The 72089-nt window shown below is 40.3% G+C and overlaps 1 protein-coding gene, 2 long non-coding RNA genes and 1 pseudogene across 6 annotated transcripts; 3 read left to right on the plus strand and 1 right to left on the minus strand.

Moving 5' to 3' along the window:
• The first annotated feature begins 1405 nt into the window (after positions 1 to 1405).
• LOC143860114 (uncharacterized) lies at positions 1406 to 8579 on the plus strand (annotated as a pseudogene). Its single transcript, XR_013239598.1, has 4 exons — positions 1406 to 4599; positions 4892 to 5001; positions 6677 to 6704; positions 8274 to 8579. The product of XR_013239598.1 is annotated as an uncharacterized LOC143860114 (transcript).
• On the minus strand, positions 8326 to 47791 carry LOC143860115 (uncharacterized). The gene is made up of 5 exons (XR_013239600.1): positions 47553 to 47791; positions 31221 to 31523; positions 25208 to 25471; positions 17555 to 17904; positions 8326 to 8479 (listed from the first exon to the last, which is right to left on the minus strand). It is a non-coding gene; the product is annotated as an uncharacterized LOC143860115 (long non-coding RNA).
• On the plus strand, positions 13846 to 31555 carry LOC143860113 (uncharacterized). Of its 3 annotated transcripts, XR_013239597.1 has the most exons (4): positions 13846 to 17269; positions 17570 to 17910; positions 25223 to 25487; positions 31236 to 31555. XR_013239597.1 is itself a non-coding variant. In XM_077370641.1 (3 exons), the coding sequence occupies exons 1-3, from the start codon at positions 14008 to 14010 to the stop codon at positions 25238 to 25240; spliced, it is 3621 nt and encodes a 1206-aa protein (XP_077226756.1). In that variant the 5' UTR covers positions 13846 to 14007; the 3' UTR covers positions 25241 to 25805. The 3 variants fall into 3 exon arrangements, 2 of the variants coding, with proteins under 2 accessions (XP_077226756.1, XP_077226755.1); XM_077370641.1 differs by lacking the exon at positions 31236 to 31555 and having other exon boundaries at positions 25223 to 25805; XM_077370640.1 differs by lacking the exons at positions 25223 to 25487; positions 31236 to 31555 and having other exon boundaries at positions 17570 to 18198.
• A 3155-nt stretch (positions 47792 to 50946) lies between the features above and the next one.
• On the plus strand, positions 50947 to 63244 carry LOC143860461 (uncharacterized). Its single transcript, XR_013239717.1, has 2 exons — positions 50947 to 52178; positions 62731 to 63244. It is a non-coding gene; the product is annotated as an uncharacterized LOC143860461 (long non-coding RNA).
• The last annotated feature ends 8845 nt before the right edge of the window (positions 63245 to 72089 follow it).

Below are 72089 nucleotides of genomic sequence, written 5' to 3' on the forward strand. Positions count from 1 at the left end.
TGAAAAATCTTAGGGAAGTATGCCATTATAAATTAAAGGCCCCTACAAATAAAACTTCAGCTGCGACGGTTCAAATTTGGAAAAGTTTTTCTTTCCCAAACTTTTTTCCAAAAAATTCCTAGATTCCAAACAGCACCTTAAGTGGTGTTTTTACTAAATTGTGAACCTTTTTTTAGTAAATATCAAGAATGGGATATAGGGTACGTGTTTACATGGCCCTTCATAACTGATTTCTCATTTAGTGGGATACCAAAATAAATTCCTTTTCCAAACTGTTTGGATTGCAAGAAAAAAAAATTCCAATGGAAAAACATTTCTTGGGAAATTTCTTTTCCATCCACAATTTAGAGGGAAATGAAATGATATCTTTATTGTTAATTTAGAGGTATGTTATGATAAATTGAAGGTCCCACTAAGTAAAAATTGAATAGTTACGGTACAAGTTATCTTTTGTTTTCATGTGTAAAAAACAGGAGGGAATTTTTAGAAATATTTTTTCTTTCCAAACTTTGTCACTTCCCTTGTCTAAATTTGTACCACGAAGTCTACATTTTGGAGGGGTATTGAGAATCACACTTCACCTCCATACAATGTGGAGCTCCAACTAAGACACAGTGGCCCATCTTCGATTGATCCGAACCGTCTATTTGATAAATCTTGCTTTGGATCTGATCTGATCAAGTAAATGAGGCCAAAGACCAAAGTGCAGGGTGAGCGTAAAAGTGACTTTCTTTGTAGAATTTTCCTACTAGATATAGTGAATAAGAGTCTATTTCTCTATATATCCATTCTCATATGCATCAATATAGAGAACAAATGGAGATTTGTTTGTGGAGATTTGTTTGTGCAATCAAGATCGTTGAACTCGTAGAACATTATCAGGCGACCCAGTTGGTCTTGGTCCCATGCCGATCTGACATCCCATGTGAATGATTAAGAATACCAAAAAATCAACAGTTCGTCTCTTGTTAGAACCCGAAAATTGGATTGATGGATCAACGACTAGGATCGTCCGATAAAGATGCTCTCAACACAGCATTTGGCTGAAGTAGTGTTGCCGGTCCACCGATCACGCGGGCCCATTGAGTATATGCTATGAAAGAAATCACATAAAGACGTTGGGGCCATTGAGTATCTGTTAAGGAGGAGTCTAACAGCCAGAGACTTCTTCAGTAGTATTTTCCATACCGTTACAAAAATTCAAAAAACAGGAAATGGTAAACGGTCTTGAAAGTCTCTGGGACTGTTCAATATCTACTGCACCCAAATAAAGCTAACAACAACAATCATAAGGCCGACATATTGATGAATCTTTCACACGCACTTGAGTTCTTTTTCTGCCCTTCAAATGAAGGCAAACACAAATACATCCATTTCTCATATCATAGACATAGCAGGAAAAACCATGAAAACAACACTGAAAAAGAGCCTCCTCTATCTTCTCTTCTCAAGTGTTCTACTGAAAATTTCAGCTCAAAATGAAGCAAATGCTTTGGTGAAATGGAAAAACAGCTTACTATCTCAGCCTCTTAGTTCATGGTCTCTCGTAAATGGCACCAGTAGCCCTTGTAACTGGACTGGAATCCTCTGCAACTCTGCAGGAAGCATCATTGAAATAAATCTTTCGAGCAAAGGTCTTAATGGCACTCTCCGCGAATTCAACTTCTCTGCCTTCCCCAATCTCACTACCCTCAATCTGGATAACAACAACCTTGGTGGGGTCCTCCCCGTTCAAATTGGAATGCTTTCGAAGCTCACCACACTTGATCTTGGTAGCAACAATTTCACAGAATCGATACCCGCTGAGATCGGAGACCTCTCTGAATTACGCTCCCTTCGCCTCGATAACAATAGCTTCACTGATGAAATTCCATATGAACTCAGCAAATTGCAGAAGGTATGGCTCTTCAATCTCAATAAAAACTATCTTAAAAATCCAGACCCAATTCGGTTTACAAGCATGGCATCATTGACACACCTCTGGCTAAATGTCAACTCTCTTGGCCCAGATTTCCCTCAATTCATCTTTGCTTGTCCAAAGCTGGTCTTTTTGGACTTGTCAAATAATGTTATAGCAGGTCCAATTCCTGCAACACTCAGTAGTTTTAAGAACCTCGACTTCCTCAATTTAAGCATTAATTTATTTGAGGGGCCAATTCCAGTAGAAATCGCAAGCCTTCGAAAACTTCGAGACCTTCGGCTGGGAGTCAACAATCTCAATGGTTTGATACCTGATCAAATTGGCCTCTTGTCCAACCTTGAAATACTAGAATTGAATGATAATCCATTCTGCCATTCCTCATGAGCTTGGATTTTGCACCTATTTAACCTTCCTATCCATGGCAGTAAACAATCTTTCAGGTCCCTCGCCTCCTTCTCTGGCATCACTAACACAAATCTTTGAGCTTGGATTGTCTGAAAATCAGCTATCCGGCGAAATCCATCCATATTTCCTATCCAATTGGACCCAACTCATTTCTTTGCAATTACAAAATAACAATCTCACGGGAACAATTGCTCCTGAGATTGGTTTGCTCAACAAACTTACATTCTTGTTCCTGTTTGGAAATCAAATATCAGGTTCAATACCTTCAGAGATTGGAAACTTGCCAAATTTGATTTCCCTTGACTTGTCCAGGAACTTGCTCTCTGGTTCAGTGCCTTCGACTATAGGGAACTTGGCTAACCTAGTAAACATGAGTCTTGCTGAAAACCAACTGAGTGGAATCCTTCCATACGAAATAGGGAGCATGGATAGCCTAGAAATTGTTGACATAAGCGTAAACAAACTGCAAGGGCCCTTGCCTTCGACAGTATCCAATCTGAAAAAATTGCGCCTTTTATTTGTTCCTGATAACAACTTCTCTGGTAGCATACCTACTGATTTTGCCCCCATCTTCCTCCAAAATGTCAGCTTCTCCAACAATAATTTCTCTGGGCCGCTCCCTCCCCAAATTTGTGGAGGTGGACAGCTTGTATATATTTCAGCTGATAACAGCAAGTTAACAGGGCCAATCCCAGAAAGCTTTAGAAACTGCAAGGGCTTAAACAGAGTCCGTCTTGAAGGAAACTATCTTACTGGAGACATTACCAATGTGTTCGGACCGTACCCATATCTTGAATACATTGACTTGAGCAATAACCGACTCTATGGAGAACTGTCACCAACTTGGGGAGAATGTATGGAGCTTACATCCTTCAAAATATCTGGGAATTCCCTATCGGGCAAGATCCCACCAGCAATTGGAAGATTAAAGAAGCTACAAGTCTTCAGTATTTCTTCTAATCAACTAACGGGACAGATTCCAACAAAGCTCTTTGAATCATCACTGCTCTACGACCTGAATTTAAGCGACAATCAGCTTTCTGGTCAGATACCAACTGAGATTGGACAGTTATCACATTTACAACGCTTAGATTTGTCGAAGAACAATTTAAGCGGTTCAATACCAGACAAGGTTGGAGATTGCCAGGGGCTGATCTCTCTGAAACTAAGTGACAACAAATTAAATGGAACCATCCCATACCAAATTGGAAATCTAGTGGCCCTACAGGTTCAGCTAGACATGAGTGGAAACTTGCTCACTGGAGAGATACCAGCGCAGCTTGGAAAGTTAACATCATTAGAGTATTTCAATCTCTCCAACAACAGGCTCTCGGGTCCGATACCATCCGCCCTGCAAAGCATGAGAAGCCTTCAATCTGTCGATGTATCGTACAACAACCTTGAGGGGCCCATTCCGGATGTTGTTGGCTTTCAACAAGCTTCTGCCAAGGCCTTTGTGGGTAATTCACATTTGTGTGGCAACAAAACGCAAGGTTTGAACCCTTGCGAGAGCTCATCCTCTACAAACAGTAATGGAAATACCAATCAGAAAGTGATCATAGCGACAGTAGTTCCGATTGGAATTGTTGCAATTCTTGTATCCATACTTGTCGGGATCTTTATCTACCGTCGTAAGTCAGAAGGACAAGATGAAGAAAGCCCCGATATGATCGGGGGTAGCTCATTTTCAATATGGAATTACGATGGGAAGGTAGTATTCAAGTACCTTGTTACTGCAACAGAGAATTTTAACGAGAAGTATTGTATAGGGAAAGGAAGACAAGGATCTGTGTATAGGGCAGCACTTCAAAAGGGAAACATTGTCGCCGTAAAGTGCATTCATACGTCTTCTGAGGACCGATTTGTGGATGCTAACTGGAAGAGTTTCGAGAGTGAAGTATGAGCACTGACTGAAATCCGGCACCGAAATATTGTGAAATTGTATGGGTTTTGTTCCATGAAAGGGCGCCAGTTGCTGGTGTATGATTATGTGGAGAAGGGAAGTTTGGGAGATATTCTGTATGGGGAGGAAGGGGGAAAGATGTTGGACTAGGTGACCAGGGTGAAGATTATTAAAGGAATGGCAAATGCTTTATCTTACTTGCACCATGACTGTACACCTGCTATTGTGCACCGGGATATATCAAGGAACAACGTTTTGTTAGATTCGGAGTTTGAACCTCGAATATCAGACTTCGGAACAGCAAGGTTGCTGCAAACTAATGAGTCTAACTTGACAGCGGCTGTTGGGACCATCGGTTATATTGCGCCTGGTATGTTTACTTATTCAACAAGTAGCAGTGTGAATTGTTTCCAACATACATGTTAGAAGTTACATTTTGGTACCAGTGATGTTTTACACAATTCTTTATATCTTGTATTTTGATATAGCAGTGTGAATTATTGCCAGCATACATGTTAGGCTTGTTAACAGTTTCATTTTAGTATCTGTGATGTTTTACACAATGCTTTATATTCTGACATTCTGTATTTTAATGCCTATTGGAAGAAAATTTAGGAAACTAGCATTGGGCAAGAACTGATATTTACCTCTTTGTTATCCAGAGCTGGCTACAACAATGAGGGTGACTGAGAAATGTGATGTATGCATTTTTGGTGTTCTCGCGCTAGAAGTAGTAATGGGAACGCACCCTGGTGAACTTCTCTCAAGCTTAGTGATTGAAGGATGGGACCTACATCTCATAAACATGTTATAGACCGAACCACTATAAATCTTGTGTTCATTGTCTCTCTTTCTCTCTTCCTTTCCTTCTCTTGCACGTGTGGTGATTGATAATATCTAACTCTGCTTATGTTTATGCTTTAATTGAACAAGGTTTAGTAAATGCACTTAAGTTGAATGTCTAAACCCTAAATTGCATTATAATATCTATTTCAACAAGGGTTAGCAAGTGTGCATGAGAAGAATGTCTAATCCCTAGATTTCACTAATATGATTATTTGAACAAGAGTTAGATTAATTAGTGCTTAATTAAAGGATTAATTTTTAATCATCTCTTAATTAAACCTAAAACTTCTAATTGACCAATTCACCCCCCTCTTGGATTGTCACACCTGTATTTTAGTTTCATTAAATACATGTACATACACACAAACGATAGGGTCAGGATGATCCTATGGAGCTGACTTTTTTGTCACACCCTATCTATGTGAGGGCCCATCAAATGAATGGTTTGGATCACCCAAACAATGTGGGCCCCCACTATATTTTAAGACGACGGAATAGATAGCTTATGTACACGATCATGTAGGAACACTTGTAGGATCGTGGTGCTACCAACTATCCCAAAACCATTTGGTGATGGGAAAGGTGCAACCATTATCTTTATTAAGAGTTCAGACCAGGGGCATTGCTGGCACAAGGCCTAGGACCACGCGGCCAACCTTCGATGTGGGTCCAGTTCCCGCCTAGGCCAACAATCCCCCCCCAACAATGACCCCGGGGGGACTCGAACCTGAGACCTGGCTTTGATACCACTTGTAGGATCGTGGTGCTACCAACTATCCCAAAACCAATTGGTGATGTGAAAGGCGCAACCATTATCTTTATTAAGAGTCCAGACCAGGGGCATTGCTGGCAGAAGGCCTAGGACCACGCGGCCAACCTCCGATTTGGGTCCAGTTCCCGCCTAGGCCAACAAGACTTTTCTCTCTCTCTCTCTCTCTATATATATATATATATATATATATTTATATATGTGTATATATATATATATATATATATATATATATATATATATATATATATATATATATATATATATATATATATAGAGAGAGAGAGAGAGAGATAGATAGATATAGACAGACATATATCTGTTCATGTGTGTTGAGAGAGATTATGAGAAAATGTAATGAAATTACTGGGCGGTACAAAGGAGCCACCTTCTATTTACAACAAAACATGGTTCATTGCACTGGGTTAGAATGTTCCTAATATGGTTGTAGTAGCCCTTGAATAGGCAAGAAACACCTACGACAAATAGCAAGGGGTGCCACGTCCACTTGTCCCTTGACAGCTTGCTGATTTTATGGGTCCAGATTTTAGTCATTTTTAAACTTTCCATAGATTGCCTTAAATTAAAACTATTCCAAAAATGCAAGATTGTACGCATGTCTCCAAATTTATCTAATCAAGTCAACATTAATTACCTTCCTAATTTAGAAGCAAGAAGATAAACTTGCATTCATAAAATTGCCATAGATATCCAAATTGCCATAGAAAAAAAAAAGATGAATAAACTTGTCATAGATATCCAAATTTTGCAGGAAGAATATTTTTCATAGATATATAGGGCATACAGAGACATTGCCAGGCACAAGCTTCAGAGAAATGCCTTCTTTAAAATTCTTCTTTGTAGCACTCCTTGTGGCAGCCTTTGCAACAAAAGAGGTTGTTGAAGCAACTAATCGTCATCCATTAGTCGACAAGCTCAATGGCATCACGCCTATCCCTAACGATAGAGGACGTAAACATCCTATCCAATTTTTTTTCTATTCTCATCTTGACCTTACTGCAACAAAAGAATAGCCTTAAAAAGAGCTTTTCAATATTGGTTTTTGTACTTATTTTGAATATTTTGTGAAAGGATATGGAGGACTGATGGTTGGATTTGTTGTTTTCAGGATGTCATAACGCATGCACGTATGGCATCGATTGTTGCGCATGCTTCCTTGGATTTGCATGCTTTCGTTGTTGTAAGCCTTGTTGTGAGCCCGACGAAGAACTCCAATATCCCTAAGTATTTTTGGACATGTAAATGGTGGTTGTGGATAAGCAGTAGCACTGTTTTTGTCCATTAACCTTTCCTTCCTTACCATTGAAATGGGATTATGATATAATAAAATGTAATAAGGAATGACTGTTTCCGCTTATATTTGTTCTTTTCTTCAATGTTTTTGTTGTTTGCCTTTCTTTTACTTCTTCATTTGTGTTTTGTGAAGGATCGAGGTAGGAGTGAGAGGGCAGTCCCAAGTAAAAAAAAGGTGGATATATCACTTCCCTTAATGTTAAACAACTATATAAAAAATAAAATGCAACAAAATGGGAGAGAGCAAAGGGAAATGATTTTTTCATCCTCTTTTTAGCTTTTCAACCCCCACTTGTCTATCTTTTCTAAAACAAAATGCTTACATTTCCAACCCTTTTTGTTTCTCTTTTCTTGAAAATGATTTCATATGGGATAGAGCTCCCAATTAGAGTGAGACTCTCATGGGAGTGGATGGACGACAACTTGCAAATAAGCAAGGATATTCGGAGAGCTATCTCATCTAGAGTGAGGGAAAGATTTTAGGAGTTTTCTTATTATTAACTCTAAATTTGCTATTTTACTTCTTTTTCTAAAAGTACAAATAAAAATAAATAAATAAAAGAAACAACTAATCTAGTTTGGGCATGAAGTTATCATAGGCGCGATTATAAGAGATTTCCTTCCATACAATTTTAGGAAGTGGGATGGTAGGGTAGCTAGTTTTTAGGGAGCCTCCCAATTCGTTGTCACACACACAGAGAGAGAGAGAGAGAGAGAGAGAGAGAGAGAGAGAGAGAGAGAGAGAGAGAGAGAGAGAGAGAGAGAGAGAGAGAGAGAGAGAGAGAGAGAGAGAGAGAGAGAGAGAGAGAGAGAGAGAGAGAGAGAGAGAGAGAGAGGGATCTTGTGAAATTTAATTTATTTTAAATTGGAAACAGGGCCGGCCAAAAGGGATATGATTCTATTCTTAATTCTTATGAGGGAAGGATTTCTAATATGTGGTGAAGACATCCAAGTGCCAGTTTTGTTTTAGTATCCTTTTGATTGTAAATTCTACATGATTTTCACTTATGCATATTTCTTAGTAAATAATAGAACATCTTCATAATTGGATGATTTGGGTGATTAGGGAGGGGCTTTTATGAGCTAAGAAATAAAGTAATTTATTTAGAATAGAGTATCACTCTCGTGGGTTGTAGATCAAGGGCTTCCACCTCCAACTGGCCATGTTGCAGAAGAGCTGGTTTTGGCAGCGACACTCGCTCTGGAATGTACACATGCAAATCCCAAGGCTCGACCCACGATGCATCATGTGTCAAGTGAACTGTCAGCCCGCAAATGTCCACCTCTCGTGGAGCCCTTGCGCATGCTCACCCTGAAAAAGCTGATGGTACACGAGAGAATTGTTTAAGGCGTTTGGTAGAAATAGAATATATGAAAAAAGGTTGCATTGTTTTATACATAAAGAACACACAAATAACAAAAACAAAAGTGCTGATGACCCTATCAATAGCTTTAGTTATGCTTTTATTTATTTCTTTTGTTAATTTCGGATTAAATATATGGAGCCCATTAATTTATGTCACGTAAATTCTCTCAAGTAACGTAGTAGAGGCATTATTGTAATATGTAGAAGTGGAGATATATAAATACAAGGCTTTGGATTTTTATGGGGTTTCTGTAAATCGCACAAATACCTTTTCCCCTTATTTCTCAATTTCTCTTTCTTCTTTATTCTCCATTAGAAATAAAACCCTAAATTTCTACTTGGTATCCAAGCCAGGTTTCAATACCAATCATAATTGTCTTTAATGTCTCACGCGTGGATCAAAAAGTTTTATACACAAATGTAAATAGAAATGCTAACGATTTGGCTGATTGTTTGGCCATGTTGGTGGCTTTCAGAGACTTCATGTTGTTTGGCCATGTTGGTGGCTTTCATACATGAGCTTTTTTAGCAAAGATTGAAATCTGGATTAGTTTCGATTCTTGATTATATTAAGAGAACTTGTGGCTAGCGTGTCACGAGAAGCCAACCCCCCTAAAGGATTGGGCCAAGAAGCTAGTTTAAATAGGAGTGCCACCAAATGTCTTCTGCCAACATACTTTTGAAGATGCAACGAGACGAGCCCACTTTCTATACATAATACCAATTGCGTCCCCTGTGACACATGTCACCATGCACTGTGACTTGCATGAATCATGGTAGCAGTCTCTGTTTGTCAGTTCTTACATGAATAAAAAGGCCAGGGAAACACATCACCACCAAGTGTGGGAAGCCTGAATTTAGGAGCTTTAGTTTTAAAGGATGATGGGGTAAGATCAGGTGTATTAATCATATACCAAATAAATGGCGAAAGTTTGCCATTGATTATTCATCGCCTCGTTGTGATCACAAGGTTTGTTGCAGTGTGCCCAAGATCACTGCCAGCAGACTTGGTGGGCAATAGAAGGTTGGCGATTAATAGTTGATATACTGGACTACCCTTCAAGGGTCAATACTGAAGAGGAAATGGTATTTTACTTGATATTTCCAATAAAATAGCAGTGTGAATGATAGCCTACATGCCAACCTACAGACTGGCAGATACATTTTAGTATCAGTGATATTTTAGACTGTTTAATACTGTATTTTGATATCTATTGGAAGATAATTTAAGAAACAGGCATTTATCAAGAAATGATTACGCACAGGTTGTTTGCCTTTTTGTTATCCAGAGATAGAAGATCCCGTGGTTCCCACATTGCCCTGTGGAGGGCAAGATTGTCCACATTGTTTCCGCGTGGAGGGTAAGATTGTTGGGGGTTCCACGCAAAAGCAAGATGCCAAATCGTTTGTTAGGACCCAGGTAGAACTCAACCTTAAAAGCTAGCCATTAAGGGGAGGGTGCCATTTCCCTTATAAGCCCACCACTTCCCAGAGTACTTATGTTTACCAAGCGCATGCATATAAACACAGTTCATCCCTTATAAGCACACCCCCTTCCCCCCCTTCTGAACCCACAAAAAAAAAGATCGATGTTGGGAAAGCATACATATCGTTCATGTATAATGGATGAATACAATTCACATATGAGTGCACATGTTAGAGATGTCATGGCAACATATAGAGTGTACAGACCCTCGCCCATCAAATACTTAAATCCACTATTAACCTAGTGTAATCATAATGGTTGTCATGTACTTATGAAGTTCAAATTGTAAGTTTCTGTCACCATTCACCCAAAATTAATGTGCACAACCTCCATTCACGTTGGACTATAATGATATCATTTAAAACAGATTAAACCACTGATTTTTCACTTTAAGTTGTCCCCAAAATAAAATTTCCATAGGACGATCCTAGCCCTCCGATCTATAGAGCTAGGATCATCCTATGGAAATTAATTTTTGGGCACAACCTATTTATGTTGAACGGTTTGGATCATCCTATGGTGTAAGCCGTACAATACTTCTTGAAAAATACGGGACTTTATAACAACTCAGTTTTGAAAGGGAGATGATTTTTTCACCCCCCACCAGCCCCCATAGGATAATACGGCCCCTCTTGTAACCTGAATTGTGGGCAGACTTTAACGCGTTTTGACGCCAAATCACGTTAAAAGTGGGGCACATTATCCTTAGGGGGCGAAAAAATCATCTCCCTTTTGAAAAAGCCAAAAAGGGGACTGATATCAACGTGACCATGTTTTTATAATGGGACCAACTCACCTTGTTTTACATGTTTTAACCAACTGCAAAGGACTCATTTCAAGTCACAGGGATTAGCCAAGGCCCTGTTAGTTTCAGATTGTAGGCCCGAAATTATGTTTAATTTTGGGTCGTTAGGGCCAATTATGTTTAATAGAGAATTGATAATTGATATTTCCACCCCTTTTGTTCACCTATCCGTGAAAATGGCTATTTTTAAGAAAAGACAAAAAAAAACGATAGATATGCAATCATTTTGGGAGCGGAAAAGACAAACAAAAAGGTAGAATAGAAATATATGTGATTATTAAGAAGAGAAAACGGTTCCTACATATGTGTAGATAAGTTATCTACACACTAGCTTAAAATACAGTGGGGGCCACATTATTTGGGTGATCCAAACCATTCATTTTTAAGGCCCTCATATAGATAGGGTGTCCACAAAAAATCAGATCCATAGGATCATCCTAACCATTCGAACTGTGGAGGCAAAAAATGGACTAATTTGTAAAGGTTTAAAGACATCCATTTTACCTCCACAAATCGTAGGGTTGTGATGATCCTATGGATCTGATTTTTTGTAGACACCCTATCTATGTGATGGCCTTTAAAATGGATGGCTTGGATCACCCAAACAATGTGGGCCCCCACTGTATTTTAAGCTAGTGTGTAGAGAACTCTCTACACATATGTGTAAGAACCGTTTTCTCTATTAAGAATACTGATATTGTGTTTTGATAATGAGAAGAAGTCGCCTTGTCTTATATGACTCTGTTTGGATGCCGGGTTTTTTTTTTTCCTGGAATTTATGTGGGTAAAGGTAGGAGACAAAAGAGGGGACAAGCATTAATTAGATAAATATATTATGATGAGTGGAGAGAGAGGGTAGAGAGAGAAAGAGAGAACACCCTTTTCAAGACAAGATTTTGCTGATGTCAGCAAGAAAAAGCTGATGTGACCACTAAACCTTTACCCACATAAATCCTGGGAACAAAAAAAACCCAGCAACCAAACAGAGAAGGAGTTGGTTACAATTGCTAAGAAACTCCCACCTTTGACAGCTGCCTAGAGTATATAAGACAAGGAGACTTTCTCTCATTATCAAGATATGTTTAAGCCGATATCATTCGCCAATTATTAAAAGAGAATTGGTTTCGCTACCCACCTTCTCGGAACTTACCACATATCACTTTTATTTAGAAATGAAGTTTATTCATAAAGAGACGAGCAGCAAAGACCAACATGTGGGTGGGATTATCAGCTCCCTTATTAAAAATGAACAACTAAGTTGTGGATATAAATTGGCAAATGATATCAACACTCACATGTTTTAATAAGAGGCGCTCAAGTCAGTGTTGATATCATTTGCCTAGAAATTTGATGTATAAAGTCTCCTCAAAGTGAGGTACCTGACTAGAAATCCTTGGATAATTTGATCCTGGGATTTGGAATTGGCTATTCCGCTTGGATAAATTTAAGGTACTGATATCTGCACTACCATGTTTTGATAATTGCACAAACTCACCTTGAAAACATGACCAGTATAGACAAATGGACCCCCATGCGCCTTAACTTTTACCTATTCATGGGTTCTAACACTCATCTTCCCATCACTTCTCATATTTGTTTCCAATTATTTATTCTAATAAGGCTTCTTTCTCATCTCCAAACCTCCACTCATTTTCCCAAAAGTAAGTTATTTAAGAGTTCTGTATCGTTATTACTTTCAATCTAAATCATTAGAAAAAAGAAAAGAAAAAGAAGTTAATGTCTGATTTTAGACACTGTTGCGATTGCAGGAAAAATATTTCTTGAAGAAAACCTTTTCTTATGATTTTTTCTTTTGTTTCCATAATTTAGAGGGAAATCATACATTGTTACAGCTTATTTAGACGAATACCATTATAAATTGAAGATTTCCCTAGATGAATTGCAGTGGTTCAAGTTACTTTTTTCATGTGTAATAAAACAAAGGAGAAGTAAGAACTTTTGGAAAAAGATTTTCTTTTCCAAACATTTACATAAAGCTCCAACAATCCAAACAGCTGCCTGGATAGTAAGAAAATTATTTCCGATGGTTTTATTTTTGGAAAAATGATATGCTTATGGATAATTTAGAGAGATATTATCATACATCGTAGGTCCCTCAAAAAAAATTCCTACGAGGAAAGGTCCTGCAATTTAGAAGGACAACAATAGGCGTGGTTGGGACAATTATTATGGCAGCCTTCTAAATTTCAAGTCTCAACGCATCTTACTCATCTTACGGAGGGAAAATACGGAGGGAAATAACGCGTCTTACAGTGTAAAAGCCTAAATGGTAGTCATAGACTCATGGAGGGGTGGGCCAGGAAAAAAAGGGGGGCTAATATATATCACGTCCCTGATTAGTCTTTGCATGTGGATTGATTAGTCGTTGCATGTGGATTTCAGGCTACAAAAGTACAACTCCAGGTAGAAATTTGAGTGGACAGAAACCCACCACAAAGTCTACTACTTTAATTAGGAGGGTGGTTGAGAGTCACACTCACACTTCTCTTCTATTCAATTCTTCGATCGATCTGAACCGTATATTTGATAAATCTTGACTTGTATGTGCTCTGATCAAGTAAGTAAATGAGGCACCAGTGCAGGCCTAAGGAAGAGCGTAAAAGTGGACTTTCTTCGCAGACTTTTCCTTCTAGATATTGTGAGATAAGAAGTCCCAAATTCTCTATATAACTATTCTCATCGGCATAAATATAGAGGACGACCAATGGAGATTTGTTTGTGCAATCAAGACCGTTGAACCCAAAATAGGCTTGATGGATCAACGACTAGGATCATCCTATGAAGGTATTCTCAACATGGCACTTGGCTGAACTTGTGTTGCCAATCCGATCAACGGATCCTATCACATAGATGGGTCAGGGGGCCCATTAAGTCTCTTTTACTATTTTCCATACCGATACCAAGAAAATTTTACCGTTTCAAATTTTCAAAAAATGGAAATGGTAAGCGCGGTCTTGAAAGACTTTGGAGAGTCCATAAATGTTCAATAACCACTTCAATCAAATCAAGTTAACACCGAAAGTCCAACATTTTCGTAGAACCTTCACACGAACTTCAGTCTTCTTTGCCTCCCCTTCAAATGAAAGCAAACACAAAAACATCATCTAAATTAACAACAATATCAAGACCTCATACTATCTCAGTCTTTCTCATATCACAGAAGCAAAAACCATGAAAACAACATTGCAAAGGAGCCTCCTCTATCTCCTCTTGTCCAGTATTCTACTGAAAGTTTCAGCACAAAATGAAGCAAATGCTTTGGTGAAATGGAAAAACAGCTTACTATCTCAGCCTCTGAGTTCATGGTCTCTCGAAAATGGCCCGTGCAACTGGACAGGAATCGTCTGTAACTCTGCTGGAAGCGTCATTGAAATAAATCTTTCGAGCTCCGGTCTCAATGGCACTCTTCGCGAATTCAACTTCTCTGCCTTCCCCAATCTCATTACCCTCAATCTGAATACCAACAACCTTGCCGGCGTGGTTCCCATTCAAATTGGAATGCTTTCAAAGCTCAACACCCTTGATCTGGATAGCAACAATTTTACAGAATCAATCCCCGCTGAGATCGGAAACCTCTCTGAATTACGATTCCTTCTCCTCAATAACAATAGCTTCACTGGTGAAATTCCATATGAACTCAGCAACCTACAGAAGGTACGTCTCTTCAATCTCGGTGGAAACTATCTTACAAATCCAGACCCGATTCGATTCATAGGCATCGCATCAGTGACACACCTCTGGCTAAATCTCAACTCACTTGAACAAGAATTCCCCCAGTTCATCTTTGATTGTCAAAAGCTGGTCTTTTTGGACGTGTCAGAAAATGCTATAGCAGGTCCAATTCCTTCACGACTTGGTAGTCTTAAGAACCTTGAATTCCTCAATTTAAGCATTAATTCATTTGAGGGGCCAATTCCAGTAGAAATCACAAGCCTTACAAAACTTCGAGACCTTCGGTTGGGATCCAACAAGCTCAACGGTTCGATACCTAATCAAATTGGCCTCTTGTCCAACCTCGAAATACTCGAATTGAAAGATAATCCATTAGAGGGGCCGATACCATCATCGATAGGAAACCTTACAAAGCTTCAGAGACTAAACCTTGCGAACGCAGGCTTGAATTCTAGCATTCCTCATGAGCTTGGCTTTTGCACCAACCTTACCTTCCTGGCGATGCCGATAAACAATCTTTCAGGTCACTTGCCTCCTTCTCTGGCATCACTAACACAAATCTCTGAGCTTGGATTGTCTGAAAATCAGCTATCCGGCGAAATCCATCCATATTTCCTATCCAATTGGACCCAACTCATTTCTTTGCAATTCCAAACTAACAATCTCACAGGAGCAATTCCTCCTGAGATTGGTTTGCTCAACAAACTTACAATCTTGTTCCTGTTTAAAAATCAAATATCAGGTTCAATACCTTCAGAGATTGGAAACTTGTCAAATTTGACTTCCCTTGACTTGTCCATGAACTTGCTCTCCGGTTCAGTGCCTTCCAGTATAGGGAACTTGGCAAACCTAGTAAAAATGAGTCTCGCTGAAAACCAACTGAGTGGAATCCTTCCACACGAAATAGGGAGCATGGATAGCCTAGAAATTGTTGACTTAAGCAAAAACAAGCTGCAAGGGCCCTTGCCTTCAACAGTATCCAATCTGAAAAATTTGATCCTTTTCTATGTTCCTGATAACAACTTCTCTGGTAGCATACCCAATGATTTTGGCCCTATGTTCCTCCAAAATGTCAGCTTCTCCAACAATAATTTCTCTGGGCCGCTCCCTCCTCAAATTTGTGGAGGTGGACAGCTTGTATATATTTCAGCTGATAACAGCAAGTTAACAGGGCCAATCCCAGAAAGCTTCAGAAACTGCAAGGGCTTAAACCGAGTCCGTCTTGAAGGAAACTATCTTACTGGAGACATTACCAATGCGTTTGGACCGTACCCACATCTTGAATACATTGACTTGAGCAATAACCGACTCTATGGAGAACTGTCACCAACTTGGGGAGAATGTATGGAGCTTTCATCCTTCAAAATATCTGGGAATTCTTTATCAGGAAATATCTCACAAGAAATTGGGAGATTAAAGAAGCTACAAGTCTTCAGTATTTCTTCTAATCAACTAATGGGAGAGATTCCAACAGAGCTCTTTGAATCATCGCAGCTCTACGACTTGAATTTAAGCGACAATCAGCTTTCCGGTCAGATACCAACTGAGATTGGACAGTTATCACATTTACAACGCTTAGATTTGTCGAAGAACAATTTAAGCGGTTCAATACCAGACAAGGTTGGAGATTGCCAGGGGCTGATCTCTCTGAAACTAAGTGACAACAAATTAAATGGAACCATCCCTTACCAAATTGGAAATCTAGTGGCCCTACAGGTTGAGCTAGACATGAGTGGAAACTTGCTCACTGGAGAGATACCAGCGCAGCTTGGAAAGTTAACATCATTAGAGTATTTCAATCTCTCCAACAACAGGCTCTCGGGTCCGATACCATCCGCCCTGCAAAGCATGAGAAGCCTTCAATCTGTCGATGTATCGTACAACAACCTTGAGGGGCCCATTCCGGATGTTGTTGGCTTTCAACAAGCTTCTGCCAAGGCCTTTGTGGGTAATTCACATTTGTGTGGCAACAAAACGCAAGGTTTGAACCCTTGCGAGAGCTCATCCTCTACAAACAGTAATGGAAATACCAATCAGAAAGTGATCATAGCGACAGTAGTTCCGATTGGAATTGTTGCAATTCTTGTATCCATACTTGTCGGGATCTTTGTCTACCGTCGTAAGTCAGAAGGACAAGATGAAGAAAGCCCCGATATGATCGGGGGTAGCTCATTTTCAATATGGAATTACGATGGGAAGGTAGTATTCAAGGACCTTGTTACTGCAACAGAGAATTTTAACGAGAAGTATTGTATAGGGAAAGGAAGACAAGGAACTGTGTATAGGGCAGCACTTCAAAAGGGAAACATTGTCGCCGTAAAGTGCATTCATACGTCTTCTGAGGACAGATTTGTGGATGCTAACTGGAAGAGTTTCGAGAGTGAAGTACGAGCACTGACCGAAATCCGGCACCGAAATATTGTGAAATTGTATGGGTTTTGTTCGATGAACGGGCGCCAGTTGCTGGTGTATGATTATGTGGAGAAGGGAAGTTTGGGAGATATTCTGTATGGGGAGGAAGGGGGAAAGATGTTGGACTGGGTGACCAGGGTGAAGATTATTAAAGGAATGGCAAATGCTTTATCTTACTTGCACCATGACTGTACACCTGTTATTGTGCACCGGGATATATCAAGGAACAACGTTTTGTTAGATTCGGAGTTTGAACCTCGAATATCAGACTTCGGAACAGCAAGGTTGCTGCAAACTAATGAGTCTAACTGGACAGCGGCTGTTGGGACCTTCGGCTATATTGCGCCTGGTATGTTTACTTATTCAACAAGTAACAGTGTGAATTGTTTCCAACATACATGTTAGAAGTTCCATTTTGGTACCAGTGATGTTTTACACAATTCTTTATATCTTGTATTTTGATATAGCAGTGTGAATTATTGCCAACATACATGTTAGGCTTGTTAGCAGTTTCATTTTAGTATCTGTGATGTTTTACACAATGCTTTATATTCTGACATTCTGTAATTTAATGTTTTAATGCCTATTGGAAGAAAATTTAGGAAACTAGCATTCAGCAAGAACTGATCTTTACCTCTTTGTTATCCAGAGCTGGCTACAACAATGAGGGTGACTGAGAAATGTGATGTATACAGTTTTGGTGTTCTCGCGCTAGAAGTAGTAATGGGAACGCACCCTGGTGAACTTCTCTCGAGCTTAGTGATTGAAGGATGGGACCTACATCTCATAAACATGTTAGATCAAGGGCTTCCACCTCCAACGGGCCATGTTGCAGAAGAGCTGGTTTTGGCAGCGACACTCGCTCTGGAATGTACACATGCAAATCCCAAGGCTCGACCCACGATGCATCATGTGTCAAGTGAACTGTCAGCCCGCAAATGTCCACCTCTCGTGGAGCCCTTGCGCATGCTCACCCTGAAAAAGCTGATGGTACACGAGAGAATTGTTTAAGGCGTTTGGTAGAAATAGAATATATGAAAAAAGGTTGCATTGTTTAATACATAAAGAACACACAAATAACAAAAAAAAAGTGTTGTGATGACCCTATCAATAGCTTTAGTTATGCTTTTATTTATTTCTTTTGTTAATTTCGGATTAAGTATATGGAGCCCATTAATTTCTGTCACGTAAATTCTCTCAAGTAACGTAGTACAGGCATTATTGTAATATGTAGAAGTGGGGATATATAAATACAAGGCTTTGGATTTTTATGGGGTTTCTATAACTCGCACAAATACTTTTTCCCCTTATTTCTCAATTTCTCTTTCTTCTTTATTCTCCATTAGAAATAAAACCCTAAATTTCTAGTTGGTATATACCAATCATAATTGTCTTTAATGTCTCATGCGTGGATCGAAAAGTTTTATACACAAATGTAAATAGAAATGCTAACGATTTGGCTGATTGTTTGGCCATGTTGGTGGCTTTCAGAGACTTCATGTTGTTTGGCCATGTTGGTGGCTTTCATACCTGAGCTTTTTTAGCAAAGATGAAAATCTGGATTAGTTTGGATTCTTGATTATATTGAGAACTTGTGGCACGATGGGTTTTCTCTTAGCTATTTTTGGTGCTGTATTTTTTGTGTGAATGGAATATAGTCTTCCAAATCAATCCAATAAATTTAAAAAAAAAATCTAATATTAGTGTGACAGTTGGATAATCTCTCATGGGTAATAGTGTTATGAGTGTATCACACGTGATATGATCAGTCACGACGACCATAGCCCGAGACTGGATATTACAACTGCTAAGTTGGATGGTAGCAACTATTTGAAATGTGCATAGTATGCCCAAATGTTTATAAAACAATAAAAGAAATTTGGGGTTCGACTACACAGACATATTCTGAGGTAAGAAATTTTCCCGAGTTGTATGACTTATGACAAGAGATTTTTCATTTTCACAAGGGAGAGATGTCTTCTGCTGTATATTATGCTTCCCTAAGGAGCAAGTGGGACGAGTATGACCACTAGTAGCGATACATTTCACTTTCTTCTACTGATGCAATGGTTGTGATGCAATGGTTGTAGGGCCCTCATTTAGGGACATTATTCTCACAAAAATGGTTATTCATGTGTTCCATGAGAGGAACGTAGGTTAGTAGCATCCCTAAACCACACGGTCCTTCCTAGAGGCTCTGTTTGAACAAAACCTCCATGTTTCTCAACTGATTGACGGGAAACCCCTGGTTTCTGAATTGATCCAAATGCCAATGTCAACTCCAGCAATTAGGCACTGGAGGACAGTTTGGTCAAATGAAAAGTGAGGGTGTCACCAAGCAAAATACTATGTAACTCAAGTGAGCCGTCGTAAACATGGTCGACTCTGGTGATTGGAAACCATTGAACAGGTCGACCACTATGTTGATGAGTAGATAACCCTTAAAGTCCAACCAACGTTATTTTTGACTGCTGAATGCATACATGTGCTCATCTGTCCAAAACATTCTTTCAAGCACCATTTGCAGATCAGAAACTGTACAAGTTTACACAACTCTGACCATCGGCTCTAAAAGAGTTCCTGCTGGAAGGTTATGACTATTCAACTTATGACGAATGCGATGTCGATTTAACCGTGGCTCGCATACCCTGGGTCGTAACAACTTATTTCCTTGGGGCTTTGGCACGGGTTACGGTGTGAGTTTCCTACCTTTCCTGTTGTGCCGGTAGATGGATGGCTTAGGGATTGAGAGTTCATATGACAATGGCTTGCTTGTGTACGAGTTACCTTCAATGACTGACTTAACTGAAGAACTTCACTAAATTGATTTGATTGACTTAGGCCATGGTTCTTGGGGCATGGCTAATCAACATAGTGTCTCTGCCCAACAGTATCAATACTCCCAAATCCCAATCACTGTATAGCATGCCTCTTGTAGGACTTGGGATGCCAAGTGTCACGGGCCTTTTAATTTTCATGCAAAAAAACTAGTGCGGCCCTCACCATTCAAAAAACAAAAAACAAACTCGGCAAGACTCCAAAATATGCATATAATTTGGCAAGCATTTACCAGTGCAAGGCCCCAAAGGCCCTACATGCCCAACACCTCTTGATGCATTGCATATTTTCACAATCTCCAAGCCTTTCATCAAGTGCCGTGATCAACTTCGAACTAACTAACATGATTAGCCTGCATCACGAGTTCATCGAAAACAAGGCCTTCATAGACCTTTACCAAGAACCAATTTGCAGGGTCCAAAGTCCTACAAGGAAACTCCAAGCATGTAGAGGTGAGGCCGGGTCCAGCAACACTCTGATTTGCCAAGCCCAAAGACTTAGTCGCTCACACCACCAAATCGAGGGAGCATCTGCAAGATTGTGGCATAAGTCCACTCTCATGCGCGTCCGGATAGTTGAAGCCCACCAAGGAATGAAGCATTGAGTACGCCACATCCCGATCCACCAAACCTGAAGGCTTGGTCATCCAAGGAGCAAGTATGCCCCATGGACTAAAGTGCAATGCTTGCATCTTACTAGGGGCGGCCAAAGCCACCTCACCACGAACTCATGGAAAACCTAGAGATTGGTCTACCCAGAAGACGTGCAGCATTGTTAAAGTTCAACCTCAGCACTGGTCCTTAGTGCAATCCAAGTGGGAACCCAACTCAGCATGCACTGTCTTTGTCCCCCATCCTCAACCAAAGAAACTGGAGGATCCCTCTGGAAAACTCACAATTCGCACGCAAAGCTCTCTTGGAGCATGCCTATGAACTACAACGTTATGCCTCACACGCACAAGTACGGTCCTCGTACAGCCCATCAGCACACGATTAAGGTTCCGGCCCACAGCCTGCTGGGCCTAAGGGGAGGCTAGCGTGTCACGAGAAGCCAACCCCTAAGGGCCTATTTGGTTTGCAAGAAAGGAAAGGAAAGGGATGGAAAGGAAAACCTTTTCCAAGGTTTTACCTCTTTCCTTTGTTTGGAAAGAGAAAGAAAGAAAATAGACAAGGATTGGTCTTTCCATTTTAGAAGGAAAGGAGAGCAAATCCACCAAAAATATTTCCACGTTAGAACCTGGGATGCGCCTTTCCTTTCCGCCACGGAAAGAAATATCGGGGCACGCACGAGCCACACTCAAAACAAACAAAAAAAAGTAAAGTTCGACAACTCTCTCCCTCAAACACTAACCCTGCAACTTTTCCAAACCCTAACCCACGAAATCCACCTCCCACTCCACTCACCCTCTTCCCCTCCAATCCCTCTCAGTTCCTCTGCAACAGCCACAATCGATGCTTCCTTCTTCCCCTCCCATCATGGTCTACGACCAACTCGCCGAATCCGTGAAATCAAAAACACCAATTCTCGTTTCCTAATCCAAAACCCACATCCATTACTGGAAGGGGCAGGAGAAGAAGTTGAAATTATGCTTCTAAAACAAAATCCACATGTACTGGCAGATATGGTTTTTGGGCTTCTGTGTACTATAGCTTTTATGCTAATGTAGGGTTTTTTATCAGAGTTTTACACCCATTTTTCAAAGAAACAGAGCCAGAGAGAGAGAGAGAGAGAAAATGAAAATAGTTGGGTTCTGTTAAATAAGTTTTAGCTTTTATTAGAAAGAGAATAGTTGGGTTCTGTTAAAGCTATTCGATTTTGGATAAATGTATTCAATAGTCATGATATTATTCCTAATCAAGTCCTTTGGTGTAAGTTTCAGTTTTGAACATAACAAAGTATTATGTAAACTCATACATACATTTATATATAACTGCACATGTGCATAATTCTATAACAAAGTATAGAATGTGGTTCCCGAGTGGTTCCGGGGTATAGAATGTGGTTCTGTAGTGGTTCTGTAGTGGTTCTGAGGTATAAAATGTGGTTCCGTAGTGGTTCCAGGGTATAAAATTTTGTTCCCTAGTGGTTCCGGGGTAGAAAATGTGGTTCCCTAGTGGTTCCGAGGTATAAAATGTGGTTCCCTAGTGGTTCCGGTGTATAAAATGTGGTTCCCTAGTGGTTCCAAGGTATAGAATGCGATTCCCGAGTGGTTCCGGGGTATAAAATGTGGTTCCCTAGTGGTTCCGAGGTATACAATGTGGTTCCGTAGTGGTTCCGGGGTATAAAATTTTGTTCTCTAGTGGTTCCGGGGTATAAAATGTGGTTCCCTAGTGGTTCCAAGGTATAAAATGTGGTTCCCTAGTGGTTCCAAGGTATAAAATGTGGTTCCCTAGTGGTTCCGGTGTATAAAATGTGGTTCCCTAGTGGTTCCAAGGTATAGAATGTGGTTCTCGAGTGGTTCCGGGGTATAAAATGTGGTTCCATAGTGGTTCCGGGGTATAAAATGTGGTTCCGTAGTGGTTCCGGGGTATAAAATTTTGTTCCCCAGTGGTTCCGGAGTAGAAAATGTGGTTCCCTAGTAGTTCTGAGGTATAAAATGTGGTTCTCTAGTGGTTCTAGGGTATAAAATGTGGTTCCCTAGGGGTTCCAAGGTATAAAATGTGGTTTCGTAGTGGTTCCGGGGTAGAAAATGTGGTTCCCTAGTGGTTCCGGGGTATAAAATGTGATTCCCTAGTAGTTCCGGGTAGAAAATGTGGTTCCAAAATGTGGTTCCCACGCCGGGCCCGTACGGGCTGGGTCGACCCGCGGTCACCCGGATTTTTGCCGTATTTTTTAAGATGTTTTTGGGAAATGTTATCCACACTACCGTATTTTGATAAGGACACTACTCACTTTATTAAAAGTACGGTATGGCCCTCACCATAGGATGATCCAAACCGTCCATTAGATGGGCCACAACCTAAATAGGTTGTGCCCCAAAAAGCATTTCCGTAGGTTGATCCTAACCCTCTGATCAGAATGTTCCTAACCCTTTATAGATCAGAGGGTTAGGATCAACATATGGAAATGATTTTTGGGACACAACCTATTTAGGCTGTGGCCCATCTAATGGACGCTTTGGATCATCCTATGGGGGGGGGGGCATATCATACTTTTAATTAAGTGAGGAGTGCCCTCATCAAAATACAGTAGTGCGGATAACATTTCCCTTTTTTTGTATAGTAATTTGCTAGCCACCTTCGCCGAGGCAACTTCTCGGCTTGTGGCCCATCCTTTGATGCAAAGATTGGCAGAAGTAATATGGGTGCAAAGGTGGCTAGCAAAAACATAATTGCAAAAAATAGTAATCATTACAGATTTGTGGCTGAAGTGCTAAGTTTTAAATGAAAATTATGAAAAAATGGAAGCAAAGTAGTCAAATTACGAAAAAAATACCAAAATGATGCACTAACATATGACAATTACCGAACTACAAAGTCCGACTGTCTTCCGTCGGAAGTCCGAAGTTTTGTTCGGACTTCCGACGGAAGCCAGCAGAATAGGGATAATTCTAAAGATTTTTATTTTCAAATTGAGTAATAATTCCAAGGATAATAGGGATATACATTGTGATCTTAGTGTCATGCAGGCAACCATAAATTGAAGCTTGGTTTTGATGTTTTAGAATCCAAAAATGCAAAGAAAATGGATGTATCTTGAAAATGGGGAAAACAACAAAATTCAATTTTAAGCTCAAAATTCATTTTCTTTGCATTTTGTAACACTGCTTCGATAAGTTTATCATGAATAAACCCTCATGAATACCAAACCTTGTTGTAAATGGCAACCTTCAAAACCCTTCCATGGAGTTTTCCACATTAGAAAAGTCTTGAGGAAGAAGAAGGTGGTAGGTGAGAAGGTAATAAGTGCATAGGGATATGTGCAAAAAGGTGGAGAGAAAAAAGAGGTAGGAGGGGTATATTTGTCCTAAAAGCCATCTTCTCTCACCTGACCACACTTTTTTTATAAATTTTAAATCACTACCCTTTATTCACAATTTAGACAAAACTTTGCAATTTTTTAATAATTTTTCCTTATATTTATTACTTTAAAAACTGTTCTAATCCAATTAATTAGTCTTTATGCTTTCAATATTTGAAATTTTGTTATTCTTATCGACAAGGTTCTTTTATTTGCCTGATCCTCGAATGACCATGTTGCACATTCAAGCTGCCTCTTGAGTAGCTATTGGGGTTTTTACAATATATTTTGTAGAAAATGATATGTTAGGCAAGTTTTTACAATATATTTGAAATTTTGTTATTCTTATCAACAAGGTTCTTTTATTTGCCTGATCCTCGAATGACCATGTTGCACATTCAAGCTGCCTCTTGAGTAGCTATTGGGGTTTTTACAATATATTTTGTAGAAAATGATATGTCAGGCAAGTTTATGCTTTTATATATTGAAAAAGACTATAACTCATTATCATACAACTGGTGCTCTCCTCTTTCTTTCTTTTCAAGCAACATGATATTCCAAACACGAGAAATATCTTTCTAGGAAAGAGCTTTTAAGTTTTTCCAAACGATGAAAAGGATTCCCCCGGAAAGGAAAGGAAAAGAAAGGGCTTTCCCCGGAAAGCCTTTCCAGGGTGGAAAGACCTTTCCTATAAACCAAACAGGCCCTAAAGGATTGAGCCAAGAAGCTAGTTTAAATAGGAGTGCCACCAAATGTCTTTTGCCAACATACTTTTGAAGACGCAAGGAGACAAGCCCACCTTCTATACATAACACCAACTGCATCCCCTGTGAGGCTGTGACACATGTCACCATGCACTGTGACTTGCATGAATCATAGTAGCAGTCTCTGTTTGTCAGTTCTTACATGAATAAAAAGGCCAGGGAAACACATCACCACCAAGTGTGGGAAACCTTGATTTAGGAGCTTTAGTTTTAAAGAATGATGGGCTAAGATCAGGTGTATTAATCATATACAAATAAATGGCAAAAGTTTGCCATTGATTATTCATCGTCTCGTTGTGATCACAAGGTTTGTTGCAGTATGCCCAAGATCACTGCCAGCAGACTTGGTGGGCAATAGAAGGTTGGCGATTCATAGTTGATGTACTGGAATTTTTTATTTTTTATTTTAAAATGTCTGATTTTAGACACTGTTGCGATCCAGGGAGAAATTTGTGTGGACAGAAACCCACCACAAAGTGAGGGTTGTTGAGAGTCACACTTCTCATCTATTCAATTATTCGATTGATCTGAACCGTGATGTTTTACACAATTCTTTATATCCTGTATTTTGATATAGAAGTGTCAATTATTGCCATACATGTTAGGCTCGTTAGCAGTTACATTTTAGTATCAGTTCTGTTTTACACAATGCTTTATATCCTGCATTTTGATACCTATTGGAAGATAATTTAGGAAACTAGCATTTAGCAAGAACTGATATTTACCTCTTTGTTATCCAGAGCTGGCTACAACAATGAGGGTGACTGAGAAATGTGATGTATACAGTTTTGGTGTTCTCGCGCTAGAAGTAGTAATGGGAACACACCCTGGTGAACTTCTCTCGAGCTTACTGATTGAAGGATGGGACGTACATCTCATAAACATGTTAGATCAACGGCTTCCACCTCCAACCGGCCATGTTGCAGTGTGTCAAGTGAACTTTCAGCCCGCAAATGTCCACCTCTCCTGGAGCCCTTGCGCATGCTCACCTTGAAAAAGTTGATGGTACGTGAGAGAATTGTTTGAGGTGTTTGGTAGAACATATGAAAAAAGGTTGCATTGTTTTATGCTCATCTTGAAAAAGTTGATGGTACGTGAGAGAATTGTTTAAGGTGTTTGGTAGAACATATGAAAAAAGGTTGCATTGTTTTGTGCATAAATAACACACAAATAACTAAAAAAAAAGTGTTGTGATGACCCTATCATAGGCTTTAGTTAGGCTTTTATTTATTTCTTTTGTCTATTTCGGATTAAGTAGATGGAGCCCATTAATTTCTGTCATGTAAATTCTCTTAAGTAACTTAGTAGAGGCATTATTGTAATATGTTAGAAGTGGAGATTTATGAATAAAAGGCTTTGGCATTTCATGGGGTTCTTTTTCCCTTACTTCTCCCGTTCTCTTTCTTCTTTATTCTCCATTAGAAATAAAACCCTAAATTTCTACTTCGTATCCAAGCCAGGTTTCAATAACACTCATATTTGTCTTTAATGGCTCACGCGTGGAGCGAAAACAGAACTATAAACAAATGTAAATTGAAATGCTAACAATTTGTCTGATTGTTTGACCATGTGGGTTGCTTTCAGAGACTCCATGTATCTAGGACACTCTTTGCTCCCCGACATGCATATATAATCTATTTTTATTCTTAATTAACAATGTCTTATTAAAAATGTAGATCTATCCCTACAGGTACAGCCTCTCTGCAAAGCAGGGGTAAGGCTGCGTACATCTAGCCCTCCCCAAACCCCGCAATGGAGGGAGACTCGTGCACTGGGCTGCCCATTTTTTTTATCTATCCGTACAGGTAATTGTATTGTCAGATCTACCTGTACAAATAGATCTAACCCCATGTACAGACATGTGGGCGCATGAAAGCAGGTTACCATAGTTTTCATACATGAGCTTTTCTAGCAAAGATCGAAATTTGGATAAGTTTGGATTATTGATTATATTAAGAGAACTTGTGGCACGATGGGTTTCCTCTTGGCTATTTTTGGTGCTGTATTTTTTTGGTGTGATTGGTATATAGTCTTCCAGTGCAATCCAATAAATTAAAAAAATCTAATAGTAGTGCGACAGTTGGGGAATCTCTCGCGGGTACAAGTGTGATGATTAGTGTTTCGCATGTCATAGATCAGTCATGACGACCATAGCCTGAGACTAAATATTACAACTGGTAAGTTGGATGGTAGCAACTATTTGAAATGGGCAGTCTGCCCCATTTTTTTTTTTTGAAGGATAGTCTGCCCGAATGTTTATAAAACAATAAGGCTCCGTTTATTTCAACGTAAAAATGGACGTAAAATTTGTTTTATGTTCATTTTTACAACATAAAACAAATTTTACGTCCATTTTAACGTTGAAAGAAACAGAGCCTAAAAGAAAATTGGGATTCGACTGCACAGACATATTCATAGGTAAGAAATATTTCCATGTTGTATGACTAATAACAAGAGATTTTCATCTTCAAAGGAGAGAGATGTCTTTGGTTGCATATTATGCTTCCCTAAGGAGCTAGTGGGACGAGTATGACCACTACTAGCAATACATTTCAGTTTCTTCTACCGAGGAAATTACTGTATGGCCATCATTTAGGGACATTATTGTCACAAAAATGATTATTCATGTGATCCTAGACACATGGCATGAAAGGGACGTAGGTTAGGAGCATCCCTAAACGACACGGTCCTTCCTAGCAGCTTTGTTTGGACGAAACCTCCCTGTTTCTCAAACTCACTGATGGGAAGCCCCTCGTTTCTGAATTGATCCAAATGCAAACATCAATTCCGGCAATAAAGCACTAAAGGACGGTTTGGTCAAATGAAAAGTCAGGGTGTCACCAAGCAAAATACCATGTAACTCAAGTGAGTCGTGGTAAACATGGCATACTCTGGTGATTGGAAACAATTGATCAGGTCGACCACCATGTTGATGGGTAGATAACCCTTAACGTCTGACCAATGTAATTTTTGACTGCTGAATACGTACATGTGCTCCTTTGTCCAAAACATTCTTTCAAGCACCATTTGCAACCAATAACCGTACAAGTTTACACAACTCAGTGGCCACGGTTCTTGGGGTATGGCTAATCAACATAGTGTCTCTGCCTCACAGGCTCAATACTCCCAATCACTGTATTGTATGCCTCTTGTAGGATTGGGGTTGCCATGTATCACAGGTCTTTTCATTTTCACGTAGACAAACTCATGCGGCACTCCAACATACGCATATGCTAAGGCCAGCATTTACCAGTGCAAGGCCCTGAAGGCCCTACCGCCCAACAGCTCTTGATGCTTTGCATATTTTCAAGATCTCCAAGCCTTTCATCAAGCTACTAAGCTTCCTCTTGCCGTGCTCAACTATGAACCAACTCATGATTAGCCTACATCACGAGTTCATCGAACATGAGGCCCTCAAGCCAAGTGCAAGTTCATTCACTGTGAGGCATGTCGATGCCAAGCACTACTCCGCCAAGTCTTATGACCAGGCAATTCAAGACACAGACCTATGCCAAGAACCAATCCACAGGGACCGAAGTCCCGCAAGGCAACTCCAACAATCTAGAGGTGAGGCCAGGTCTAGCCACGCTCCAATCCGCCAAGCCCAAAGACTTAAGCACTCACACCCCCAAATTGCGGGACCATCTGCCAGATTGTAGAATATGTCCACTCTCCTGCTCGGATAGTTGAAGCCCACCAAGGAATGAGGCATTGAGTATACCACATCCCAATCTGCCAAACCCGAAGGCTTGGTCATCCAAGGAGCAAGCATGCCCCCATGGACTAGCCCGCAATACAAGAATCTCGCTAGGGGTGGCCGATGGAAGAAGCCACCCCGGCACGAACTCATCGAAAACCTACAGATTGGTCTACCCACAAGATGTGACGCAGTGCTAAGGCATCACTTAAGTCCAACCTTAGCACCAGTCCGTATGCGCAGTGCAAGTGTGGAACCCAACCTAGCATGCAGTGTCTTTCGCCCCCGTTCTCGACCAAAGAAACTGGAGCATCCCTTTGGAAAACTCACAGTTCGCACCCAAAGCTCTCTTGGAGCATGCCTATGAACCGCAAGTCGATTTCCCATTGTGCTTCACTTGCACAAGCAAGGTCCTCGTATAGTACTTCAGCATACGATTAAGGTTCCAGCCCACAGCCTACTAGGCCTAAGGGGAGGCTAGCATGTTACGGGAAGCTAACCCCCAAAAGGATCAGGCCAACCAGCCAACTTAGACAGGAGTGCCCACCAAATGTCTTCTACCAACATACTTTTGAAGAATGCTCGCAACAAATTTCACATGTATGAAAAAAGAATCATACACATAAAATGCATTGATAATTTGAGATCAAATTTCCCTCTTGCGAGAAGAAGTTTTACTAATTTTGTTGGGGACGTACACTTCCGGCTCTATTGGTCGTTAATTACATTTCTTGAAGAAGAAAATACCTCTGATTATCCATCAAGATCCTATTTAAGTATAAGTTTTGATTATTATCTGTAACAATCCTTTCGTATACAAGTTTCTTTTAGTCCTGAAGAGAGAATGAATTCACCTCCCTGATGATTTTTGTTTCGACTCTTCTGTAAGAGAGTCCTCCTGGAAGAGGAACTCTTTTGAGTCATCTCATCTTTCTCTTGGAGGAGAAAGGGTCTTCTCCCTTTAGAGGGCCTTTGGAAGAGTTTCCGAAGGGATTTTCTTCACCGGAGGAGAAAGTTCTTCTCTCTTTCGGAGGTCTCTGAAAAGATATTCTAAAGGGATTTTCTTCATCTTCCTTTTGGGGAAGTGTCAATCTTTATCATCTCTCTCCCGGAGGAGAAAGGTCTTCTCCCTTTAGAGTCTCTGGGAAGAGATTCTAAAGGAGTTTTCTTCATCTTCCTTTTGGGGAACTGTTATCTTTATCATCTTTCTCCCGGAGGAGAAAGGTCTTCTCCATTTAGAGAGTCTCTGGAAAGAGATTCTAAATGAATTTTCTTCATCTTCCTTTTGGGGAATTGTCATCTTTATCATCTCTGTCCCGGAGGAGAAAGGTTTTCTCCCTTTAGAGTGTATCTTAGAAGAGATTCTAAAGGGATTTTCTTCATCTTCCTTTTGGGGAATTGTTATCTTTATCATCTCTCTCCTGGAGGAGAAATGTCTTCTCCCTTTAAAGAGTCTCTAGGAAAAGATTCTAAAGGGACCTTTAGAAAGATTCTAAAGGGATTTTCTTCATCTTCCTTTTAGGGAACTGTCTTCTTTATCATCTCTCTCCTAGAGGAGAAAAGGTTTTCTCTCTTTAAAGAGTCTCTGGGAAGAGATTCTAAAGGGACCTTTAGAAAGATTCTAAAGGAATTTTCTTATCTTCGTTTTCGAGAACTATCATCTTTATCTTCTCTCTCTCCGGAGGAGAAAGGTCTTCTCCCTTTAGAGTGTCTCTGGGAAGAGATTCTAAAGAGACCTTTAGAAAGATTTTAAAGGGATTTTCTTCATCTTCCTTCTTGAGGGAAGTCTGTCATCTTTATCATTTTTCTCCCGGAGGAGAAATGTCTTCTCCCTTTAGAGGGCCTCTGAGAAGAGATTCTAAAGGGACCTTTAGAAAGATTTTATTTTTTTAAATGGCACCTTTAGGAAAAGAGAAGAAAGATTCTAAAGGGATTTTCTTCATTTTCCTTCTTGGAGGAAGTCTGTAAAAAAAAGAAGAGAAAGAGAAGTTGTTAGTGTCAAAAATATTTTCTCACCTTTCTCTCTTCTCTTTCTTCTTTTCTCCTTCTTCTCTTCCAATGCGTAGCTTTTTCTCCCCAAGATCCGATCAGATCTTATCTGTTTCCAAAGGATCTTTCCTCTATTTATAGAGGTTCCTTGAAACTGTTGGAAACTGCTACCTCTTTTTTTTACCAAGGAATTTTACATTTATCCCCTTTATTTTGTAAAATTTCGCGTTCAACAAATGCGTCCGCAAGCCTTGTAAGTGGAAGAGTCCTTAGGCTTGCAAGACTTGATTTTGAGCTAGGGGTATTATAATAATTTCCCATGACTCGTGGGTGTTTGGGCCATTTCTACCCTAATTGGGGTATCTTATTAATTTCGATCCGATTTGGGGGTATTCTTGTAATTTCCCTTGAATTGAGGGTATCCTGTTAATTTCTACCCGACTTGATATTAGTAGAGTCAATTGTAACAAAGATGCAACGAGACAAGCCCACTTCTTGGTCATAATACCAATTGCACCCCATTGACACATGTCACCATGCACTGTGACTTGCATGAATCATGGTAGCAGTCTCTTTTTGTCAGTTCTTACATGAATAAAAAGGTCAGGGAAACACATCACCGCCAAGTTTGGGAAACCTTAATTTAGGAACTTTAGTTTTAAAAGATGAAGGGGTAAGATCAGGTGTCAATCATACACCAAATAAATGGCGAAAGTTGGTCATTGATTATTCATTGCCTGGCTGTGATCACAAGGTTTATTGCAGTATGCCCGAGATCACTATCAGCAGATTTGGTGGGCAATAGAAGGCCGGCAAATAATAGTTGATATACTGGACTACCCTCCAAAGGTCAAAAATGAAAACGAAATGGTATTTTATTTGATGTTTCCAATAAAATAGCTGTCTGAATGATAGCCTCCATGCCAACCTAGACTGGCAGATAGATTCTAGTATCAGTGATATTTTATACTGTGTTATATTTTGAAACCTATTGGAAGATAATTTAAGAAACAAGCATTTATCAAGAAATGATTGCTCACAAGGTTGTTTACCTTTTTGTTATCCAGAGATCACTACCACGATGAAGGTGACTGAAAAATGTGACATATATAGTTTTGGAGTTGTCATGGTAGTAATGGGAAAGCAGCCTGGTAAACTTCTCTCAAGCTTACTGGTTGAAGGATGGGACCTACATCTCATAACCATGTTAGATCAACGGCTTCTACTTTCATGCACAAGAGCTGGTTTTGGCAGTGACACTTGCTCTGGCATGTAGACATGCCAATCCCACGGCTCGAAACCAATCAGGTGTACCCACATATCCAACTCTCTCCAAGCCTAAAGATAAGCTCACCCTGCAAAAATTGATGGCTACATGAGAGAATAGTTTAAGGTGTTCCCTAGAAAACATAAATAAAGGATGCATTTTTTCCTACATGAAACAAAGAACGTGTTGAAATAAATAAAAGAGGTCAAATTTAATGATTGAAGGTACGCATTTCTTCTTTCCTACTCTTGAATTTCTCAAACACCTAAATAAATGCATGAAGAAATATCACACTGGTCGGTAATGCCAGGTCATTATCTCTTTGTTTTATGGATTCTTCTACTTGCATCTAAAACAATGACAGAAGCAAGCTGAATGCCTTCGCTGTGGAAAGACAGGTTATAACTTATCACATCTGTCCACAACACTTAAAGGTAGTTCCAGAAATAATAAAGTGAAGGCAATTCAACTGAAATCGATTTTTTTAACCATTAGAAAATAGTGGATACTAAAATAATATATGTGGAAATTATGAAGTGTCTAAAAAAACTCTTGAAATGTGAATTTCTATGCTAAACGCAGAAACATTGTATAATGTTCATGAGCTATGCCTTCAAATTGACTACATGTGTGTATTTATTAAAATTCAACGTAAACAAATATATAATCCTACCCAAACTCCAATCTACAATTTTCAGCAATCCTACCTTGTTTTCCTTATACAACAAATAATTCTGAACTTAGAACTCCCTATCCAAAGAATAACAAGTAGTGCAGTTGCTGGACTGTAACTCAAGTTTTCGTTTTCTAAACTTGAACAAAAATCAATTACAGCCTTCCTGAACTCTAACAATTGTCAACTCTACCAACCATACGCTGCCTCTTTGAAAATAAAGTAATAAACTTTCCAGCTCACTCACTCCATAAATTAAAATTTTGATCATTTTGAATAAACTACCGCTGTCAATGAAACTCATACTTTCAACTATTAATAACTTTAAGAAAAGACAAGAATTCACAACTCCAATCCTTATCAATCTACTGCAGGCTGGAAGAACAAACATTAATGCCATTCTCTGACTTCTACCAATGTATATTCTCCTTCGATGTTACAAAAAAGTGCATTGCCATTAGGAATTCAGGATCGAGCTTTAAACTGTTTATCAGATCCAAACTGTTCATCAGATCCAAAAAGTGCATTACCATCAGGAATTCAGGATCGAGCTTTATTATTAGACTACAATTCATCAGATCCAAACGATCGAGCTTTAAACTGTAATTATGAGAAGCGTCCTAGAAGATAAGGCTCGCTTCAGTAGAAGCTCACTTGGGAACTGAAGCTAAATTCTTCTCGCTTCCAAAATTTGGTAGAAGCCTGATTCCTATTAATCAAGAGTATGCTTCCAGTTTGGGTGATTACTTTTTGCTAAAGAATGTGTTTTTCTTTAATTAGTGCAACAGTAGTGTCTTTGACCATTACACCTTTTGAATACACTCTCACGGAGTGTATTTAAAACTTAAAAAAACTGATGTAATCTTGGAATAGCGTAGAGTACTTCAAACTTAGGTTTGAAATTTTTGTAAAATTTTCTTCAAAAACTTATTCAACTCCTATTTACTGTTAAATTTAAATGAATAGAAAGTCAAAATTATGAAACTACAAATCCCGGGAACTTGTCATGCTAGTCAAGCAGGTAGCCCTCCTTAACTTACTTGTAACCCTAACCTACATTTACCTTCTTTAAACTGTTAAAACCCCTATCTCTTCCAATAAGCTTCTTGCTGACTTTGAATAATGCTTCTCACATGCTTCATTTTCACTTCCCATGACACTGTCCACATACTTGTCTCTTTGCATTCTCTCTAGCTTCCTAAGTGCTTCTAGCATTTTCTCTTGTCAAGAGCCCTCACCTCCTGCTTCTGCTTCCCGCATCACTTCTTGCATTCACTTTCCCCTCTGGAAACTATTCTTTAAACTCACCTACGAGAGCCAACTCTGTTAGTCAAGGTTGAACAGCTCATGTTCAAGATCTCAAGTTGAGGATACTTTCTTTGATAGTTAGATCCCTACGCTGGATAGTTGTAATAACCGGTAAAAATATATAGGTGAGTAATCATCGGCATTACCAAATAGTCACTTTTCAAAAATTACTATTTACAGTGGGTCCCACATAAGCGGGTCCCACATTAGCGGGTCCCACACAAACGGGTCCCACATCAGCGGGTCCCACACAAGCGGGTCCCACATCAGCGGGCCCCACAACAAGCAGGACCCACAAATAGCGGGTCACGCCACAACCACTATAGTTGCACTTACCAATAAAAATAATAATTAATGAGATTAATTATTATTGTTAGTCTTAATTTAAGAGAGTAGTTGAAGATGGTGGGAGAAATCATTATTGTTAATCTTATTTAAGAAGATGGTGGGAGAAATCATTATTGTTAATCTTATTTAAGAAGATGGTGGGTGAAATCATTATTGTTAATGGTGGGAGAAATCATTATTGTTAATCTTATTTAAGAAGATGGTGGGAGAAATCATTATTGTTAATCTTATTTAAGAAGATGGTGGGTGAAATCATTATTGTTAATGGTGGGTGAAATCATTATTGTTAATCTTATTTTAAGAAGATGGTGGGTGAAAATACATCTATAAATAGAGAAAGAAAAGAAGAAAAAAAAAAAAAGAGAAGAAAAAAAAAAAAAAGAAAAGAAAGAAAAGAGAAGTAAGGAAATAGAGAGAAGAAACCATTGGTCCTTCTATTCTTCTTCAACCTCTATCATTCTTTTACAACAAGTAAGTGTCTTTATTTTTAAATTCTTGGATTTTCACATCTCATGTATCACAAAAACCATGCTCAAATCTCACGATTTCATCATATGCAAAACCCATATCTCTGTTAAAAATAAATAATTAAGGTTGTTGTAAACAAATGAAACTAGGCAAAAGGAGGGGCATATACAATCGTGACCTTGTCTTCTCTTTCCTCTCACGCCCAAAATTTCAGCAGAGAGAGAGAGAGAGAGAGACTCGTTCAAAACAAAATAAATAAGAAAATAAGAAAGAAAAGAAGAATAGAGGGAGAGGAAGAAAAGACAAGGAGGAGACTTACCTAACCATATGAATACGTGCGTACTGTTATATAGTTAAATCAAAAAAAAAAAAATTATATTTACATTGATATATGCGAAATTATGTGCCTGATTTACCGTATTTAATCTGAAATATCTATTGTATTACATGGGCATATACACTTAGGTTTAAACCTGAAATTTGTATATATTTAATTTGTGCTTACATGTACGTATATATCTATAGATTTTAATTATAAAATTTAAATCCTAGTACTGTTTTGTACCTTAAACGAGATCACCAAATATGTCCAGATTTATGTTCTATATATATATATAAGTATTGAGGTCCAAATGGGACCAGATTTTCACACTGTTGGTCGAAGATTTTAGGACCAAAAGTGGGCCAGGTTGTGTTTGAAAATGAGAGCATCTTATGTCTCCAAAAACGGGACAGATTTATGTACTGTATGTGTGTGTATCTCCGAGCCCAAAACAGGACAGATTTATACACTGTACGTGTGGGTGTTTTTGGGTTCCAAACATACCAGATTTATGAGCTTTGGGTGTGTAATTCTTGAATCCAAAAACGGGACAGATTTATGTACTGTATGTGTGTGTATCTCCGAGCCCAAAACAGGACAGATTTATACACTGTACGTGTGGGTGTTTTTGGGTTCCAAACATACCAGATTTATGAGCTTTGGGTGTGTAATTCTTGAATCCAAAAACGGGACAGATTTATGTACTGTATGTGTGTGTATCTCCGAGCCCAAAACAGGACAGATTTATACACTGTACGTGTGGGTGTTTTTGGGTTCCAAACATACCAGATTTATGAGCTTTGGGTGTGTAATTCTTGAATCCAAAAACGGGACAGATTTATGTACTGTATGTGTGTGTATCTCCGAGCCCAAAACAGGACAGATTTATACACTGTACGTGTGGGTGTTTTTGGGTTCCAAACATACCAGATTTATGAGCTTTTGGTGTAGTAATTCTTGAATCCAAATCTGACAGAAATGGGGTATAAGTATTCGCATAAACCACTATACAAATAATGGTATGTGTGGTCTTATTTTCAGGATAATCATTTCCTACTCTATTGGGACTTTTCAGGTTCTAATTTCACTCACATTTCCAAGTTTGAAAAGGCAGGTGACAGCTAGACCTTGTCTTGTAATGGTATTCAATATAATTGTCTATGCAATATAGCTCTGCTTATAAATTGCTTGATAAATACCTGCTTAGTGAATTTATACTCGCTTGCCTGGAATCAAATGAATGCAGGAAGAAAGGCAAAGGTAAGTAATTCCATACATGTTGCATACATGGGGTAGAGTGAAGGGGAACTTAAGGGTGTGGTGGAATCATCCTGGGACCTAAGGTCCAAAGGCCAACGCGAGAAGCGTGTACTGCCTTTCGTTGGCAAACCAACCAAAAAGGGAAAGTATCCCCGAGGGATAGTATCCCCGGCTCGGCAAATGCGAGACCGTAATCCAAGTCCATAACGTCACTACCTTCAGACAGGGGTAGTGGGTAGTCGTGCGGCAAGGACACCGGCAGAAAAATAAAATGAAAAAGTCAGAAAAGAACTGACCGAAAAATAAATGGGGGAAAAGCCGGATGTACCTGGGGAATGTGCTGTCTCATAATTGTTGCATACATAGTATAAATTGAAATTATTGTCATTGCTTTTATTTATATTGCCATGGGCATTGTAATCTTTATGATATTGTTTCTAGACATTATTGAGGATGTGGATTATATTGTATGCACTGTTATTATTGTCTCTTTTACTTTGCTCGGTCTCTGGATGACCCTGCTCTGACGTTGATTCCTCCACCACAGGAGTTGAGGCATTAGAAGGCGGAGCATTTGCAAATGAAGGAACCATGGGATAAGGGACTGTGTGATCAGAGAGTTTATTCCTGGAGTCTTTGCATTTTGACGCCTTGCGTCATTTACCATTTCTATCGATACTTTGTTATAATAAGACATATTCAAGTTGTAATAAGATTCTATCGTGGTTGATGCTTGTAAAAAAAAAAAAAATTATTTCCATGATTTTTACTTTCTTTTGCTCGTAGCGACTCGACGGAAAACGGGTCGTTACAGTTGTGGTATCAGAGCCAGGTTTTACGGAAAATCTGGTGCTTGTGGGTTGAGTCGTTAATTTGGGTTAGATAGGTAATAGGTGACATATGATATGTCACACCTTTAAGGTCAACCGAGAATTCGAACGAGATAGGAGAACTACCCTAAAAACCTTAGTAAGTAAACAATTGATTAGAAACTTCATGGTACCTCGAAATTTAGTTGTGAAATAAAGAGATTTCGTTCTGACCCATAGTTTTCTCCTCATTCCATGTATTCTTGTATCTTATAGATGTATTCAAGAAGGAAGCAAACTGGCAGTAATGGCAACACTAACCAAGCTCCTGCGCCTGACAACAATACCCAGGGCCCAACTCAGGATCAGAATCAAGATGACCTACAATTACTGGCTGAAATCCTCAGGACAAATCAAGAGGCAAATCAAGCAGCTCTTCAGGCCATTGCAGCGAGCATTGGGACTCGTCAGGAGCCAAGATATCATGAGGATACCACTCAAGTCCATAGACAGTTCAGGGACTACCATCCCTCTGAATTTAATGGAGAAGGAGAACCCTTAGCAGCTGACCATTGGTTAGTTGAAATGGAAAGGATCTTCGCAGTGATGAATTGCACTGATACTCAAAGGATCCGCCTTGCATCATTCCAACTAAAAGACGATGCCGGTGTTTGGTGGCAAACAGTAGAAGAAAATTACCCGACGGTTAGGAACGAAACTTGGGACCAGTTCAAATCACGATTCAACAATCAATTTTTCCCTTCGCATATCAAGGACCAGTTAGCAGGACAGTTTGCAGAACTGAAGCAGGGAACGTTGACGGTGGCTCGATATGGGGCCAAGTTTAGGGCTTTGTCGCGCTATGCCCCGGGTTATGCAGCGACAGAAAATGATAAGGTTAGAAAATTTGTTAGCGGTCTTCGTCCTTCCATTAAGGCGAGTATCGTTAACCTTGGTTCTAGGACCTTGGCAGAGGCCTGTGAAAAGGCCGAAGTGGCGGAAGACTGTGAGAAGTCAGTACAGGCAGCTAGATCTCAATCTATTATTAGCAGGAATCAGGGACCCCCACCCAAAAAGCAGAGGACGGATGGTGGTTCGCAATCCAAGACCTTGTGCTCTCTTTGCGGAAAATTCCATTCAGGCCAGTGTTGGAAAGCAATGAATGTCTGTTTCAATTGTGGAGATCCCAACCATAAGCAGAGGGATTGCCCTAAGAAGAAGCGCCAGCAGTATGCTAGACAGCCATATCAGCAGCAACAGCAGGCTCTTCCTAGACCTCCATACCAGCCGCAGCAGCAAAATCAGTGGAGGGGAAACCCAAATCTCATACCAGTTCAAGGAAGAAATGCACCCCAAGCTCCTATCAATCGGGTCTTTGCCTTAAGTCAGCGCGATGCTGAAGCATCTGATGCAGTTATCGAAGGTCAGCTTCTCGTTAATGGTATATCTGTTCATGTCTTATTTGATTCTGGCTCTACATTATCATTTATATCGCCTGATTTTGTTCGAGAATTAGCTTTATCTCCTGTACCCTTACTACATCCGTTGAGAGTGGTCACACCAGTAGGTGATGTAGTAATTACTAACTTGGTATGTAAGGGTTGCAAAATTAAAATTGAGGACCGGGAGCTTTTGGGAAACCTTGTATTACTGAATATGAATGACTTCCAGGTCATCTTAGGCATGGACTGGTTGGCGTCTTATCACGCCAGTGTGGATTGTTTCCATAAGGTAGTGGTGTTCAGAATACCCGGAGAGGAAGAATTCTTGTTTGAGGGTGTGAAGCGCCCTGGCAAGATCAAAATTATTGCTGCATTAAGGGCCCAGAAAATGTTAAGTAAGGGATGTGAAGGTTTCTTGGCGTATGTGAAGAAAGAAGATGATGGTGTAGGGTTATCAACAGCTGATATTCCCGTGGTGAGTGAATTCCTTGATGTTTTTCCAGAGGATCTCACGGAGTTGCCTCCCCACAGGGAGATCGACTTCACCATTGCTCTCGAGCCAGGAACCTTACCCATTTCCAAAGCACCTTATCGGATGGCCCCTGCCGAGTTGAAGGAATTGAAGGAACAGTTGTCTGAGTTGCTCGAGAAAGGATTCATCAGGCCAAGTTCTTCGCCGTGGGGTGCTCCTGTTCTATTTGTTAAAAAGAAGGATGGCAGCCTCCGTTTGTGCATCGATTATCGGCAACTGAATAAGGTTACTATAAAAAATCGTTATCCTTTGCCTAGGATCGACGATCTTTTTGACCAGTTGCAGGGAGCTTGTCATTTTTCTAAGATTGATCTCAGATCAGGGTATCATCAGCTTCGTGTCAAAGATGAGGACATATCCAAGACAGCTTTCAGGACCCGATACGGTCATTTTGAATTCATGGTAATGCCATTTGGATTGACTAATGCTCCAGCTATCTTTATGGATATAATGAACAGGATCTTCAAACCCTTCTTAGATCAGTTCATTGTAGTATTTATTGATGATATACTCATTTATTCTAAGTCCAAGGAAGATCATGCAGAGCATCTGAGAAGAGCACTTGAAACTTTGAGGCAGAATCATTTGTTTGCCAAGTTTTCGAAGTGCGAATTTTGGTTAGAGAGCGTGACATTCCTAGGTCATGTGGTCTCTAAGGAGGGCATCTCGGTGGACCCAGCTAAAGTCGAGGCAGTGTTGCATTGGAAACAGCCGTCTAGCGCAACTGAAGTCAGGAGTTTCTTGGGGCTAGCTGGTTATTACCGAAAATTTGTTGAGGGATTTTCGGCATTGGCTGGTCCTCTTACCAAGTTGACTAGAAAGAATGTCAAGTTTATTTGGGCAGAGGAGTGTGAGCTCAGTTTCCAGGAATTGAAGAAGAGGTTGACTTCGTCACCTGTTCTTGTCCTTCCTTCTGAAGGAATGGATTTTGTTATTTATAGCGATGCTTCCATAAAGGGGTTAGGTTGTGTACTTATGCAGGATGGGAAGGTGATTGCATATGGCTCACGGCAGTTGAAGCGGCATGAGGTAAATTACCCTATCCATGACTTAGAATTGGCAGCTGTGGTTTTTGCGCTCAGGATCTGGCGTCATTATTTGTATGGTGTGAAGTTTGAGGTTTTTACGGACCACAAAAGCCTCAAATACCTGTTTGATCAGAAAGAATTAAATATGCGCCAGAGGAGGTGGCTTGAGTTCTTAAAAGACTACGATTTTACATTGAGCTACCATCCAGGTAAAGCCAATGTGGTTGCCGATGCTCTCAGTAGGCAAGGATGTGCTAAACTTGCATGCTTACTGATGGAAGAGTGGAAACTTCTTGAACAGTTTAGAGATTTGACTCTGGATATTTGCAAAGTGGGTGAAAAATCAGTCTTAGCAAATTTTCGAGTTCAGTCAGACTTTTTGGAGTCGATAAAGGCGGCTCAAGCAGATGATGCAGAGTTGATCAAGTTGAAGAAAGAAGTAGATTCCAGACCAGACTTTTCAATTGGGGCAGACGGTTTCTTGTACTTTAAAGACAGGATATGTGTGCCAGCTAAAGAAGATCTCAGAAGGAGTATCTTGGATGAGGCTCATAAGTCTCGCTACACCATTCACCCGGGTAGCACCAAGATGTATCATGATTTGAAAAGAAACTTCTGGTGGAGCGGAATGAAAAGAGAAGTGGCTAGCTATGTTTCGAAATGTTTGACTTGTCAAAAAATAAAGATTGAGCATCAGAAACCTGGAGGCACTCTAAAGCCTTTGGAAATACCCATGTGGAAGTGGGATAGCATTTCTATGGACTTCATCATGGGTTTGCCCAAAACCAAGAACGGTTGTGATAGCATCTGGGTAATTGTTGATCGTCTCACCAAATCTGCACATTTTATTGCCATGAAAAAGACTTGGACTTTGAACAAGTTGGCTGAGGTGTATGTAGCTCAAATTATCAGATTGCATGGAGTACCTACTTCTATAGTATCAGACAGGGACACCAGGTTCACTTCTAAGTTTTGGCATGGGTTGCATGAGGCTTTGGGGTCAAAGCTAAATTTTAGCACGGCCTATCATCCTCAGACGGATGGTCAGACCGAGAGGGTGAACCAGATTGTGGAGGACCTATTGAGAGCCTGTATTCTCGATTTTGGGGGAGACTGGGAGCGTCATTTGCCCCTAGTCGAATTTGCTTATAATAACAGTTATCAGCAAAGTATTCAGATGGCTCCCTTCGAGGCTCTTTATGGTCGTGCTTGTAGATCACCATTGTGTTGGGTTGAAGTTGGTGAAAGGCAGTTGCTTGGGCCGAAATTGGTGGAAGAAACTTCTGAGAAAGTAACCTTGATCAGGGAAAGGTTAAAGACAGCTCAGAGTAGGCAGAAGAGCTATGCCGATCAGCGGCGTAGAGAACTCGAGTTCGCTGAAGGAGATATGGTTTTTGTTAAAATCTCGCCTTTCAAAGCGGTTATGCGGTTCGGCAGGAAAGGTAAGTTGAGCCCTCGTTACATCGGGCCTTATCGCATCTCTAAACAAGTTGGATCTCGAGCTTATGAGTTGGAATTACCTCCAAACCTTGATAGGATGCATAACGTATTTCATGTATCCATGCTTCGTCTATATCATCCCGACCCTTCTCACGTGCTAGAAGAGGACGAGGTGGAGCTTCAGGGTGATTGGTCCTTTTCGGAAGGGCCTGTGCGCATTCTGGAGCGCAAGGATAGAGTTTTGCGGAACAAGTCGATTCCCCTTGTCAGAGTACTTTGGCGTCACCATGGCGCTAATGAGACTACTTGGGAGCGAGAATCGGATATCCAGAAAAATTTTCCAGAATTATTTGGAGGTACGCTTTTAGTTATTTAGTGATAAAGAGGAATTTCGAGGACGAAATTTTTTTTTTAAGGGGGGTAGAATGTAATAACCGGTAAAAATATATAGGTGAGTAATCATCGGCATTACCAAATAGTCACTTTTCAAAAATTACTATTTACAGTGGGTCCCACATAAGCGGGTCCCACACAAACGGGTCCCACATCAGCGGGTCCCACACAAGCGGGTCCCACATCAGCGGGCCCCACAACAAGCAGGACCCACAAATAGCGGGTCACGCCACAACCACTATAGTTGCACTTACCAATAAAAATAATAATTAATGAGATTAATTATTATTGTTAGTCTTAATTTAAGAGAGTAGTTGAAGATGGTGGGAGAAATCATTATTGTTAATCTTATTTAAGAAGATGGTGGGAGAAATCATTATTGTTAATCTTATTTAAGAAGATGGTAGGTGAAATCATTATTGTTAATGGTGGGAGAAATCATTATTGTTAATCTTATTTAAGAAGATGGTGGGAGAAATCATTATTGTTAATCTTATTTAAGAAGATGGTGGGTGAAATCATTATTGTTAATGGTGGGTGAAATCATTATTGTTAATCTTATTTTAAGAAGATGGTGGGTGAAAATACATCTATAAATAGAGAAAGAAAAGAAGAAAAAAAAAAGAAGAGAAGAAAAAAAAAGAAAAGAAAAGAAAGAAAAGAGAAGTAAGGAAATAGAGAGAAGAAACCATTGGTCCTTCTATTCTTCTTCAACCTCTATCATTCTTTTACAACAAGTAAGTGTCTTTATTTTTAAATTCTTGGATTTTCACATCTCATGTATCACAAAAACCATGCTCAAATCTCACGATTTCATCATATGCAAAACCCATATCTCTGTTAAAAATAAATAATTAAGGTTGTTGTAAACAAATGAAACTAGGCAAAAGGAGGGGCATATACAATCGTGACCTTGTCTTCTCTTTCCTCTCACGCCCAAAATTTCAGCAGAGAGAGAGAGAGAGAGAGAGACTCGTTCAAAACAAAATAAATAAGAAAATAAGAAAGAAAAGAAGAATAGAGGGAGAGGAAGAAAAGACAAGGAGGAGACTTACCTAACCATATGAATACGTGCGTACTGTTATATAGTTAAATCAAAAAAAAAAAAATTATATTTACATTGATATATGCGAAATTATGTGCCTGATTTACCGTATTTAATCTGAAATATCTATTGTATTACATGGGCATATACACTTAGGTTTAAACCTGAAATTTGTATATATTTAATTTGTGCTTACATGTACGTATATATCTATAGATTTTAATTATAAAATTTAAATCCTAGTACTGTTTTGTACCTTAAACGAGATCACCAAATATGTCCAGATTTATGTTCTATATATATATATAAGTATTGAGGTCCAAATGGGACCAGATTTTCACACTGTTGGTCGAAGATTTTAGGACCAAAAGTGGGCCAGGTTGTGTTTGAAAATGAGAGCATCTTATGTCTCCAAAAACGGGACAGATTTATGTACTGTATGTGTGTGTATCTCCGAGCCCAAAACAGGACAGATTTATACACTGTACGTGTGGGTGTTTTTGGGTTCCAAACATACCAGATTTATGAGCTTTGGGTGTGTAATTCTTGAATCCAAAAACGGGACAGATTTATGTACTGTATGTGTGTGTATCTCCGAGCCCAAAACAGGACAGATTTATACACTGTACGTGTGGGTGTTTTTGGGTTCCAAACATACCAGATTTATGAGCTTTGGGTGTGTAATTCTTGAATCCAAAAACGGGACAGATTTATGTACTGTATGTGTGTGTATCTCCGAGCCCAAAACAGGACAGATTTATACACTGTACGTGTGGGTGTTTTTGGGTTCCAAACATACCAGATTTATGAGCTTTGGGTGTGTAATTCTTGAATCCAAAAACGGGACAGATTTATGTACTGTATGTGTGTGTATCTCCGAGCCCAAAACAGGACAGATTTATACACTGTACGTGTGGGTGTTTTTGGGTTCCAAACATACCAGATTTATGAGCTTTTGGTGTAGTAATTCTTGAATCCAAATCTGACAGAAATGGGGTATAAGTATTCGCATAAACCACTATACAAATAATGGTATGTGTGGTCTTATTTTCAGGATAATCATTTCCTACTCTATTGGGACTTTTCAGGTTCTAATTTCACTCACATTTCCAAGTTTGAAAAGGCAGGTGACAGCTAGACCTTGTCTTGTAATGGTATTCAATATAATTGTCTATGCAATATAGCTCTGCTTATAAATTGCTTGATAAATACCTGCTTAGTGAATTTATACTCGCTTGCCTGGAATCAAATGAATGCAGGAAGAAAGGCAAAGGTAAGTAATTCCATACATGTTGCATACATGGGGTAGAGTGAAGGGGAACTTAAGGGTGTGGTGGAATCATCCTGGGACCTAAGGTCCAAAGGCCAACGCGAGAAGCGTGTACTGCCTTTCGTTGGCAAACCAACCAAAAAGGGAAAGTATCCCCGAGGGATAGTATCCCCGGCTCGGCAAATGCGAGACCGTAATCCAAGTCCATAACGTCACTACCTTCAGACAGGGGTAGTGGGTAGTCGTGCGGCAAGGACACCGGCAGAAAAATAAAATGAAAAAGTCAGAAAAGAACTGACCGAAAAATAAATGGGGGAAAAGCCGGATGTACCTGGGGAATGTGCTGTCTCATAATTGTTGCATACATAGTATAAATTGAAATTATTGTCATTGCTTTTATTTATATTGCCATGGGCATTGTAATCTTTATGATATTGTTTCTAGACATTATTGAGGATGTGGATTATATTGTATGCACTGTTATTATTGTCTCTTTTACTTTGCTCGGTCTCTGGATGACCCTGCTCTGACGTTGATTCCTCCACCACAGGAGTTGAGGCATTAGAAGGCGGAGCATTTGCAAATGAAGGAACCATGGGATAAGGGACTGTGTGATCAGAGAGTTTATTCCTGGAGTCTTTGCATTTTGACGCCTTGCGTCATTTACCATTTCTATCGATACTTTGTTATAATAAGACATATTCAAGTTGTAATAAGATTCTATCGTGGTTGATGCTTGTAAAAAAAAAAAAAAATTATTTCCATGATTTTTACTTTCTTTTGCTCGTAGCGACTCGACGGAAAACGGGTCGTTACAATAGTTTTCCTCTTTAAAGTTTCTCTCTTCTGATTCTTTAATAAAGAATGTTAATTTCTTCAAAAAGGGAACTTTCTTTGATGGTAGATAACACATCTGATCATTCCAACATGAACAAGGTTCTTTTAGCATTCATTAGGATTTTGGAAGATAATTTGGGTTAATTATTTAAATGAATTCAGGCTACTACCAGATTCAGATACTCTTGCACAATGCAGTCTTACATCACACCAACACTTGTATTGGGGACAAGGGGATCTACCTAAAGAATTGATTTTTAGAACTATTATAATCCAATATTTTCAATCTGTATTATGGCCTAAATTTTAACGCCTATCTTTCCAAGGTTATATGTAACGATCCTAAGTGGGGGCCCGCCTAGGTATGGGACCGGGTGGGACCCAACCTGGTATGGGACAGGTTTAAAGGGCTTTGCCTAACGTGTTCCATCAGCTCTGGAGCTTTTGGCGTATCGGTAAGGTACCTAACATTTGGTATCAGAGCAGCCACCACGTCCCGTGTTCGAGTCACGGAAGGGGCGACCTATGGAAAGGGCTACCTAGAAAAAAGGCCAAAGTGAAAGCCGTCACAGAGTGGGCCGCCGAGGACGGCGGATGATGAAGCGTTGTGGAATGTGACGATCCTAAGTGGGGGCCCGCCTAGATATGGGACTGGGTGGGACCCGGCCTGGTATGGGACATGTTTAAAGGGCTTTGCCTAGCACGTTCCATCAGCTCTGGAGCTTTTAGCATATTGGTAAGGTACCTAACATTATATATATATATATATATATATATATATATATATATATATATATACACACACACACTACTATATAGCATAAGAGAAAAGGAGAGAATTTTGTCCATTTAACACGTCAATGTGGATGATTTTTACCATTTTTTGCCCTCCCCACATATCTGTACATACTATCTATGTGAGGGTAAAAAAGGTATGAATGTTCGGAATTATTTGCAAAATCTGTGGCATTAACACCTCGCTGGTAATTTTGAATCTTGATTTGCTAGCCAGCTTCTCCAAACGCTATGTCTCGCCCATCCTTTGCAAATTGTATGTATTCAGAGATTTGTCTTATTAGATGAAAAACTGCACGGAAATACTATTTCTTGAAAGGTTGCTAGCAATAATACGTAAAGAAAGAAGCTAGCAATAATAATCATTACGTAGTAAAGTTTGGGAGGGAAATTACGGACAACGGGTACCTAGATATAACAATTACAGAAAAAACTACAAAGAAGAGGTATCAAAATATGACAATTACGAAAAAACTACTTTTCCTTATTTATTTTTTGAGGAAATTACGAATTCCGCACACCTGTAAAAATATTTACAAATTCCTGGCACCTTCAGACGAACAATAGATTATGGAAAACCTCTATAGATTGGAAGGGCTAAGATCAGCCTATGGAAATGATTTTACGGATACAACCTATTGATGTTGTGTTCCATCACATGGACGGTTTGGATCAACTTATGATGTAGTCTGTACAGTTCTTTGTCGGCCCGTGCACGGGGTTTTTTACTAGTGTGTGTGTGTGTGTGTGTGTGTGTGTGTATAGAGAGAGAGAGAGAGGAAAGTGTTTATGCGCACTTGCACAGGGAGCTCCCTGCGCACAAGTGGCTTAAAAAGCCACCGATTGGTTTGTATGGCGGATCCACCTCTGCGTGGTCCACAAAAAGCGACCAATCGGTGGCTTTTTTAAGCCACTTGTGCGCAGGGAGCTCCCTGCGCACGTTCGCAGAAACACTTCTCTCTCTCTCTCTCTCTCTCTCTCTCTCTCTCTCTCTCTCTCTCTATATATATATATATATATATATATATATATATAGAGAGAGAGAGAGAGAGAAAAAAAAGGGTTCCTGCGCTCGAGTGCTGGAAAGGGGGGTGGGGCCGCATTGGGGGGTGATCCTAAGCATTCATTTGACAGGCCCCATCATGGATGGGGGGTGTACAAAAATCAGCTCCATTGGACCATCTTAGGGTATCCATTTGTGGGGCCAAAAATGGACAGATACTGTTTGTCCACAAATCTGCCCATTTTTTGCCCACAAATGGACACCCTATGGTAATCCAATGGAGCTGATTTTTGGTGGACACCCTATCCATGAAAAGGCCCATCAAATGAATGCTTTGGATCCCCGCCAATGTGGCCCACCCTTGTTTCTGCACTTGAGCTTATCTGCGCTCGAGCGCAGGAACCCTTTCCTCATATATATTATGGGCGCCACAATTTAAAGTAGTCATTTGCCAGAAATTTCCCAAAAAATAGAAGAAGAAATGCATGTGCGTGCAATAGGCAAATGAAAATGTAATGTAATGAATTATGATTCAAAAAAAAAATATCAGAATGTTAAATAAGTTTAATTACCGTGTCGTATTACTTGCAATTATTATTCAGCAGAGCAAACACAGAGAGAAGAGTTAAACTCGTCGTTTAATAGCAAAGCAGCAAAAATGCCAGCATTTACCAGTGCAATTTGGAAGTGTTGCAGACATTTTAGTGTAAATGTAAACAACCCTAAATTTAATAAAGATCATCAAATGCTAAAATGCTAATCTAGGGACTTTCAAACCCTTACAGAGAAGAAAAATCTCAAAGTTTTATATAATACTATGGATGTACCAAAACAGATTATGAACATTTTAATCTTTCCCCCTAAGTGAAGACTAGTATGAACATGAAAACTATAAAAACATGTATACAAAAAAAAAATCAGCATCCATTCAAAAAATCAAACTAGTTAATATAAGAAAGATCAAGATTAAAATATTATCAAGGGTTTAAAGTTTAGGAACTAAGTGTTGGAGGTGTTTAGGGTTTCTAACTTTAGTGCTACGGTTTTAGTTTTCCCTCTTTTTTTGTGTGTTTATCGGATGCAATTCAAGCAAGAAAACGAACAGAAACCACAAGAGAAGAGAGGGGGGGGAATTCTTACTTACAATATAGATCTAGGCCAGTTTTCAGAAATCAGAATGCAAGAGATGAATCAAACTCCATTTTGAAAGGAAACGGAAAGGTAACGCTTTTGTTCTGAAAATTTAGGTTTGGTATCTGAATGGGAGATCCAGAAACCCTAGCCCTAACCCTAACCCTAAAACCAGTGTGAAGAGACTTGTTAAAAATGAATAATAAGAGAACCCAAACGGTCTCTTCCCCTTCTTTCCCTCTCTCGCGTTTGAAAGACGGGAACGAGGCAAAAATTAGGGAAATGATATTTCCACCCCCCTTTGTTTGTCGTTTTTTATGAAATGTGGTTTTCAATTTTGCTCTAATGAGTGGCACAAAAAACTCGTTTTAGCTCTTCACGAAATAGACAAACTGAAATATGGGAATTATCATTTCTCCAAAATTAGGAGAGTGATACATGTTTGCATTGCATGGAAATTATATCTGATGTAAAGAATTTTTATTTTTATTTTTTACATGGAATATTAGCTTAACCAATGGTGAGAGAGGGAGATAAATGACTGAGGAAAGGATAAGAAAATGCAGAAAAACAAAGAAAAAAAATTTCCACAAGAAATAAGATTTTATGTTTTCAATGTTTTTAGCCCTTCCAATCCTCTTTTCATTCGCGCCCTCTCTACCATAACTTAGCCATCATCAGTTTCTTTCGCGCCCTTCGAATACATTTTGGGCCTCTTTCTCTCTCCTCTCAAATCGACCGGGGTCGATTTATCACTTCCCTTATTAAACTCCTATTTTGAATTGAGTCGATCAAAGGGATTTAAACAGCTTTTCAATTCCGTGTATTTCTGTACCGATTAAAGACGTTCATTGACTTGATCCACCAAAAAATTTAATCGTTTCGTAATTTCCTGATACATAAATTTTGAGAAAATAAATATTTAATAGTATACCAAATTTACAAGAATCACATCACTTATTTTTCATTAAAAAGTATTCTAATAAAAATTTCAATCTTGACCGATCGATCGTCGAGTACAATCATGGTAATTATATTTAGTCATTGTGTATCTGTTGGATGCCCTAAACGCACTCAGTTTAAATATAATTAGCGATATAATAAATGGAAATTCCAAGTTAATTCTTTATCTTCGATTGGCACATTCCAGGGAGCCCCAGCATCAGCATTTGTCACTCTCCCGTACAGAGCCTTATGTCCCATACTAGAAAGTTCACTACAACAGCTTCTCTAACTAATTATACTATGTGCATACCGTCTTATTATAGTATACATAATTCAAACATATACCGGAAAAACATAAAGATCCCAATTTCGTTTAATTACAATATTAAATTCATCACATGGGTGTATTTCCACGTGTTGTGATGTAGTACATTCTAGTGTGAGACACACCAATCATACCAGTCCACGTGTTTCCTCAAATACAAAAGGTCAAGCTTCTTCAAGAGCCAATCCCTTTAGACATATCATAGCGGAACTATCTAAGCATCACATTCCCATGCTTAGAATATTACATCCAGAGGTCTCATAGTCCTATCACCACTGCGATATATTCCGTGGGAATTTTCTAAGATTCTAATCAGTCGCATGATGTATTAGAGTACAATTAGAGGGAATGATACTAGCAATTAATGAAATAGTTTTGCAAGGGCAGATAAAATGCCACAAAATCCCAATAGCGGTTGGGAGTGTCATTACCAATGTACGGGGAGAAGATAGAAAAAAGATAGAAAAAGCATTATTCCCCAGAAATCAAAGCAAAAAAAAAATAAATTTCTTTCTTGGATTCTATTGGGAGGAGACAAAGGTGACACATACGAAGGAATGATTAATCATGAGACGTCCCTAGTAGTCTCCAGGGGTTTCAATGCTATATTGGCAACCAAACAAGGAGTTTTATTGATTATAAGAAAACTTGGGGAGGAGCATGCGGATGAATTCTAGACCAGAAGGCTGAAGCGGTGCATGATATTTATTAGAAGAAAAATTACACGGAGTTGTTAGGGATGGGCTGCATTTGTAAACTACCATGGAAACAACTTCAAATCCTCCTGAAACCTTTCAATATCTCAACCATGAAAACTGACAAAAAATAAAACATAAAATTTAGGTTTTTGTTTACGTATGTTTACGCTATCCGTTCTATTAACAACGACAATTGTGATTTTGTCAATGGACTAGAAATTGCTATCACAGTTCCGAATAACTCCTTGATTGTGTGTGATGGGATGTAAAAATGAGCATGACAATAAATAGTGGCCAACAAGAATCATGAGGTTGACCCACCAAACCACACCATAACCCCATTGTTGAAATAATAGTGATCTAGGTCAGCACTTCAATGAAAGGTAGCACTACCAGTAGTGATGTGTTTGAATTGCTGGAATCAAGATTTATTTCGAATCTCCTTGATTATGCATTTGGCTCAAATAAATGAATGGAATCAGGGCGGGAATGACATTGGGGCGGAATCAAAGATTCAAAGGGGGCGAAACAATTTGTTTCCATTCTCAAGAGGTGGTATTCTGATCCCGCCCCGATGAAAATTAAAATTTTGTTAGATTTTTTATTTTAAAATTTCCCAATCTATTTCCAAAGGAATCGGATCGGAATAGGATGCCAATTCCCATATCCTTCCAAACGCAACCTAGTTGTATCCATGGATTGCTTATCCAAGAATTTCGATCAGGGATAGGTCATAGTATAAAGTAGTTAGTCCTAAGTCCTAATAAACAATTGGACGGCTAAGATCATTTTATCAATTTGATTTGTGGATGCGACACCACGAAAGACACGGTGACATATGTTAGTTGTACTAAACTAAAAAAACAAATGATACTGAGACTGAGACTAAGGGTGTCAATTTTGGCTCGGGCTCGGAGGCTCGCTCGAGCTCGGCTCGTTAAGCTTAACGAGCCGAGCCCGAGTTAGGCCAGGCTCGGCTCGTTTAGGCTCGTTAAGAATTTAATATATTTAAATATATATATATATATATATATATATATATATATATATATATATATTATATATTAATATATACACTAAAAGGGTTGTCCATGGAGTGAAAAGGGGAGGCAAAATATGTCACTTCATTTTCGGAACCCCATTTGTTACTTGGACCACCCCCCATAGTGTAAAAAAATAGTCAAATTACACTAAATAGGGCTGTCCAGGGAAAATGAGGGGTGTGAACATAATATAACCCGAGCTCGGTAAGGCTCGCGAGCCTGGCCGAGCCGAGCCGAGCCGAGCCTCACTTGTGAGCTTAACGAGCCGAGCCGAGCCTGGCCAAGCTCGGCTCGGCTCGGCTCGTTTACACCCCTAACTGAGACCTTTCACGGATTGGATCTTTACTCTTTTAAGTTTGGATAGGTCTTTACTTCAATTATGGATAGGGTGTCCACCAAAAATAAGCTCCATGGGATCATCATAGGGTGTCCAATGCAGCTGAGTTTTGGTACACACCTCATCTATGATGGGCCTTTCGGATCACCCCAAACTGAAATGGTGGCGGCGGTGGAGCATATCACCATTTCAACCGTTGGTCAGAATATTCGGTTCTCTGATCGCCTAACTCAGTTCTCAGATCGGCCTGCCCCGGTTAAGTAACAAAAGATTACGGCGCACATTAGCAAAAAACCAATATCCCTTTAAAATTCCCAAAAAGGGACCCAGTCCCACCATTGTCTTCAAAACGCGTGCGGTTTCATATTGGATTTCATCGTCTTCTTCCATTATCTCCTGAAAGTTTAAATTTCAGATGATTTCACTGTTTCGTTTCTCAATCGATTATTCTGTATGTCGCTCAAATCCTCTATTAAATCTTATTTTCTACGTTTCTCCTCCATTTCGGACCGTGAATTTCTGTAAGAAAAAACGATAATTCTTCCTATCGAGAAATTGTAGGGTTTTTTTTCTTCTGCGATTCTTCTCGTTTTTTATGCTTTTATCTCCTCTCTCTGCAATCAGATAAACATTTCGCCCCAAAAATCGTTGTTACTAGGGAAGGATTTAAAGATCCGTGGCCAACTGACGTCAAACGTGTTGAATTATATGCCTAGGGTTTCGAAATTTTGCTAAGAAATTTCACGTTTTTTTCTGCGAATTGTCTCTTTTTTTTTTTCTTCAATCGGATAAACATATTACAGAAAAATTCGTTGGTGTTAGGGAATGATTTTAAGATCCGTGGCGAATTGACGTCAAATATGCTGAATTATAGGGCTAGGGTTTCGAAATTTCTCTAGGGTTTCAAAATTTTCAATCTGGAAGGTGGCTGTATGATGAAGGGAATGGATTTATCGATGAGTTCTCTTAGAGATCTAGCTTGTCGATCGGCCATTGGTCAATTCTGTTATTACTCTTTTTGATGGATAGAATATGTTTTGAATCGTGTGATTGTTTAGCTATAGATGGATTCGGACATTAAAAACCCTAGTAAATGCATGAACAAGGTGGTTATTGATAATATTTCTCCGAAAGAGGTGGTAGGCGTCAATGGGGAAGAAGATGAGGAGTCGAATTCTTTGTTATCGCCTCAAGGTGGAGTGTCGAAACGGCCAAAGAATTCACGAAGGAAAGTGCAGTGGAATGATAAGAATGGTAATAAGCTTGTGGAGATTTTGGAATTCCAACCCAGGTAATCTTTGGGTTTAATTTAATTTGATGGCTTGTTTTTTTTGGTTACAACGTTTCTGATATTTGAATGCCTAAGGTTAGCTTCTAGAATTTTGATCTTTCTGCTTTTTCTGGCATTGAATTCCTGTTAATTTGCTTAGTTACTTGGCTTTTAGTCTTAAAATTATCATATTTAATGAGGATCTTATTCTTCTGCAATGAAGAGACCATTTTGTCAAACAACCAAGACATTTGGAAAGTAAGTTTTGCTCTTTTCGAATTTAAATATTATTCCAATTAGTGTTGTTGGTATATGGGATTTAGGGCCTCTTTGCATACCTCGAAAATTATTTGCGTGTTATCTTATATAATCATGGTTTTGAAGTTAAATTTGACTTTTTGCAAATAATGGTTAAAATGATTTTGTGGATGCTGTAGTTAATGGCTTCCAAAGAAGCCTTAATGACCCTTTCGGAAATAAGATAAACAATATTTGGAGTGATTTTGATGGAGATCATGAAAAATATGCGGAAGAGGAAGACTCTCAATTATGTGAGTCTCACTCTTAATTTTGTGGCTGCGTTCAATATTGATAGTTAGTGTTTAGAAGTTGAAAATTTTAAACAGACTTATTAAAGAAGAGAAATTATATGGTGTAAGGCCTTGCAACAATAAGGTCTTTGTACGGTGGAAGTACCACCCTTGACATTTGATCCAACAGCAGCTCCTCAAAAAACTCAAAAGGTGAGCTGCTGTTGGATCAAATATCAAGGGCAGTACAAAGGCCTTATTGTTGTAAGGCCTTACACCATATAAAATCTCATTAAAGAAAATAGAGCTTTTGATGCATTGTTCACAATGATACCATGAACTTCCATCAAGAAGATAATACACTTTTCATCTTTGAACAAAAATTTCTAAATTATATTGCATATGCGACTTGTGTAGAGCTCTACTCCAATTCTCCAACTACATCATTCAGTATAAGAAGGTTCGTTATTATTTTCATTTGAAATGTTGAAGTTGTTAGAGGTCATTTTGGTCCAAAAGTGTTAGGTTTTTTTTTGAATATTGGCGAAGATATATTAATAGAAGACTGAGGGGGTCCCCCAAAAACATACACGAGGAAAATAAAACTCCCTAGGGACAGAACCTGACCCGGGAAATACAAATAGGATTAAGGAGGAAGAAAGTCGAAAAGATCTAAATCCTGCTTCGATACGCCCTCCTTTGCCAACTTATCAGCTACAGCATTGGCACTTCTCCTCACATGCTGAAAAGAGACCTGCATGCCTTGTAATACGTCTTTCATCTCGTCAAATAAGTGAAGAAATCGCCACGGAGGGCCCCTTGGGCCCCTCAGCCATCTTATGACGTTCAAAGAGTCGCCCTCCACAATACACCTTACTGAGTGGCCCCTGGCCTCACTCAGGATCAGGATGCCTCGATGCACTGCTTTTACCTCCGCTTCATTCGAGTCTGCTATGCCAATTGGACCCGAAAAAGCCTTGAGTACCGCACCATGACAATCTCTCAAGACTCCTCCGATTCCTGCCAACCCAGGGTTGCCTAAACTTGAACCATCAAAGTTTAATTTGAGGTTACCTGCAGGAGGAGAGCACCATATCTGTTGCGGGACCGTCACATTTTCGTGACTGTTGCAAACAACTCTCCATCCTTCCCACAGATCAAACGCCGAAATGAATCGAAATAAAGGGAGGGCTCGCGCCCAAGATATAGAGAGGGCAATGACCTTAATAAATAAGAAGTGGGCAGATTTAGCCTTTCCCTCAAACAGGCGAGAGTTCCGTTCGACCCAGATGACCCATAGAAAAGCCAACAGAGAGAGCCACCACAGGCGCTTGCCTTTTTTACCCCAAGGTGAACAATACCAGCCTTCAAATAAGTCTTGCAGAGAGGATGGAAAGACCCAAAGTAGTCCAAATCTGTCCAAAATTTTCCCCCATACTTCCCGAGCTACTCGACAGTGAATGAAAATGTGGTCTACCGATTCCCCAGACGCAATACACAGAGCGCAATGGTCAATTATTAACATATGTCGCTTCCGCAGAAAATCCACCGTTTGGATCCGATTTTTTAACGCAGACCAGGCAAATAGACATGCTCGTGGTGGAGCCTTGATGTGCCACACCTTTGCTTCCAGAGCATTAACCTCAGACGGCACCAAACTGTGATAGAAAGAGTTGACCGAGAACCCTCCTGACGAGGTAAATCTCCACAATCTTCTGTCATCCCCTGATGAACTAATATAATTCTGCTCCAGCAACTGAAATAAGCTTATCACCGATGGCATCTCGCGATCAAAGAAGTTCCGACGAAAGAGGGGGTTCCAGGTAACTTTACTCACAGAGCGCTCATAGCACACTTTCACTAAAGCTGACTTATCCGCCGCGACTAAGAAAAGGTCCGGGAATAAATCTTTTAATGGGGAGCTCGAGCACCATTTTGAGAGCCAAAAAGAAATTCTGTCACCGGAATACACTCGAAATCTAATTCCGAGATCAAATTGAGGGATAATGCATCTGATATCACGCCATAATGTCACTCCAGGTTTGTTGAATCTGTTGAGAGAAACCCACTCCCCTGAATCAGCCCCATATTTCCCTGAGATGACGTTGACCCACAATCTGTTTTTTTCTTCGCCAAACCGCCACAACCATTTTCCCATCAGTGCTTGATTTACCTGTTTTATCCTTCTAATTCCGAGGCCTCCGCCTTTGGTTGACTTACACACCTCTTCCCAGCTCACTAAGGCCAGAACCCGCTTCTTATCGGATCCCCCCCACAAAAATCTGCGCTGAATTTGTTCTATACGCTTGATCACAGACACAGGGCATTTACATAAGGATAACTGATAGAGGGGAATGTTGGCCAAAACGGCCTTAATCAATGTTAATCTCCCTCCTTTAGATACCAATTTCCTTTTCCAAGTATCAAGACGACGTTCGATACGTTCCACAATAGGATCCCATGCCTCTTTAGGAGGTCTCCCTATACCTAAAGGCAAGCCCAGATAAGATGCCGGCAGACTATCCAACGAGCACCCCATAATACTGGCGAGTCGAGAGGCCCCTTCCTCGCTTAGATGCACCGCATAAAGTCTGGATTTAGAGAAATTCGATCGGAGCCCAGTCACTAATTCAAAGCACCTAAGAATTGCCTTAAGATTAAGAATCTTTAAGGGCAAGGGAGAGCTAAAAAGGAGAGTATCATCCGCAAACTGCAAATGCGAAACTTCGACCCCATTGACACCACATTTAACCCCGGAAATCAGCCCCTCCACTTGCCCTTTCTTTAATAACACGCTAAGGGCTTCCGCAACAATAACGAAGAGAAAGGGAGATAAAGGATCCCCTTGACGCAAGCCTCGGGACGATTTGAAGAATCCTTTAGCAGAGCCATTAATGAGGACGGAAAAATATGCTGAAGATAAACAACTTCGGATCCACCCTCTCCACTTCTCACCGAAGCCCATTCTTTGTAGAAGATAGTCTAAACACTGCCAATCGACCCTGTCATATGCTTTTTCCATATCCAACTTACAAATTACTCCTTGCTCACCCGATCGTGCCATCCAATCCACCATTTCGTTGGCCACTAGTGCACAATCTAATATTTGTCTCTGGGCTACAAAAGCACATTGATTCTCTGAAATGAGAGATGGAAGAACCCTCTTTAACCGCTCCGACAGAACTTTCGACAAGAGCTTATACAGACATCCAACCAAGCTAATAGGACGAAACTCCGACACTCTCACTGCTCCTTTGGTTTTTGGGATTAGAGCAATAAACGTTGCACCTGTGCCGCGATCCAGCACCATGCCTGCGTGGAAAGCTCGAAAAAAAGCCATTATGTCGCCCTTCACATACTCCTAGCAGGACTGAAAGAAAGCGAGACAGAATCCATCTGGCCCCGGAGCTTTATCACGGCATATCGAGAAAACCCCCTTCTCCACCTCCTCCTCTGAGAACGGGCTTTCCATCCCCATAGAACTAACATCATCGAGAGAATTGAAAACCGCCTCGTCGAGCCTCGGCCGCACTATATCATCTGCAGAGTATAATTGCTTGTAGAAATCTAGGATTTCCAATGTAATCTTCTCTTTGCTATAAGATAGGGATCCATCCACTTCTAATACCTCGATTCTATTGTTTCGACGCCTGGCACTGGCCATATTATGAAAATAGGCCGTATTTTTATCACCTTCCTTTAACCAATGAACGCGGGACCTCTGCCTCCATGAGATCTCTGCCTGAAGTATGCAGCCTTTATGTTCCTCTTTTAGTTTACCCAGTTCCGTCAAGTCATCTTCTGTAGCATGACTTTCCTCATCAGCCATAGATATTTCTCGGATGCGTGCTGAGAGCCAAATATTGCGCTCCTGAAGAGCCTCTAGACGGAGAGAATTCCACTCTTTAAGTTGTTTTTTAACATGACGGAGTTTCGCTCCTATAATCCAATCTGTGGCGCCTTCCACGTTGTATGATTCCCACCACCCCCCCAATCTCTCTACCATGTTAGGGATTTCTAACCAGGCTAGCTCAAATCTGAAGGGAGCCGGACCCCAGGACTCTAATCTTGGATCCAACAACAGAGGGCAATGGTCTGAAACAGAATGCACAATCGCTTTCTGACATACCTCCGGGAACAATGAAAGCCATCCAGAGCAAAACAAAAATCGATCTAGGCGACTCTTTCTGGAGCTCCTGGACCAAGTAAATTTAGCCCCCATAAGAGGGATATCAATCAGTTCATTATCAGCAATAAAATCCGAGAACTCAGACATATTTTGGGATGATCTGCGACACCCCAGCCTTTCTTCGACTCTTCTAATTTCATTGAAATCTCCCCCTAGACACCACGGGTGCCCCCATTTACTCCTAACCAGGGTGAGTTCCTCCCACAACTGTCTCTTGGCCGACCCCGCTGTTGGACCATAAACTCCCGAGAAGGTAACCACTTCTTTATTACCCAGTTGTCGCAGAACTATTGAGACGGAAAACTGGCCTACCCAAGAATCCTGGATCTCCCATTTTGATTGAGCCCACATGACCAAAATACCTCTGGCAGCACCTTCGGATGCCAAAAAGATCCACTCCCAATCGGAATTTCCACCTAAACTCATGATCAGAGCACTGCTGACTTCCCCCATTTTTGTTTCTTGAATACAAACTAAATCTGGTTTGTTCTTTTTAACTATTTCCTTGACCTGTGCTTTTTTTTCCAAAGACCCCAATCCGTTTACATTCCAAGAGAGAATCTTCATTTACAACTGGGCGTTCGCTGAGCACTTCCCCTGGAGCAATTTCTACTCCTGATCCGCGGATTACGAGTCGCTTTCGACATATCTGGAGCTTTAACGTAGGAGACATCGGATTTTAGCTTGGATAATTCCCGTAACATCTTCCGTACTCCTTCAATACTTGACGGATCCGAGAGAGATCGATGATCCAATTCTCGAAGCTCCGCCACTTTAAACATAGCACGAAGTTGATCTTCCGGTCCGGAATATGTCAATCCCAATACTCTGCTGGTAGATATGATGTGATTCACAAAAATCTCTAGAATCTCTGATTTAGGATCGACCCAGGATATAGGACGAATATCTTCCTCCACCCTTAATACTAGCGCTAGGCTATCTTCCACAAGGTCGTCACAAGGATCCATACAATCCTGACTAGAATCAGCCGCCAACGGAGGCTGCCCCTTAGTAGCTTGAGGGGGACCCTGCATCTGCTGATTAGATCGGATATCAACTATACCACACGCACAGGACTCCACCCCCTTTGTGCTAGAACCTACTCCTGAACCAGTGACCCAGGCCCTTTTAGCCGCACCAGGGTGTGGAAGGATTGACACAGTATTTCCGGGGGTAGTGTGAGAGAAAACCGCCTCATCGATTGCCAAACAGCCCTCCTGACGGTTCATGGTACCCTCTTTATGCCCTCCCAAATGATGCTCTTCATAATTCATTTAAGAAAACACCTCATCTAAGTTTACCACCAGACTAGATTTGCCGTCCACCCTATCAGTATCAGGAAAAAACTTACGGGACTTCGAAAGCTGAAGGGACTCAACAACATTCGAGAACTGAATAAGAGGAGAAAATGGGCTTTGATCATGAGCAGAACACCCATCAATCTGGCCCACAATCCGAACGCCAGAGTTAAAAGGAGAAAGCCCAATATTCTCTTTAGCACCTAGGCCCACTGCTTTATTCAGAATAGGAGGGGCCCACCGCGGCTTAAGACCCCGATCCAACGGGTAGGAGGGCTTTATTTGAATTAAAGGGGAGATATGAACTTGGGAATTTGGTCCAGACAAAAAGACGTTCCACCGACTGGGCAAACTGCTCCCCTTCGCCACGTCTCCCTGGCACTTCATACCAGACGCGACGTGCCTTACACCCGCCACCTTCTCAGAGCTGAACATGCCAACACTATCTGCATGTGACACGTAAGGGGGTAGGTGAGAATAAGAAGACGCGTCCAATAGTCCCTCTGCCGAATTCCTGCTATCTTGCACCGTCGTCTTCTCCGGTCGAACATTGTCGGAATTCCATGGAGAGTCAGCCCAGGACTGCTTGAAATTTGCTGATTGACGGGCGGTGAGAACATCGGGACATTTAGAACATCGGGACGCCGTCACCCAATACACGACCTCATCAATACAAATCGGGAGTTTCACAAACTCAGGAGATAATGAAGAAGTCATAAGAAGAATGTTCGCTGACTCATATCCAGCACCTTCAACACAGGATTCATCTGTGGCTAAGACCCTTCCAATGCGACAACCAATTTTTCTAAAGTTTTCCACCATCCATGCATGAGTAGGGACCCCAACAACCGACCACCAGTCAGACGAGAAGTTCCCGGAGAACTTATCCTTCCAATCTCGAACCTCTTCAAAAGGGCTATCCTTAGCGTCAATCCATCTAAGTCTGCAATCGACGAAGGAGGCGTCCGGAGAGGAGGTTATAGCAAACTCCCCAGGGGCTATCGGAAAAATCTCAAAAACAGCTGAAGTTCTCGATACTTCCCCTAACCATTTTCTTAACACCGATAAATCCGGTAGTGCATCAGGTTTAGTTTTACCCCAAAAAGTCCTTTGTAAATCAAATCTAGACCCCAGCTCGATAGATTCAGCCCAAATTTCCTCCGGGCACTTGGCCACCTTTTCAATCTGCTCCATTCCGACTCCATCCACCTCCACAGCCGGCGGCCTCCCTACTAACGTTGACAGTCTCCTATAGGGGGTCCCCTCCAAGCGCTTTGGCTCCGTAGTCCGGAAGGTCTGCGTCGCAACTTTTCTGGTGGAGCTAGGCGGAACTGGTCGTTGGAAACCAACTGGGAAGTTGAAATCAAAACCCGACCACACCTTCTTACATTTGAGACATTCGGGCCTTCTTCTGAAGTTTACAAATTTACACTTAGTGCATCGCCAGTCACCCATGTTATTTGCTTTTCTTTTTTCCAGCACTCTGTGAAGCCTCTCCTCTCGTCTGCTTTTTTTAATTTGCCACCGGACATCTGAGGACTTCCAATCGATATAGTGGCGATATCGAAGAGCTGATTGAAAAGGAGGCCTGTTCGACTCCAACCCACTAGAGCGCATATTCTTTGTGTACTCCTCCATTCTGCCAACTTGCAAAAATCCCTAACTTTCGAACTACACAATGTGCAGACCCCTCTCGCCGTCTACATCTGAGGAAGAAACAGAAGAAGAGGAAGAGGGCGAACTGGCATACGAGACAGATACCGAAACGGAGTACGATGAACCGGAAGTGTACACGGTAGAAGATTCACACTCTGACTCAGAAAGAGATTCCACCGACGAAGACGAAGGAGGGGAGGAAGAAGGAGAGAATGAAGGAGAAGAGGCAAGAGAAGGAAGAGAAATGGCAGATTCTAGAGTCACCAACAAAGAGGAAACAAACCAAGAGGGAGATGCACTACCATACGCTACCAACCGCTCTCAGGCGGTTAACACCCACCGGAGCCCAAGTCCGACGACGTATGATCCCTCCTTTGAGGTATTTATGCGGACGCTGCTACCCCCTTCTGCACCCCCGATGGGGAGTCCTACCAGTGAGGAAGGAGATCCAGAACCTATGTTCTATTTAGCAACCTCGTCGGACGACGAGACCACCACCTCTCTCAAGCTTGGAAAGAATGCTGATTACATAGAAGCCACAGCCGAAACATGGATATCATGACCAACAACTAAAAGTGTTAGGTTTTTGTTTAGGATTTTAGAACTTTCTAGGTTCTTTCCTTTCTTATATATTTCTAGGCCTCTTGGCCATAATCTACACATTGAATTATTGAAAATTGGACTTTATAAACTGCTTGCTCGGGTGTGATGCTCTTTCATGAGTGTGATGCTTCAGACCCCTGGATGTGATCAAGGTTTTAAATTTTGGTTCGAAATTTCGGGTTTCGGTCAATAACGAAACCGAAATCGACTTAACACGAAAGAGTAGTTTATTTCGGCTGAAATTTCGGAATTTCGGTCGAAATTTTGTTTATCCAGAAATTTGGTCTGAAATTTTAGGGATTTCACCTAAAACTCTGATTTTTTTATAATTATTTAATATTATCTCGAAATTTCAGCCAAAATTACCAAAATTTCGATCGAAATAAAGTTGGAGAAAAAATAGCGATGGAATAGATTTCGTCAAATTTCGACTGAAACTTAGAAATTTCAGCCGGTGAGGAACGAAACGCATTACGAAACCGAAATTTGAAACCTTGGATGTGATGCCTAGGAGACCTTGGAGTGATTCCAGGTCAGTTCTTCCTTACTCTTTCTCTTGATCTTTACTTTCTTTATTTGCAGTTCTTGATCTGAGATTTCCTGTAGTTAAGGTTCTACCTTCCAAACCTGTCACAGTCCGCCTTTAACATGCAACAGTTCCCTCACAACAGACTTACCACTATTCATATTACCCATATCAACTACATATACCCACAACAGACTTGGCACTTATTCCCTATTTGTCTAAACCCACCAGTTATTTCTTACAGTCCAGATTTAACTCTTTATCTCAGATCTGTCACAAGTCTTGACACCTGTCAACAACCTATTTCTCAGGAAAACAGTCCACTCTATGCCCAACAGTCCACTCACAGTATAGTCCTAACAGTCCACCCACACCTGTCCTCTAATCCCACAACAAATATTTCCTATTGTTTAACCTCATATTTCTCCTAATCCATAGTAAACCCAACCTCCTGCGTAGAGTTTGTTGTGTTAACTTTGCACAATTAGTCGTCTTCCTTTGTTGGTCCTGCATCAATTTGGTATCAGAGCTACCATATCTAGTTGTCTTCCCTTATCCGTCCTAAATCATAGGCAAACCTCGATAGTGTGCTGTGTTTCCACTCAGTGACCCTGTTTTTAGATGGAGTATGAGGACAGGAAAATTGTTGGATAAAAAATTGTTGAATAATGCTGAATAAATGACAAAATTCTTTAAATGCACTGGGTTTTATTTTGGGTTCTGAAAAGTTCGGGTTCCATTTTTGTAAATTACGATTGACTTAGTGTTTTGGTTTTTGAAAAGTTTAAAAATTTTCAATTAGAGAAGAAAGTAGTGGGTTTTGTTTTCTCAGCAGCAATTCTATTTTTATTTTGGACTGCTCCAAATAGATATTTGACTTTATTTCGGTTGATCGAAGGGATGAAATCAATCATGTGCCAATGATTAGGAATTTAGGAATTAGGATTATATAAATGATCAGGATGACCAAATTTCTTCAAGCATGATAACATGCCATGTGAAAACTAAGTGTACAGGGCCTATACTTTTATTTATGTCTTGGTAAATACCTGAATTTTCTTTTCTAAATATTCTAATTGAACTAGATCAATTAGAAAGGTTAGGCTCTGGGATTTGAACATGTAAGACTGGTAGTGGGCCTGTACCTCAACAACCGTAGGTCTCACCCTGCTTCTTTCTTTATACCAGTTCTGCACACAATCATGGTTGGTATTACACTGTTTCTTGGCTAGAGAAATCTGGAAAAGTGTTTCTTAATATTTTAGCTAGTAGCTTGCTATGAGATGCGGAGAAATGGGTGCTTTTACATATTTTGACACTGTAGACCTGTGTATAAAATATATATCTAGTCGGTGCTTTTGAGAATCTTGACAACTGCTCCTGCCTTCATTGTATTAGGCTCTCTATCCTTCCAAAAGAAAGACAGCTTCTATCTTCACAAAGCTTTTCGTAGCCTTTGCTTCCTTTCTAGTTATATTGGCTGAAACAATCAATCTTGCACCCCCCATGTTAGGCTAGAGTCAAATCACACTTGCAAAATAGCTTTACTTTGTTAAGTGATCTATGTATTTTGAGTATTTTGGCTTGATTTATTTGTATAGTGACAGAATACACCCCCCGATTCTGATAGTCATAAGTTCAATTCATATTTTCCTTGCAAGCTATCTTGTTTCAAACTGTTAAAAGTGGCTGTACCTTTTATCTGTTAGGGTTCATGGGTCTTTGTTTTTCTACTCACATGTATCTTCTTTTGGTTTTTTTGTTTTTATAGTGATACGAGTGACTCAGATGATGATGAGGATACAGATTCTTGTATCTGTACCATATTGTAGAGCTCATACAAAACAACTCATTCATTGGTTTTTATTAGCCAGCTCAAATCAGCACTGTCCTGGTGCTACAGATTTGGATTTGGGACTGTCATGTGGGATTGAATGTCTCGCTAATGGAAGGGCAGAACATCTCTTGTTGTAGCATCAGTTTGTTTATTCCGGCAGAGTGGAAAGTTGATATATTACAAGTTGGTTTGGGATGGGCTTTCTGATCAACAGAGTCTATGTATCTTTTCTCGGAGAGATCCATGTGCGTTGGCTTTGGAGGATGAAAGCAGAGTAAGATGATGAAAGCTTTCTCACCATGTGTGTAAGATATTTATGCGCGGTAGAGTTTTTGTATGATTTCATAATGCATCTGAGAGTCTCATCTATATGAATTACATGCGCACTTATGCTCCTATGAACGTTATGTCGCCATTCTTAATAACACATTTAGTTAACCTTTGCTTTTGTCATTATGTTACTTGTAGCAATGTTCGAAACATTTGCATGTATGATGGGCTTGTGACACCAATAAGATACTTTTTTTGGGGATGACGGAAAAAAAGTTCATGGTTATCACCAAACAGATTGTTGCCACACTGAAATTTTCTAAAAAAATGATGAAATTGATCTGTAGTTCTGAACTCTTTTAATATGCTCTGAATTTCCTCATGCGCATACATCTTAAAATGTTGCACCGACATGAAAAATATTTGAGATCATAATGGTCATTTTCAGAGAATTGATTTCAAATACTTGGGGTGGTTGTTGTTGTTCATGTCAGTTCATGAAATGGTGGGAATGTTTATAGAAATCCGGCTACATAGAATTGACTTGAAATACTTGGTATTGTTTGTGTCAATTCATCAAATGATGGAAATGCTGTCAAAATCTGCTTTGTTTGCAATGAACACTTGGCTATGTGTCGCACGCGATAGCACGGTCTGGTTTACACTTTACATATTATTTACCAGGATGATTTCTCTAATGAGCATACAATACTCTAGGAGATTAACCTTGTGTTCTGCTATTTAATTTTCAAAGTTCTAAAACAACTAATAACAGGTTTCAAAAAGAACAAACCAGTTACCTGAATTGCTCTCAAATGAAGTATCATGATGGAAATCAGAGAAAAAAGAAATTGGGTGTTCAGATTCTGGATTTTTTTTATTTTGAGTTTTAGTACATCATGTTTATCCTCGTTCAAATTTGAACCAGAAATCGTAGTAGCTTTGATGATTTTTTTCAGTCTCTTGGAAAAGGACAGACGAAAATCTCTTTCGACCCAAATATTTGTGTTGGGAATTCTAGATTTTCTGTATGTTTTTGTCATTGATCAGTAAGAAGAAATTTCAACTAATTGATATTTGTTGCGTCTAGAAAGAACAGCTAGTCTGGCCAGCTTTAGTATTTTCATTCATTTCCAACTGCAGGTCTGGCCAGCTCAAGTATTGCAGTCATTTCCAACTTTGCTCTGCAACTTCTTGTAGCTTCTAGGCCCTGTAATTTTATTTTTCATGGAATATTGATTTTCTACGGATTTTTCCCATAAATTTACTTTCCTTCAATCCAAATGCCATCTTACCATCTCTATTTAAACTTATAAATGACTGTTCTATGAAGCCTGAGTATTTCCCTTCACTGAGGCTCTATTTTTTTTTGTTATAACGATTTAGAAGAAGATGATAGGATTATGGCTGATTTATAGAGATTTCATTGTAAATTGATGGTCCAAAACTTGAACTTCGTGGGTTCGAGTTAATTTTTGTTTGGATTTGCTAGGGACTTTCGCAGAAAGGCATTTCACGTCTGGCTGTTTGCCTGAGAGAACAGCCACATTGGCTCTTTTTTCTGTAGATTTTGTATTTTTCATCTGAGGTGGCTGCTCTCATGCAACCAAATGCCTCGCTGCGAAAGTTCCTAGCAAACTCTTTGTATTTTTTTTCAAACATATATAATCGCCTATTTGAATGATAATTGAAACATGCTTTATTGGAAAAAATATTTTGATTATGGAAATGACAATGAAATGGCCGTCATGTATTCATCCACCAATCCATTTGCGTTCACCACGGAAAAAAAAAAAAAAAAGGGATATTAAAGAGGAGAGAATGATTATAATCATAGCAACAACATATTTAATCAAACACAGTACAAGACATGCTTTAAAAAGTGTTGAGCGTACAAATGGTTTTCGTTTTTTCCAAAGGAAAAAAGACTTGGAAATTGCTTAAAATTCTGAAATGTTACGGTTAATGGCATCCAAAATAGAGTTGATTGGGAAGAGGCGCCGTGGGAAAAAAAGGTCCAAAATACTCCTGAGGGGGTTTTGCCTTGTTTCAAATGTTTCTCTCATTTTCACTGTTCATGCTGCTTGGTTTTTTTTTTTTTTTAACCATCTGTCACATGTGCTCATGAAGAGGAAGAAGAAAATGAAACGGAAGAGAAGAGAATAAGAAGAAGGAAAAAGAAGAATCGACTCCGGAAAAATGAAAAAGAAAAGGAAGAATGGAAAAAAAGTAGGGAAACAAGAAAAATCGCTGGCGGGAAAAATGAAAAAGAAGAAGAAAACGTATGAAAAAAGAAGAATCGACTTGAGGTCATCTCAGTCGAACTCGGGGTCATCACTCATCTCGGTCGATTCTTCTTTTTTCCTTCCTCTTCTTTACCATTTTTCCGTACCTTCAATTTTTTCAATAATCGATTCTTTCTTTCCTTCTCTTATTTTCTGATGGGGTGTGAAAACACCAGCCTCTTACAGGCTGCCACCTGTCCCAGAGTAGGTGAGGTCCAGCCTCTCACAGGCTGCCACCTGTCCCAGAGTAGGTGAGATCCAGCCTCTCACAGGCTGCCACCTGTCCCAGAGTAGGTGAGATCCAGCCTCTCACAGGCTGCCACCTGTCCCAGAGTAGGTGAGATCCAGCCTCTCACGGGCTGCCACCTGTCCCAGAGTAGGTGAGATCCAGCCTCTCACAGACCACCACCTGTAACGACCCGATTTCCGACGAGTCGCTACGAGCAAAAGAAAGCAAAAATCATGTAACTATTTTTTTTTTTTTTTATACAAGCATCAACCACGATAGAATCTTATTACAACTGAAAGATGTCTTATCATAACAAAGTATTGATAGACATGTTAAATGACGCAAGGCGTCAAAATGTAAAAACTCAGGAACAAACTCTCTGATCACACAGTCCCTTATCCCATGGTTCCTTCATTTGCAAATGCTCCGCCATCTAATGCCTCAACCCCTGTGGTGGAGGAATCAACGTCAGAGCAGGGTCATCCAGAGACCGAGCAAAGTAAAAGAGACAATAATAACAGTGCATACAATATAATCCACATCCTCAATAATGTCTAGAAACAATATAATAAAGATTACAATGCCCATGGCAATATAAATAAAAGGAATGACAATAATTTCAATGTATGCTATGCATGCAATAATTATGAGACAGCACATTCCCCAGGTACATCCGGCTTTTCCCCCATTTATTTTTCTGTCAGTTCTTTTCTGACTTTTTCATTTTATTTTATTTTTTTCTGCCGGTGTCCTTGCCGCACGGCTACCCACTACCCCTGTCTGAAGGTAGTGACGTTATGGACTTGGATTACGGTCTCGCATTTGCCGAGCCGGGGATACTATCCCTCGGGGATACTTTCCCTTTTTGGTTGGTTTGCCAACGAAAGGCAGTACACGCTTCTCGCGTTGGCCTTTGGACCTTAGGTCCCAGGATGATTCCACCACACCCTTAAGTTCCCCTTCACTTTCCCCATGTATGCAACATGTATGCAATTACTTACCTTTGCCTTTCTTCCTGCATTCATTTCAATTCATTTGATTCCAGGCAAGCGAGTATAAATTCACTAAGCAGGTATTTATCAGGCAATTTATAAGCAGAGCTACATTGCATAGACAATTATATTGAATACCATTACAAGACAAGGTCTAGCTGTCACCTGCCTTTTTAATTTCTGAGTGAAGATAGTAACCGAAAAGTCCCAACAAGAATAGGAATGATTAACCTGTAAATAATTCTAAGTTTTATCAAATTCATGTCCTTTCTGTCCAGTATGCACTATTTATGTGGGCCCCGCATATTACTATGCATGTGGGCCTCGCATGTTACTATTCATGTGGGCCCCGCATGTTACTATTCATGTGGGCCCCGTATGTTACTATTCATGTGGGCCCCGCATGTTACTCCTTCATGTGGGCCCGCATATTACTTCATGTGGGCCCCGCATGTTACTATTCATGTGGGCCACCATTCTTTGGCTACTATGCTCAGCAGTTCGCCTTTTTTCGCCTTTCTTTCCTTACAGTTTACTTTACGGTTACTATGCGAGCATTTCACCGTTCAAATATGATGATAAAGTTTGCATAATCGATAGCGAGTTATCGCCTCATATGCAAGCTTTATCCATAGGTGGTAGAACCAACCATATCACCGATATTTCACTGTGTAAATAAATAACTATTGACAGACTTACCTTCTCCTCTCTCAGATTTCCTTTTCCTTCTCCTCTCTCAGATTTCCTTTTCCTTCTTCTCTCTGATTTCCTTTTCCTTCTTCTCTCTCAGATTTCCTTTTTCTTTTTCTTCTTCTTCTCTTCCTCTCTCTTTCTCTTTTTTTTTTTTCCTCGTCTGCGAGCCTCTATTTATAGCCTTAACCTGAATTATTATATTATTATTTTATTTATTATTTTATTTGCATGAATAGTAACTTGAATTATTATATTATTAGTTTATTTGCTTGAATAGTAACTTGAATTATTGTGTGGGACTTACTTGTTGTGGGACCTACTGTTGGTAGGACCCGCTGATGTGGGACCCGCTTGTGTGGGACCTACTTGTGTGGGACCTACTTGTGTGGGGCCCGCTGATGTGGGGCCCGCTGATGTGGGACCTGCGGGTGTGGGGCCCGCTGATGTGGGACCTACTGATGGTGGGACCCGTTTGTAAATAGTACTCGGTGGGTCCTACTGTGAATAATACTTTTAAATAGTGTATCTCAATAGTGAACTTGCATAGTATTTCTGCATAGTAATCTCGCATAGTGACTATTGTGAATAGTGACTATTGGAAATTTTTAACATATATATATATCTATTCCGTTTTTGTTGACATCTGGGGCGGTGGCTTAGTGGTAGGAAGCCGTTCAATCTTAGCTTAGACTTGGGTTCGAATCGTGTACGCCCCATTATGCCAGATGTCCTCATGCCCGATTAACTTGGGGAAAATGAGTAATGGCCGATGATTACCCACCTATGAGGCCATTTTTATATTTATATATATATATATATATATATATATATATATATATCTATTTTACCGGTTCTTACATTCTACCCCCCTTAAAAAAAATTTCGTCCCCGAAATTCCTCTCTATCACTAAGTAACTAAAGGCGTACCTCCAAATAATTCTGGAAAATTTTTCTGTATATCGGATTCTCGCTCCCAAGTAGTCTCATCGACGCCATGGTGACGCCAAAGTACTCTGACAAGGGGAATCGACTTGTTCCGCAAAACTCTGTCCTTGCGCTCCAGAATGCGCACAGGTCCTTCCGAAAAGGACCAATCACCCTGAAGCTCCACCTCGTCCTCTTCTAGCACGTGAGAAGGGTCGGGATGATATAGACGAAGCATGGATACATGAAATACATTATGCATCTGATCAAGGTTTGGAGGTAATTCCAACTCATAAGCTCGAGATCCAATTTGCTTAGAGATGCGATAAGGCCCGATGTAACGAGGGCTCAACTTACCTTTCCTGCCGAACCGCATAACTGCTTTGAAAGGCGAGATTTTAACAAAAACCATATCTCCTTCAGCGAACTCGAGCTCTCTACGCCGCTGATCGGCATAGCTCTTCTGCCTACTCTGAGCTGCCTTTAACCTTTCCCTGATCAAGGTTACTTTCTCAGAAGTTTCTTCCACCAATTTCGGCCCAAGCAACTGTCTTTCACCAACTTCAACCCAACACAATGGTGATCTACAAGCACGACCATAAAGAGCCTCGAAGGGAGCCATCTGAATACTTTGCTGATAACTGTTATTATAAGCAAATTCGACTAGGGGCAAATGACGCTCCCAGTCTCCCCCAAAATCGAGAATACAGGCTCTCAATAGGTCCTCCACAATCTGGTTAACCCTCTCGGTCTGACCATCCGTTTGAGGATGATAGGCAGTGCTAAAATTTAGCTTTGACCCCAAAGCCTCATGCAACCCATGCCAAAACCTAGAAGTGAATCTGGTGTCCCTGTCAGATACTATAGAAGCAGGTACCCCATGCAATCTGATAATTTGCGCCACATACACCTCCGCCAACTTGCTCATAGTCCAAGTCTTTTTCATGGCGATAAAATGTGCAGATTTGGTGAGACGATCAACAATCACCCAGATGCTATCACAACCATTCTTGGTTTTGGGCAAACCCATGATGAAGTCCATAGAAATACTATCCCACTTCCATATGGGTATCTCCAAAGGCTTTAGAGTGCCTCCAGGTTTCTGATGCTCAATCTTTATTTTCTGACAAGTCAAGCATTTCGAAACATAGCAAGCCACTTCTCTTTTCATTCCGCTCCACCAGAAATTTCTTTTCAAATCATGATACATCTTGGTGCTACCTGGGTGAATGGTGTAGCGAGATTTATGTGCCTCATCCAAGATACTCCTTCTAAGATCTTCTTTAGCTGGCACACATATCCTGCCTTTAAAGTACAAGAAACCGTCTGCCCCAATTGAAAAGTCTGGTCTGGAATCTACTTCTTTCTTCAACTTGATCAACTCTGCATCATCTGCTTGAGCCGCCTTTATCGACTCCAAAAAGTCTGACTGAACTCGAAAATTTGCTAAGACTGATTTTTCACCCACTTTGCAAATGTCCAGAGTCAAATCTCTAAACTGCTCAAGAAGTTTCCACTCTTCTATCAGCAAGCATGCAATTTTAGCACATCCTTGCCTACTGAGAGCATCGGCAACCACATTGGCTTTACCTGGATGGTAGCTCAATGCAAACTCGTAGTCTTTTAAGAACTCAAGCCACCTCCTCTGGCGCATATTTAATTCTTTCTGATCAAACAGGTATTTGAGACTTTTGTGGTCCGTAAAAACCTCAAACTTCACACCATACAAATAATGACGCCAGATCCTGAGCGCAAAAACCACAGCTGCCAATTCTAAGTCATGGATGGGGTAATTCACTTCATGCCGCTTCAACTGCCGTGAGCCATATGCAATCACCTTTCCATCATGCATAAGTACACAACCTAACCCCTTTATGGAAGCATCGCTATAAATAACAAAATCCACTCCTTCAGAAGGGAGGACAAGAACAGGCGACGAAGTCAACCTCTTCTTTAATTCCTGGAAACTGAGCTCACACTCCTCCGCCCAAATAAACTTGACATTCTTTCTAGTCAACTTGGTCAGAGGACCAGCCAATGCCGAAAATCCCTCAACAAATTTTCGGTAATAACCAGCTAGCCCCAAGAAACTCCTGACCTCAGTTGCGTTAGAAGGCTGTTTCCAACGCAACACTGCCTCTACTTTAACTGGGTCAACTGAGATGCCCTCCTTAGAGACCACGTGACCTAGGAATGTCACGCTCTCTAACCAAAACTCGCACTTTGAAAACTTGGCAAATAAATGATTCTGCCTCAAAGTTTCAAGTGCTCTCCTTAGATGCTCTGCATGATCTTCCTTGGACTTAGAATAAATGAGAATATCATCAATAAATACCACAATGAACTGATCTAAGAAGGGTTTGAAGATCCTGTTCATTACATCCATAAAGATAGCTGGAGCATTCGTCAGGCCAAAAGGCATTACCACGAATTCAAAATGACCGTATCGGGTCCTAAAAGCTGTCTTGGATATGTCCTCATCTCTGACACGAAGCTGATGATACCCTGATCTGAGGTCAATCTTAGAAAAGTGACAAGCTCCCTGCAACTGGTCAAAAAGATCGTCGATCCTAGGCAAAGGATAACGATTTTTGACAGTAACCTTATTCAGTTGCCGATAATCGATGCATAAACGGAGGCTGCCATCCTTCTTTTTAACAAGTAGAACAGGAGCACCCCACGGCGAATAACTTGGCCTGATGAATCCTTTCTCAAGCAACTCAGACAACTGTTCCTTCAATTCCTTCAACTCGGCAGGGGCCATCCGATAAGGTGCTTTGGAAATGGGTAAGGTTCCTGGCTCGAGAGCAATGGTGAAGTCGATCTCCCTGTGGGGAGGCAACTCCGTGAGATCCTCTGGAAAAACATCAAGGAATTCACTTACCACGGGAATATCAGCTGCTGATAACCCTACACCATCATCCTCTTTCTTCACATACGCCAAGAAACCTTCACATCCCCTACTTAACATTTTCTGGGCCCTTAATGCAGCAATAATTTTGATTTTGCCAGGGCGCTTCACACCCTTAAATAAGAATTCTTCCTCTCCGGGTATTCTGAACACCACCACCTTATGGAAACAATCCACACTGGCGTGGTAAGACGCCAACCAGTTCATGCCTAAGATGACCTTGAAGTCATTCATATTCAGCAATACAAGGTCTCCCAAAAGCTCCCGGTCCCTAATTTTAATTTTGCAACCCTTACATACCAAGTCAGTAATTACCACATCACCTACTGGTGTGACCACTCTCAACGGATGTAGTAAGGGTACAGGAGATAAAGCTACTTCTCGAACAAAATCAGGCGATATAAATGATAATGTAGAGCCAGAATCAAATAAGACATGAACAGATATACCATTAACGTGAAGCTGTCCTTCGATAACTGCATCGGATGCTTCAGCGTCGCGCTGACTCAAGGCAAAGACCCGATTGATAGGAGCTTGGGGTGCATTTCTTCCTTGAACTGGTATGAGCTTTGGGTTTCCCCTCCACTGATTTTGCTGCTGCGGCTGGAATGGAGGTCTAGGAAGAGCCTGCTGCTGCTGCTGATATGGCTGTCCGGTATACTGCTGACGCTTCTTTTTAGGGCAATCCCTCTGCTTATGGTTGGGATCCCCACAATTGAAACAGACATTTATTGATTTCCAACACTGGCCTGAATGGAATTTTCCGCAAAGAGAGCACAAGGTCTTGGATTGCGATCCACCATCCGTCCTCTGCTTTTTGGGTGGAGGTCCCTGATTCCTGCTAACAATAGATTGAGATCTAGCTGCCTGTACTGACTTCTCACAGTCTTCTGCCACCTCGGCCTTCTCACAGGCTTCTGCCAAGGTCCTAGAACCAAGGTTAACGATACTCGCCTTAATGGAAGGGCGAAGACCGCTAACAAATTTCC

This window comes from Tasmannia lanceolata, unplaced genomic scaffold (assembly GCF_043159265.1).
Source record: "Tasmannia lanceolata isolate RefF3 unplaced genomic scaffold, GAP_Taslan_0.1 ptg000037l, whole genome shotgun sequence".
Classification (NCBI taxonomy): domain Eukaryota; kingdom Viridiplantae; phylum Streptophyta; class Magnoliopsida; order Canellales; family Winteraceae; genus Tasmannia; species Tasmannia lanceolata.

What these genes read in the sequence shown, in the direction of transcription:
- LOC143860113 (XM_077370640.1), top strand. Translation starts at nt 14,008, where the DNA reads ATGAAAACAACATTGCAAAGGAGCCTCCTCTATCTCCTCTTGTCCAGT. An exon ending in CTTCGGCTATATTGCGCCTG is followed by an intron (nt 17,270 to 17,569) that starts GTATGTTTACTT and finishes TTTGTTATCCAG; the next exon opens with AGCTGGCTACAACAATGAGG.